Source organism: Heloderma suspectum, chromosome 1 (assembly GCF_057233095.1).
Source record: "Heloderma suspectum isolate Gila_16-S chromosome 1, 16-S_ref, whole genome shotgun sequence".
In the NCBI taxonomy this organism is placed as follows: Eukaryota; Metazoa; Chordata; class Lepidosauria; order Squamata; family Helodermatidae; genus Heloderma; species Heloderma suspectum.
Genome location: NC_139458.1, coordinates 160,256,683 through 160,328,771, shown reverse-complemented (window position 1 = coordinate 160,328,771; position 72,089 = coordinate 160,256,683). Strand labels below are relative to the sequence as shown.

Here is a 72,089-nt window from a genome sequence, read left to right as displayed (position 1 = left end):
TAGGTTTTCATCTTATTATGAAGGCACATGGTAGCAAATCTATAGTTAAGGAGTCATTTAACAATAGACCTAAAATGGGGCATTAAAGCCTCGCTTTCTTTAAAATAAGAAAACTGGTTGGTTGGTGGCAGAGAAAATGTAGAATTAGCATTTTTTTCCTTTGGCGTCTTTGAATTCTTTAAGCAGTTGCAAAGACGACTGATGATTTCTAGATTCCTAGTGCATCTGGGGTGTTTTGATAGCATGCAGAGTGGGCATTCCTTAATATCACTGTGTTTGAAATATTGGCTGGGTTCACAAGACACGCTAAGCCATGGTGGGTAAGTTCCACGAGGGGTTAACGTGTCATGTGGGGGGTGTTTTCGCCACCCATGAGGGGTTAGTAACCCACCCTCAGAACCCACTCTGTGCAGTAAGGGTAAAGGGCCTTCCGGTGGCTTGTTGTGTCATGTGGGGAACTCCTGTGGGTCAGAGAAAAGCCGCCAATGCTCTGCCCTGCTCAGCAGGTCTCTATGGTCTGAGCCTATTTCTGCAGCGGTGGCTGCTGGAATGTGCAGCTGCTGCAGCGGGAGGACATCAGAGGGGATGTAGCTACCAGGGGTAAGTCAACCATGCTGCCCAGTGTGGTTTGGTGGTTGTGTGAGGGGAGGGCGGCCCATGGTTCCCCTCCCCGCAGTGTGGCTTTGCGCTGCCATTGGCCCCCTTGATTGTCCAAATGTGCCCGTTATGGAAAAACCTCACTCAGCGTTAAGTGGTTTGGCTGATTTCTGTCAGATTGTTGGGGTGTTTCCCCCCACATAATATTCCCCTTCCCCACAACACTAAAAAAAACCCCAAAAAACCTCTTTGTGGCATTTTTGGTTCCTAAGGGGAATTTTCCTGAGACAGGTTTATTTTTCTCTGATTCTGTTTTGCCATTATTCCTATTATTAACTGGAAGGCAGTTTGTTTATATTCATACAAACATACTGTGGATTAAAAAAAACAAGATATAGACATAGACAGGAAGGGTGATTTTCAAGGGGGGGGGGCTACAGTGTTGAGGAGGGGAGAGTTAGTCCATCCCTCCCAAGCAGCCTCCCTTCAAACATGCATCCCATGCTGAAATTTGGCTCGCAAAAAAGCTCCTATTCGCACAGGTTGCAGCAGAGGAGGGGTGTTTCTTTTTTAGAGAGGTTAGTCTTTCCCTACCCAGCAGCCCCTGCCCCAAAAATGCTCCCCTGGCAGCAATTAGGCTTTTAGAAAGGCTCCATTGGAACTAGGGATGTGCAGATTTGTGGGGGGGGATGTATGAGAATTTTATTCTACTTGCATAAGTGTGCATTAATGTTGATGCGCATTAATGCAAGTGCAAATCTGCACAAATTCCCCCCCCCCAAAGTAAAAAACTGGTCTGCAAGTCTGCACAACTCAGAAAAAACTGGCCCACTGTGGAATCTGCAGGTTGGATTCATAGAAATCCAAACTCATTTGAATCCATTGCAGATTTCTCCGACATTCCTGATTGCAGCCAATTGGGGGGGGGGTGTTTCTAAAAAGCCCAAAGGCAGTGTGTGGGGGACCAGATGGGGACCTCCTGTGGGCCATGTGTTCCCCATCCCTGATGTACCCCTCCCATGAAACAGATTATTTTATAAACCATTGTTATGATGTGTTAAAATTCATTAAAAAAAAGTTCATGAACAATATTAACATTTAGCACCCTTTGAAAAATAGAGCCAGTGTGGTGTAGTGGTTCAGGTAGCCTTCCCCAATGTGGTGTCCTCCAGATACATTGGACTGCAGCTCCCATCATTCCTAGCCAGGCTGGCTCAGAATGATGGGAGTTGCAGTCCAACACATCTGGAGGGCACCATGTTGGGGAAGGCTGGGCTGGAGTATTGGTCTAGGACTATGAAGATTCAGGGTCAACCCCCATCCATGAAACTTATCTTAGGCTGAGAGAGTGACTGTCAGGCCTCAGCTGACCGAAGCCCAGCTTCAGAGGAGGAGGATTGGGATACCTCTGCAAACCCCACTCCCACAGAAGATGTGGGACAGCCTGAGTAGTCCTATTGCAGGGATGCCTTGCCTGAGGCCCACAAAACCCCTTCAAAGCCATGGTTTCTGATCTTCCTTCTTCATCCCAAGGCTCACCAGAGCATCTGAACCAGGTGGGATGTGCAGAGTAGTTCTCGTTGAATCACCTGCCTAGCTGCCAGAAGGCCCTTTCAGTTTACTCAGGAAAAAGGGTCTCCTAGGGAGCCAAGGCCTACTTGTGAGGAAGAGGACCAGCTGTAGCTACTGAGGAAGCTGACCCAGCTGAAGCTGCTGAATCAGGAACTGCCTGTATATAAGTCCTTAGTTTTCTCCTAGAGTTTTGCTGGGTTATTAGCTCTCATTGAGGTCCTTGCTCCAGCTACTTTTCTCAGGACAGGGACTGGACCAGCCTACCTGATGGCATTGTTGTGAGGATAAAAGGGAGCATCGTATACTCTTCCCTGAGGTCCTGAATACCTGTAGCAGAGATGGCCTGGTCAGAAACTTTAGCTCCTGCAGCAGCACATGAGCTAAACATTGACTGCAATATTTTTGTTGTCACCCTTCCCATTTCTCTTATACTTGTAGGCAAGAGAGAGAGAGAAAAAAATCCTTGAGCCATTATTTGTTCTCCCCCCTCCTCCTGCTTTTTGTAAAAGCAAAAATAAAAAAATTATAATACATTTTTTTTGCCCCTGCCAATTAGGAAAATTAGCAGAAGGTCCTGCATATTACTTACTTTACATTTGCTGACCACTTTTTCGTACACGGGTGAGGAAGGCAGGCTCCAAACTGTGTGTTGCTGTCACCTTTCGCAGTCATTATATACATTAGCAGCATCCTGAATCTGATGTGACATCACATCACTTGGTACTTCAGAAATATTGGAGTGTACGAAAAGTGGCAGCATAAAAAGCAAGTTGTTGTTGTTGTTGTTCAGTCGTTCAGTTGTGTCCGACTCTTCGTGACCCCATGGACCATAGCACGCCAGGCCTTCCTGTCCTGAGTTCTCTCCCGGAGCGTGCTCAAGTTCATATTCATTGCATCCGTGATGCTATCTAGCCATCTCATCCTCTGCCGTCCCCTTCTCCTTTTGCCTTCAGTCTTTCCCAGCATCAGGGTCTTTTCCAGGGAGTTTTCTCTTCTCATTAGGTGGCCAAAATATTTGAGCTTCAGCTTCAGGATCTGTCCTTCCAATGAGCAGTCAGGGTTGATTTCCTTTAGGATGGACTGATTTGACCTCCTTGCAGTCCAGGGGACTCGTAAGAGTCTTCTCCAGCACCACAGTTCAAAAGCATCAATTCTTCGGCACTCAGCCTTCCTTATAGTCCAGCTCTCAAAGCCATATGTTGCTACTGGGAAAACCATAGCTTTGATTAGACAGACCTTTGTTGGCAAGGTGATGTCTCTGCTTCTTACTATGCTGTCTAGGTTGGCCATAGCTTTCCTCCCAAGGAGCAAGCGTCTTTTAATTTCATGGCTACAGTCACCGTCTGCGGTGATCTTGGAGCCCAAGAAAGTAAAATCTGTCACTGCTTCCATTTCTTCCCCTTCTATATGCCAGGAAGTGATAGGGCCAGATGCCATGATCTTAGTTTTTTTAATGTTGAGTTTCAAACCAGCTTTTGCACTCTCCTCTTTCACCCTCAACAAGAGGCTCTTGAGATCCTCTTCGCTTTCTGCCATTAGGGTGGTATCGTCTGCATATCGGAGGTTGTTGATAATTCTCCCGACAATCTTAATTCCGACCTCTGATTCATCCAACCCGGCATTTCTCATGATGTACTCTGCATATAAGTTAAATAAGCAGGGTGACAATATGCAGCCTTGTCGTACTCCTTTCCCAATTTTGAACCAATCGGTTGTTCCATCTCTGGTTCTTACTGTTGCTTCTTGACCCTCGTACAGGTTTCTCAGGAGACAGGTAAGGTGGTCTGGTACTCCCATCACTTTAAGAATTTGCCACAGTTTGTTGTGATCCACACAATCAAAGGCTTTAGCGTAGTCAATGAAGCAGAAATAGACGTTTTTCTGGAATTCTCTTGCTTTCTCCATGATCCAGCGAATGTTGGCGATTTGATCTCTAGTTCCTCTGCCTCTTCGAAACCCAGCTTGTACTTCCGGTAGTTCTCGGTTCGCATACTGCTGAAGCCTAGCTTGTAGGATTTTGAGCATCACCTTGCTGGCATGTGAAATGAGCGCAATTGTGCAGTAGTTTGAACACTCTTTGGCGTTGCCCTTCTTTGGAATTGGAATGTAAACTGACCTTTTCCAGTCTTGTGGCCACTGTTGAGTGTTCCAGATTTGTTGGCATATTGAATGCAGCACTTTAACAGCATCATCTTTTAGGATTTTAAATAGCTCGGCTGGAATACTGTTATCTCCGCTAGCTTTGTTGTTACTAATGCTTCCTAAGGCCCACTTGACTTCACTCTCTAGGATGTCCGGCTCAAGTTCAGTGACCGCACTATCATGGCTATCAGGGACATTCAGATCTTTCCTGTATAGTTCTTCTGTGTATTCTTGCCACCTCTTCTTAATCTCATCTGCTTCTGTTAGGTCCCTGCCTTCTTTGTCCTTTATCATGCCCGTCTTTGCACAAAACGTTCCCTTGAGATCTCCAATTTTCTTGAAGAGATCTCTAGTCTTTCCCATTCTGTTGTTTTCCTCGATTTCTTTGCATTGTTCATTTAAGAAGGCCTTCTTGTCTCTCCTTGCTATTCTCTGGAACTCTGCATTCAGTCGGGTATATCTTCCCCTTTCTCCCTTGCTTTTCCCTTCCCTTCTTTCGTGAGCTACTTGTAAAGCCTCATCAGACAGCCACTTGGCTTTCTTGCATTTCTTTTTCTTTGGGACGGATTTCGTTGCTGCCTCCTGAACAATGTTACGGACCTCCGTCCATAGTTCCTCAGGCACTCTGTCTATCAGGTCTAATCCCTGAAATCTATTCCTCACCTCCACTGTATATTCATCAGGGATATGATTTAGGTCATACCTGAACGGTTTAGTGGTTTTCCCGACGTTCTTCAATTTAAGCCGAAATTTTGCAAGAAGCAGCTCATGATCTGAGCCACAGTCAGCTCCAGGTCTTGTTTTTACTGACTGTATGGAGCTTCTCTGTCTTTGGCTGCAAAGGACATAATCAATCTGATTTCGATATTGACCATCTGGTGACGTCCATGTGTAGAGTCGCCTCTTGTGCTGTTGGAAAAGAGTGTTTGCTATGATCAGCATGTTCTCTTGGCAAAACTCTATTAGCTTTTGTCCTGCTTCATTTTGTACACCAATGCCATGCCTGCCTGTTATCCCGGTGATTTCTTGACTTCCTACTTTAGCATTCCAATCCCCTATGATGAAGAGGACATATTTTTTTGGTGTTAGTTCTAGAAGGTGTTGTAGGTCTTCATAGAACCGATCAACCTCAGCTTCTTCGGCCTCAGTGGTTGGGGCATAGACTTGAATTACTGTGATGTTGAATGGTTTGCCTTGGATTCGTACTGAGATCATTCTATCATTTTTAAGATTGTACCCCAGTACTGCTTTTCCCACCCTTTTGTTGACTATGAGTGCTACTCCATTTCTTCTAAGGGATTCTTGCCCACTATAGTAGATATGATGGTCACCTGAATTAAATTCGCCCATGCCTGTCCATTTTAGTTCACTGATTCCCAAGATGTCGATGTTCAATCTTGCCATCTCATGTTTGACCACCTCCAGCTTACCTTGATTCATTGATCTGACATTCCAGGTTCCTAAACAATATTGTTCTTTACAGCATCGGATTTTCTTTTCACCGCCAGACACATCCACAGCTGAGTGTCCTTTCGGGTTTGGCCCAGCCGCTTCACTCTTTCTGGCGCTACTTGGAAATACCCTCTGCTCTTCCCCAGTAGCATATTGGACACCTTCCGACCTGAGGGGCTCATCTTCCGGCATCATCTCTTTTAGCCTTGTGATACGTTCCATGGGGTTTTCTTGGCAAGAATACTGGAGTGAGTTGCCATTTCCTTCTCCAGTGGACCACATTTTGTCAGAACTCTCTGCCATGACCTGTCCATCTTGGGTGGCCCTGCACGGCATAGCTTATGGCTTCACTGAGTTACGCAAGCCCCTTCGCCACAACAAGGCAGTGATCCATGAAGGGGAAAAAGCAAGTAGCACCTTCTTATTCCCAGACGGGCTGTTGGCTTACATATCCACACACAATGATGTGTCAGGTCTGTCAAACGCATCTGTAAGAGCATCTCCCCTTCTTTTTGAGCTTGCTGAGCCACAAGATGGTGCTAATAGTTAAAAATGTAAAGGGTGCAAGCTCTAAAACACCTTGCCTTCCCTCTTCCTGTGCAACTTGCACCCAGGATTCCCATGTGGCAACATGTGAAGTGACACATGTCTGAGACAAATCACTGCTTGAATGGCACATGTGCACACAGCACCTTAGGGCGCAATCCTATGCATGTTTAGATAGAAAGAAGGCCTACAACTCCCAGCATGCTGGGAGCTGTAGGCCTTTTCTCTGTCTAAATATACATAGGATTGCACCCTTACTTGTTGATGTATATTGTACATGCTGAATTCTAGGTATACTGCATACTCAAAACAGAAGATGAGAGATGGAGGGAGTTGCCATCAAGGCTAGTTGTCGCTGTTGCTGCTGCTGCTGCTATCATTGGCAGACCAGACATATAACGGGTAGACTGCATTTAAAGAAATGAAGAAAAACAACCCTGAACTTTCTAAGAATCAGAAAGAAGGTAACAAAATAAAAGGCAGCCCAGTAACAGAATGTGTGAATATGGCAACTTAGTATATTGCGGGCGAAAGGAAGGGGAGGGGAAATAAAGAGATGAGACAAAACTGTTTGGTATCAAATTCAGGCCACATTTATTGAAAATCTGCAAGGGGGAGATACCGTGACGGGCCTCTAAACTATGCCAGCAACTAGCTAGGCAATATAATAGGCGAAACATTCTCTGCCTGGTGAGTGGCGTCTATGAGATCGCCACCCCCAGGACTACCCCCTTTTGGGGAAGCGAGGCCTTGCCTTGTCACACCCCTCCCCTCTGGGCTGCAAAACACTGGGTGGGTGAGGTGAGTTGGCCTCGCAGGTAACCCTGATCCCCACGCTGGAGCTGCAAAACCCTGATCGGGAGGCCTCAGGCATCACCTGTCACCAAAACAGTGCCTCAGAGTGCTCACCATCCCTGTTCTCAGCAGCAGACAGCGCCTAACAGCTTATCTGGAAAGAAATGTGACCAAATTAACCTAACCACTGGAACTTAAAACCAAATTCACCAAATGGACACCCCCACCCCAACTTACGGTGTGAAGCAGGCAAAAAGACACGCTGCCCGGCCAATAAGACTATGACCCAAAATTCCTACTCGGCCCCTAAAAGGGGGACCAGCAGAACCGACACTTCATGGGGGGGGGGAGGAAAGGCTGCACTTTGAAGAGATGGGAAGGAGGGGCCCGCAGAGCTAAAGCACTTCTCAGGCCCCTCCCGCAGCTGGTGGCATCACACTGCAACTGCCAATTGTAGTTGCCCACGTCTCTTCCTCCCCCGCAGTGCCCCCCCACCTCAGCCAGGCAAGCCAGACTTGGAGTAGGGCTTATGCAATGCTTTGTAGTGCTTGTAATAAGTTTGGGTCCATATCTTAAGAAGGTAACATGGTGGTTTTCATTAAACAGAGTTGTAACACCAAGCAGTTCTTTGCTGGAGCTCTCTCAGCCGGTCCAGGCTCCCCCCGTCCCCCCACTCTCCAGGGAGCATCTCCAAATTCCCATCCCAATGTTTCTTGTAAGTAAATGTCTCTAAATTACCACAATTGCTACAGTGCTTGTGGTTCTTTTTACAGATTCATAATTCTGCTGTGTGTGGTGGTTTTTCTGCTTGAATGTGGGAGATGCTACTGCCCAGGGAGGCTGTTACCACTCTGTTGTTGGAGGAACCTTTCACTAGAGATTGTCTTGGGAAAAGGCTCCATTACAGGCCCAAACGGGCATCCTTTGAAATCAGCAAAGGACTTCTGTTCAGGTCAAGATGGGTACAACGAGGAACACAGGAAGCTGCCTTATATCCCAAGTCCAGACCACAGGTCCATCTTGCTCAGTATTGTCTATACTTTCTGGCAGCCAGCTCTCTGGGATTTAGACAGGAGTCTTTCCCAAGCCTACTCAGAGATGCCAGGGGTTGAACCTGGGACCTTTGGCATGCAAAGCATGTACTTTGCTACTGAGATCGGGGCCCTCCTGCATGCATGATCTTTATTTTCTGTGAGTGTAGCCCAGGGCTGGCTTTGAGATTTTTTTATGCTTTGGATGAAATGTAAAAAAAGCACCATCCTGTTATTGGTGGAAGCAAACAACAATGCTCAGAAATGGAGATTGGAAACAAACAATGAGGCCTTCTCAGCCATGTGTCATCCCAGATGGACTGCTTTGTCTTACTTCCTAGAAGGGGCGTCATTAGAAGAGGCTCCCTTGGGCATGAGCCCCGGATCTTCTTTGAGCTGTGCCCCGGATCTTTGGAGCTGTCCTAATTGCCTTTTTTTTTTTTAAAACATTTTCCAATTGACTTGCATTGGAAAACAGAAATGGCCATAACTGTTTTATTTTATATGATAAATATATGACATTTGGAGACTTGGTAGCTCCTGTGGAGCTAATTGAACCTGCCCAATTTCAGGAAGTTAGATCCAGTGGCTTTTGTGCTAGTCACAGGTAAAAATTGCTTTTTTCAAGAAAATGTGTCAAAGCAAAGAGCTATAATTTTTTTATTCTTCCACATAAGTGCATGGAATTTGGGGACCTGGCAGCCCCTATATAGATGACTGAATCTGTCAAATTTCAGGCAGCTAGGTCCAGTGGCTTTTATGCTAGTCACGGGTAGAATCCATGGTGGAACAGCCTCCTGTCCCCCCGCCCCCCCGCAGAATCCCCCCAGGACGGCACTTACCTGGGGCAGCTCCGGCAGTGGCAGCTCTGGCAGTGGCGGCTGGTCTCCTGGCCAGCCGTGGCAGGGTTGCTGCCGCCGCCATTGCCATCCTTGGACCGTGATAGGCTACGTAAGAATTTACATAGCCTATCACAGCTAACCTCAAAAAAAATACAAAAAACCTCAGCGTACGCAAATGGTGGCGGCTACGGTGGCCGCCATTTGCGTTCCCTATTTTTTGCCGATTTATCTTACGTAAATATTTACGTAAGATAAATAGCGGGAAAAAAAGGGGAATGCAAATAGCGTAGTTGACGGTATTTGCGTTCCTTTATTTTTTGCTGTTCTAGCCTACATAAATATTTACGTATTTTATATAAATATTTATGTAGGCTAGAATGGCGAAAAATAAAGGAACGCAAATAGCGTCCACTACGCTATTTGCGTTCCCCTTTTTTTCCGCCATTTTATCTTACGTAAATATTTATGTAAGATAAATGGGCAAAAAATAGGGAACGCAAATTGCAGCCGCCGTAGCTGCCGCCATTTACGTACGCTGTGTTTTTTTGTTTTTTTTTTAGGTTAGCCGTGATAGGCTACGTAAATTCTTACATAGCCTATCATGGTTGTCCGGCTGGATGCAAATGGCAGCCACTACGGCGGCTGCCATTTGCATCCGCACCAGGCCATTCAAGGCCGGAAATCCAACTGTGGACAGCCCTGGCTGGCTGCTTCGCGGCCTGGCTGCGGAGCGGAGCTGGCCGTTGAGGATTCTGGGGGGGGAGGACCAGATCACCTCCCCCCCCCGTCGAGGATTCCTCAGCGAGGGATGGAGCAAAGTTAAGTGACTTTCGTACATCCCTAGGGAGAAGGAAGGGAAGAAAGAGCTTCATGTGAAATACTGGTATTTCACACAGCACTTGATTTTACTGCCCCAAAGTGGAACCTTTGATTTCTGCAGAAGTTTAGTAGCTTCAGTACAGTAAAGGATCCAATCAGCCTCCACAAACTTCTTTCTTCCCCTCCACTTTAATTTCTCCAAAATAGCTATAGGACTCAAATTATTTCAAAAGGAGGGTTAGGACTATGTGGCGTCATGATCGCAGAACTGCTAAAGCTTTTAAACAGGTTCTACAGTTTAAAAAAAGCTAGAAAAAGCCCTCAGCCACGTCACCTCATAAAGTTCATTTAAGTACGTGCAATCCTTACAACCCCCCCCCCCACAGCCTCCTAAATTCCTCTGAAGTACCACGTCTCTAAAAGGAGCCACTTGGCTTAGGGAATTCTCTCTACCCCACAACCCCACGCACATTTCCAATCACCAGTCTTCTCTTCTTCTTCCCTCCCCTGTTCTTTCTTTCTTTCTTTCTTTCTTTCTTTCTTTCTTTCTTTCTTTCTTTTTCTTTCTCTTTTTTATTCCACCCAGAGCATATCTGGGGGAATTCTTAAAGAAACTTCTTTTCAGTGGGCAAGAGAAGTTCTGAACTGTATTTGACTTTATACAAACCAACAAGAGGGTTGTTTTGTCTCCTTCTCCTCACTCAAGCCTTTGAGAAGAGTGGGTTGATATGGTCACAGAGAAACAAATCTGGGGCTGTTTTGTTTGTCAGTTGCCATTATCCAGCAATAGGGAGGGCTGTGGCTCTGTGGCAGAGCCCCTGCTTGGCATGCAGAAGATCCCAGGTTCGACCCCCAGCATCTCCAGGTCGGGCTAGGAAAGAATCCTGCCTGAAACCCCGGAGAGCCGCTGCTGCCAGTCAGTGTCAACAATACGGCGCTGGATGGGCCCAAGGTCTGACTCAGTATAAGGCAGCTTCCTATGTTCCTATGCACAGAAAGCTTTATTAAAAATAGGGGCTTTTGGTTTGTTTTTTTAAGAGGAGGGAAGATAAATACTGCTCATTTATACAATCCTATGTATGCCTATTCAGAAACCCTATTATGATTAATGAGGCTTGCCTTCAGGAAAGTGTGCATAGGATTCCAGCACTAGTTACATTTGCAGGGAGGTTTGCACCTTGATGTTCTACATGTTTATTCTGAAATAAGTCCTGAGTTGTGAGCATGGTACTGCAGCCTTAATACAGTGCCTACCCAATTCCATCTAATGAATTGACTACCCTTTCAGCTCAGTCCTATGCATGTTTTGTCATTTGTGGTCCCCCCCCATTTTGCATGAACTCTAGCTTCAGTGGTGAGGGAAAGGCACTTAGTACATGCTCAGAGTTTCTCCATAATTGAGCCCTAGTTTTGAAAACAGACACATTGGCTGAAACCTGGTGAAGTCCTGGCACAAATGAAGTTATGGGGAGGAAGATACATTGAGATCTTGTGCATAACAAGGAGAAGGTAGAGGAGAGTTGCACAAAACAATGGCCAATCTACACTTACAGTTTTTTACTCTTCCAATGAGGTTTCGTCCCCCGTCTTTTACATTATGCCGTCCCCGGTTTGTATTGGAACCGCAGTTTCCCGCTTCCCTGCTACCGCTTTCAGTACCCTGATATTCTGGTATTTCCCATTGATGTGCTCTGCTTTTCCGTGTTCGTCACCATATAAGGTCATAGTCCCCTCCCACATCTGCCCATATACAGCGGTGTTTGTATTTCCCTCCTGTCCAATCACAGCTCTCAACGCCCCATGCAGTCTTCTGGCTACTGATTGCATAGCTTCCTCAGCACTCAAAGTTTCATCACCAACAAGCAAAGGGCTGGATGCGTGCGTGCTTGTCTGATCTCAGAAGCTCAGCAGGGTCAGCCCTGGTAAGTACTTGGATGGGCGACCACCTGGGAATCAGGCTTCCTGCATTGAGCAGGGGGTTGTTTTATCCCTTCAAATGACACTAAGTTTTACCTCCTTCTATCCCCTGCTTTGGCTTTTTTTTTTTTTTTTTAAATTAAGGCATTATCTTCAAATCTTCGAAGAATCGTAGCTTCTCCAGCCCAATTTCTCTTCACACTTGCCCGGGCAAGCCCAGGCAAGCGTAATTTTTTTCACAGTCCCCTCCATGCTCGCAGCACAGAAAGAAACACACACACATATCCAGGCAGACAGTCATCACTATTCATGGACTAACATCAATAAAAATGTCAGTGGCCAATTTTAATGTCATCTCATGAGTGGCAGACAAAAACAGGGCAGTCTTCAAAACTTCAAGTTTCGAAGATGTTAGCAGCCCCCCAAAACCCGGGCACTGGGTGCCACTGCTGCTGCCCCTCTTCCTCACGCTGGCTGTCAAGGGCTGGCACGGGGAAAAGAGCATCGGTAGACACCCCTCAGCCTCTCGCCCTGGCCTCCAGTGGGGGGGGGAGGAGAAGAGGATTGGTGCCTCCTTCTTCCCTCCACCCCTACCTGCTATAGCAGCGGTGGCAAGGGACAAGCTGGTCATTTTCCCTAAGGCCAGGAGAACTTATGGAAAATGACCAGCCTCTTCCGTGCCACTGCCACTGTAGCAATGATGGGGGGAGGACGAGAGGTGCTGCCTTCTTCCCATCTTCTTTCTGAGGAAACTGGTGTCCGGGGGAGGGGCAAGTGGCAACTTCTTGCCAGGCTTTGAGCCCCAACAGGATTCTTGCGCCATCCCTACACACACACAGGGGTAGAGGAAGAGAGGGATGGTGGGCAGAAACAAGAAGAATTTCTGCTCCTTCAATAAGAGCTGCCTTCTTTAAGAGCAGGAAAACAGCACAGCGCTTGAGTGTGAACCGTGCTTGCGCATTCGATGAAATAATACAGGAATGGGGAAACAGGGTGAGTGTGAATAATCATGTTTTAATGCGATGGCATTTAACTCGGCAGTCTACTGAATTCAATGTGCTAGCAGACACAATGTAGATCCTCCCCAAGAGATCTGTTTTGATGAAGAGTTGCTGGAGGGTGGTAGGATGAAGAGGGGTGGTTGCATAGAGGAGAATAGAATTGGTAGGGGGAGAATGTAAGTGCTCAGTGGTGAAAGAAAAACATTCTGCACATGCTCACAGACACTATATATTTAAGAACATAAGCAGAGCCATGCTGCATCAGACCAAGTTCCATCTAGTCCAGCATTCTGTTCACACAGTGGTAGGGATGGCGGAGAATTCCGCCACGGATTTCAGTGAGGCCGAATGCACTGGCATTCGGCCCCCCAAACTGCATGGTGGAACGGCCTGCCCCCCCGCCCCCCCCGTGGATCACCCCCGGGACGAGACTTACCTGGGGCGGATGTTCCGGATGGTGGCAGCTCCAGCAGCGGCTTCGGCAGCGGCAGGTCTTTCGACTGGCTGCTGCGGCTGCCATTTGCAATCTGGTCTTTTTTTTTTTTTTACCCAGATGTGATAGGCTACGTAAAGACTTATGTAGCCTATCACATCTGGGTAAAAAAAAAAAAGTGTACACAAATGGCGGAGGCTACAGAGGCCACCATTTGCGTTCCCCTTTTTTTTCGCCGTTTTAGTCTACGTAAATATTTACGTAGACTATTACGGTGAAAAAAAAGGGGAACATAATTAGCGTCGTGGGTGCTATTTGCGTTCCTTCATTTTTCGCCATTCTAGCCTACGTAAATATTTATGTAGGCTAAAACGGCGAATAAAAAAGGAATGTAAATAGCGCCCACTACGCTTGTGTTCCTCTTTTTTTCGCTGTTTTATCTTACGTAAATATTTATGTAAGATAAATCAGCGAAAAATAGGGAACGCAAATGGCGGCCACCGTAGCTGCCGCCATTTGCATATGCTGGGTTTTTTTTTGGGGGGGGGTTTAGCCGAGATAGCTACGTAAATTCTTACGTAGCCTATCACAGCTGCCTGGCTGGACGCAAATTGCGGCCGCTACGGCGGCCGCCATTTGAGTCCGCAGCAGCCTGTCCGCGGCCGGAAATCCGGCTGCAGATGGCCCTGGCTGGCTGCTCTGCGGCCCTGCCATGGAGCGGAGCCGGCTGTCAAGGATTCCAGGGGGGAGGACTGGATCGCCTCCCCCCCATCCCCCCCCACCACGAAAGATTCCGCGAAAAGGTAAGTGGGTTTCGTACATCCCGACACAGTGGCCAACCAGATGCCCATGGGAAACCCACAAGTAGTACATGAGTGTAATAGCACCTTCCCACCCATGTTCCCCTGCTGCTTATATTTGTGAAATGTAAATAAATTCTAGTCATTCTAAATTTGCATGCATGTATATCCTTCAGAAACTTTGCAGCTTTCTTGCCTGGGAGACACCTCTAATGACCTGTGCATTTTCATACAAATTTACCCAAAAAACTATTGGAGAAGGGGTGAAGGGAAAGCAAATGACTCCCTCCCCCAAATTGGAGAACTCCCCTTCCACATGAACTGCTGCATCTATCCTTCTGAAACTTTGCTGGTTTCTTACTTAGGGACATCTCTAGGCTGTCTGTAATTTTCACAGCAATGGTCCACAAGGAAAATGAGAGAAGTATGTCCTCCTTTGGAGACCTCAAAACGTCAAGGCCAGCCTTGCACAAAAACCCTTGTGGCTAGCATTCTGAAATGTGTAGACATGATCTCCTCTGATGGGGCAATGAACCCTGAATTGTTTATCCAATTGTTCCAAGTAATAAAAATCTTATTGGCAGTTCCCTTTAAAAGAAAATCAAAATATAAACCCTGCGCCTATTTTTCTGACATGTGGCAGGTGTAATCCCCTTCTAGGCGGCTACTATGCCTGAAATGATCATCCAGTTCTGACCAAGAGAAAAAGTTACAGTTTTTTTTTTTTAAATCCAATGGTAGTCAACAGGAAACATAAAAACTCATTTTTCCAAACCTCCACTCAGGTTTGGTGCTGAGCTGAAGTGGTCCGACTACAAATTGGCCTGAGCAGAAGCGGGATGTTTTCCCAAATGCTGAATCGGGGTCTGAGTTGAAGTGGGGTGGGGGGTCAGTGCATTTTTCTTATGTATGTATGCAATCTATACACACATGCATGCACACCACATGCACACACCACATGCACACACCACACACACACACACACATATATATATTAGAGGTGCGCTTGGATTCGTGTGTGTGTGTATGTATGTGTGTGTGTATGTGTGTGTGTGTGTATATATATATATATATATATATATATATATACACATACATACATACATACACGAATATATGCAAATTTATGTTATGGGCCTGTGCCCCGGATCTTAGCATCTTAACTCTTAACCTTAGATCTTAACCTAGCAACGCCCCTGCTTCCTAGTAAAGGCAGCCCTGGGTGTCACAGGAGAACAATTTGGGCAAGGACCAAATGACCCTCTACCAGGTTAAGGTAGGAAAGAAAGGAAAAAGGGCCAGGATGCAACTCTCTGCCATCTCTCTTTTAGTCTTTGGGCATCTCTACACCAGCCTAAAATCCTGCATTTTAAACCCGGCTTTCTGCTTCTGTTTTAAATGCAGGATCACAACAACTCCCCTTTTCACCTGCTTCCTTTCCCTCCTCCCCTTTCCCTCTCCTTCTCCCCATATCTGAGTCTTCCATTATCTTTCACTGATCTCGCTCCTGTTCTTGCTGCTTTCCCTCTTATCACAGAAGAAACTCAAGTGGAACACAGTGGGGTAATTTGATAGCTCATTATGTGTGATCTATTTAAAAACGGAACAAAGGGCATTTAGTGCAGGAGATGCCCTGGAGGTTCATGGTGTCATGTAAAGAGTCTGCAAACTTCCGTGAAGGAGCAATCTCAACCACAGGATAAAAGCTCCATGTGAAGAAAGCCATGGCTTGCAAGTTGTTTATGAGTGCTTCTGATATGCAGTTCTGTCTTGCAATCCTTTGGAGCTGTACTGAGAAAGAATATGTACTGTCTGCCTTGGGCTGACTTACACATTTGGAAGGAAATAATCAGCACAGCCATTTTAAGTCTGAATCACTTGTAGGTACGATGATCGTAATTTTGAATTTCTCGCCCAGCAGAAAATGCACACAGAAAACTAGCACATGAAGAAGAAGCTTAGTAGAACAGCAGTTCCTGAAGAGGGGTTGCAGAACCATTATGGGCTGGGATGTAGACTACAATCACAGTGCACAGGAGCCAAAAGAATGCATCACAGCCATATCAGTGTGGTGTACTGAACAGAGTGTAGCACTTGGACTGGAGAGAACTAGGCCCAAATCACTATGAAGATTAATTGGTGACCTCTCACAGCCTAACCTACCTCACAGGGTTGTAGTGAGCATGAACTGAACCTGTGTGAAAGCCGCTCTGGATTCCTGGGAGAAAAGGTAAAATATAAACTTATATAATAAATAAGGCAAGATTTGATACATGCCAAGTAGACAAGGGGAAAAACACACATATATTGTTTGCTCTGTTTAGTCAAAAGAAAATAGAGATCTCTGAAAATGATGAACTGTGCATCCCCCACTCCTGCCTTGACACCAGCTGCTTAAAGGTTTATGAAAATGAGTGTTGCCATCTATGCCTTAATCCTTGTTATTACTGTGCAAATAACTTCATCCAATTAAAATCTAATGTTCTGTTTTTACTACCTGATGGCGCCTTGCTGTTACGCATAAACAGCTACAGCCTCTGGAAAAATATAAGTCTTCTCAAAGCACGATGACGCATCATTCAAATGAATGGCGCAAGACAAAGTGCTTTCTCTCTGGTTGTAACAGAATATGTGTAGTTTTCCATAGCTACTCTGAGGCATCCAGCACACTGACAGAACGGCAATGTCATCCAGCCCTTGATGTGCCAAAGTCTCAGATTATGTGTAGTGAGGCTTAGCTTGGCTTTTGGGACATCATTTGCTGTTGCTTATTATCAAGAGGTCTGATCCGTACCTTGGTCCATCCCAGTGAGAGCCTGGCAATGTGGACTGAAATCTAGCTAAAGCAGCAGTGAATCAATATCAAGGAAATTAGCAGAAGCAAAACCGACAAGGAAATCCCTAATGGTCATGAATTGCCTTTCTGATGTGGTGCACAGTTAAGCCACTGCTTTTTCCATGTGTTGAATTGTAATATTTGACAACCTGCTTTCTATTTGGGATTGTGGTTTGAGAACAGGAGAGCCCCAAGTTTAGATCATCACTGCTCCATGAAGTTCATGGGCTAACCTTGGGCCATTTACCATCTTTCAGCCAACAGGATTATTGTGAGGGAGGGAAAAGATGAGTAGGATCCTTTAAGGAAAAGCAGGATATAAATTGAAGTGAAATATGTGTTTTTTCTTTGGAAGTGGAAAATCATGAATATTCACCAAATCCCTGTTTTTGACCTATTAAGGAAAGTATTCAATTCAATTTTATTACAGTCATAGACTAGCAAGATTAAGGAAAGTAGGTTTCATAATCTAATGGCACAGTGTAATTAACAAATGTGCCTTCCTTGCATTAGCTTAAAAGTCCATATCGTTTGTTGTGCAATTGTAGCCCTAGATACTAAACAGAAAAAACATCTGAGAAGCACCAGTAATGTCATTTGCACCCAAAGATTTGTTAAAATAATATTCTATAGTACTTACAGCATGCAAAAGTTCTGTGACTTATAACTTAACAAGGTGAGTGCACTTCTCCCATGTGTGAAGGTGACTTATTTATATATAGCTGAACATTCAAGTATGAGATCTCTGATGACACACCAGAGGAAAGAAGCACTCATATAGGCAACATACTGCATATAGTGGGTATGTGATTCTGAAAATCCAGCTTTATAGTAAAAGGAGGAAATGGGATAAATTGCAAAAAAAAAAAAAAAAAATAGGCAGGAACATAATATTCAGACAGACTTTCCCCTGCACAGGCCCACACTTAATATTCATATTTTGCATAGATCTACATGTGTTTCTGCTATATTCCTTCTGGGTGATTAGTTTAAAATGCCATTAAGTTAGGTCAATTGTGTCAGTCGAAGGTAGGCTGCATAGAGCAGCTAATTTATTATCAGCTTTATGAAGATGGCTTCAAGGATGTGAAATAATTATTACTCTTAATGGCAAAGCAGTGGCATTGGATGTGATTATGAACTCAAGGCTATTTTGTGTCTTTCCTTGCCTTTATCTCAACTTCATGGGGCCAAATGAACTTCATGGGACAAATTGTGCAACTGCCAACAGATGTATGGCCAATTTTTCTTGGGCTTGGATTTCTCCATTTTCATGATGAACGTATCATGTGAGGTTTTGATTGCAGGCTTACTATCACAAACTACCTTTTTGAAAGTTTGTGGTGAGATTTTTGTGGATAATCTCAAAATATAGTGTAGCTGAAATCTTGCCCAAAGCTGACAGGTAGGTCCTTGACTCCTTGGTGATGATATCTAATTAAAAAATAAAAATGTAAAATTCCAGTTTTTTTTTTTTTTAAATATCTGTTGAAATAACTAGCAAAACTCCTGTTCTCCCTTCTGCAATACTAAACAATGGATTCTTTAATCCAGCTACCTGAGAACAGACTCATGGGGGGGGGGGGCTAAATGTACACTCTAATGAACATATGGTAGAGAGGGGTGTTCCCCCACCCCAGTAGTTGAGAACTGTGGTTCCTATAATGTTACTTGGCAACCCTGCTGAAAAAGGAGAAATTTGGTTTCTTTCAGGCACTAGGAGGTGTGTGACACTACCCCAATCAGTGGTGATTTTCTAAATAAAATGACTTCGGACCATGACACTTTAATGAACATGAGGCTAACACTGAACCCCTGAGGTAAGATGAGAGACAGGCTTGTTCCCTTAACACCTGGGAAGAATTAAGCAGATTGCTCTAGGCCAGTGGTTCTCAACCTTCCTAATGCTACGACCCTTTAATACAGTTCCTCATGTTGTGGTGACCCCCAACCATAAAATTATTTTCGTTGCTACTTCATAACTGTAATTTTGCTACTGTTATGAATCGTAATGTAAATATCTGATATGCAGGATGTATTTTCATTGTTACAAATTGAACATAATTAAAGCATAGTGTGCTTTATGAGAGCCAGCATGGTGTAGTGGCTAGAGTGCTGGACTGGGAGTCGGGAGATCCGGGTTCTAGTCCTCACTCGGCCATGGAAGCTCACTGGGTGACTTTGGGCCAGTCACATACTCTCAGCCCAACCTACCTCACAGGGTTGTTGCTGTGAGGATAAAATGGAGGAGGAGGAGGATTACGTACGCCACCTTGAGTTCCTTGGAGGAAAAAAGGCGGGATATAAATGTAACAAACAAACAAATAAATAAATAAATAGTGATTAATCACAAAACCAATATGTAATTATATATTGTGAAATATTTATTTCTAATTACAAATAAATGAAATTTTGTCTTGAAACATGGTGTAGCATGGGTAACAGTCTTAATATAACAACCCCAAATGCCTGCCTGAAGAACCATGTTTTTAATGCGTGGTGGAAGCTCATTAAAGAGGGGGTATGGTGGAGTTCCCTAGGGAGGGAGTTCCACAGAGTGGGGGCCACCACAGAGAAGGCCCCCTCCCTCGTCCTCACCAGCCTAGCTGTCCTGGCTGATGGGACAGAGAGAAGGCCATCTGAGGCTGATCTTGTTAAGCGGCCTGTCTGGTGTTGCTGGAGGCGCTCCTTAAGACAGGCTGGGCCAGAACCATATAGGGCTTTAAAGGTCAAAACCAACACCTTGAATTTGGCTGGGAAAACAGCTGGTAACTAGTGCAACTCCATCAGCACTGGAGTGATGTGATCATGCTGGCAGCTGCCTTTAATCAGGCAAGCCGCCACGTTCTGTAACAGCTGCAAAATCAACCTTCCCCTACATGGAGCTTTCCAGATATGCTGGGCTACAACTCCTATTGGCCATGCTGGCTGGGGATCATGGGAGTTGTAGTCCCAACACACCTGGAGGGCGCCAGGTTGGGGAAGGCTGGTGGGGACTGGAGTATTGGACTGAAGAGGAGCAGACAGCATCTACAACTTACATAACCCATCAGATCAGGCATGAACTCAGCTGGTGGAATTCAAGATGGTCAGAAAATAAGACACTTGGGATGGGAAGTCCAAGAGCCTCCTCCTTGATTAGGTATCTCCCCGCTTGATTAGGGATCTTGGCAGGATGAAAGACATCCTCTGTGGTGAAAGGGACTCACGTTCTATCTAGGCCACTTTCCCCAACCTGCTGCCTTCCTGATGTGCTGAACAACTCCTAGCATCCCCAGCCTGTTCAGTTGGCCAAGCTGGCTGGGGATGATGGGAGATGCCGTGCAACACATTGGGAAGGCACCAGACTGGGGAAGGCTAAGCACCTCATCATATTCTCAACATATGGAAAAAGAGACTTTGATTGTTTCTTTATTATTTATTTCATAGATTTATTTATCGCTTATATTTTTAAAAAATATCTCTGAGCAGTTAAAGATGTCAGGAGTGGGGGCTTTGGAGAAAGGAGGTGGGGCTTCAGGAGAGAGTGAGCCCACCCCAACATCATCCTGCCCCCAGAGGTTGTCCCAGGAGGCAATCCGGCCCCTGGGGCCAGAACAGTTCCCCATCCCTGGGCCAGAGTTCATTCCAACTCTGATGGTATGATTTTATCCCTCTGCATCTTTATGTTCTCCTCCCGGTCTTTTCCTTTTCCTTCTCCCTTACTCCCTCACCCCACATCTTGCCATTTGCTTTGTGTCATTGCTCCCTTAAAAAACTGAAAGTTACTATAAAACTTTATAAACTAAAACACACACAGCAGTTGGAGGCAGATGGTCTGATCTCTGGCGCACAACGCACCCGAGCATTCCCCTGTGTGTGCCCCACACTGAAAGCACTTGCACTTTCAATGGGGCTTGTGCAGGAGCATGTCTTGGTGGGTCAGGTCCCATGTTAGCATGAATTTGGTAGCAGGAAGAATTATGTTTGGATTTTCTGCTTCAGGCACCCAAATACCTTGGTCCTGCCCAGGAAGTGAGCCCCGCTGTCCGTTCAATAGGGGCTTACTCTCAAGTAAGCTTACTCCCACATAAGCACACATTTAATTGCAGCCTTAATGACACCCATAGCCCACTCACCCCATTTGACTGCCTCTCCAGTGTTCTGCCTCTTCCAACAGGGCCATTTTGCACATGCCCAAGACCTTTGCATATGCTCAGGAGCCCCACTCTGCATCTTCTCACAGCTGCAACTCTGCACAAGCTCAGAGACACCGTTCCTCTCTTTACATAAAAGGCCAAGACAGGGGCAGGAAGCCAGGCAATAACTTCAAAATCCACAGCTGGGCAATTGGGCAACTCTGGATAAAATCCAACTAAAGCCCTTCTTAGAGTAGATCCATTAAAATGAACGGGACTTAAAACCGTCATGACTACCTTGGGGTTGGACTCAATGGCCTTATAGGACCCGTCCTACCCTACTATTCTATGATTCTATGAACGTCAGTCCCATTCATTTCAATGCGTCTACCTTAAGTAGGGCTTTAGTTGGATTTTACCCAAAGATTTTGGGCTTCTTTTGACGGTTAACCTCGAAGGGTTGGCTCAAGACCGACCTCCTCATCCTCATCCCCATGCCTATCCTCTCTCGCCTCCTGGATAGGCCCGTCTCCGGAACTCTTCACATGGTCGAAGGCAAGCCCTGGGCCTGTTGCGGAGCCTGCCACGAAACCCCGCCGGTCCCGTCCAGCGCCTGGCGCCCCTCCGAGCTCACCCCGGAGCAGCGGGACACAACAGCGACGCCTTTGTGTAGCGAAGAGACGAGAGCGGCGTGGCGAGGGAGAGAGAAGCCGGCGGGGGCGGGCAGAAAAGCCCCCTCGGGGGCGGCAGCTCGCCGTCGGCCCGACGCCTCCTCCACTCACCGTCGGAGCTGAGCGTATCGTAAGCGTCGCGCTGGCGAGACGCGCGGTGCGCACCGTCGGAGCCGCCGGGCTCGCTGTAATCCACCCAGCTGAGCCCTTCCAAGTTGTCGTAGTGATGGTCTAAGGCGACCCCTAAGGGTTGAGAACCGCTGCTCTAGGCCAACCAGGTGCTCTCCCAAAGTTTTGGAGTTCAACTCCTAGCATTTGGACCACTGGCCATGCTGGCTGGGGCTGATGGGAGTTGAAGTCCAAAGCAACTGGAGGGCACCAGGCTGGGCAAGACTGTTCTAGCCCATGAGGTAAGTGATGGCACCATAATGACTGGTTATGGATGTGGGCATTTGGGACCATACTGGTGCCTGGAAGCCCACTTAGGACACAATCCTGTGCAAGTTTAGACAGGAAAAAAAAAAAATTCTACAACTCCCAGCATTCTCCAGCCAGCATGGCTGACTAGGGAATGCTGGGAGTTGTAGGACTTTTTCTGTAAAAATTCATAGGATTGCGCCCTAAATATTTTGAGACTAGCTGCTAGGGATGGAGGAATCTGTCCATTTGGTTTCTCTGTTTTTATTTTTCTCACCTTAAGTTTGTTCTGCACCAGTCTGAAACTTTAACCCCCCGCCCCCCAGCATATGCATTTTTGTATGCAAGTCTGCATACAATTTTGTATGCAAGTCTGCCTAATATACACCTTTTTGAAAGCAGTTTTCCTTCATACTGTTTTGTGGCTCCCCCCTGCCCAATGAATTTGTTTTGTGGCTCCCCCCTGCCCAATGAATACACATTTGTTGTGTATTTTAGGTGGAGATATACAAATCACACAATTCTGAAAAGTGCAAATGCTGAAGGATAACTGTGGTGCAATTGGAAAGGGGGAACTTGGTAAGTTCTTACCATAATGCTAACTGGACAAAATTCTCTCCCACCCTTACTAGTGTCCATTGAAACCCAGCTGGATTGGTGGTGGTGGTGGTGGTGGTGGGGAACCCTCTATATACCTATGGTTGGAGATTATATATATATATATATATTCCGGGAGACATGATTTTATGCTCTTGAGAGAGAAATATTCCATACATTATTTATGGGGGATGACTTATAGCTGGTCCTGGAAAGCAATTGGGAAAGACCTTGATGTTCCTGGTGTATGTCTGCATGATGGTGCTTCTCATTCTGTATAGAATTAGCTAGTGCAGAGGCTTTGAAATCTATGTTTTGGGTGAAACAAATGCTGTCCTCATTCGATACCATTAATCTGAGGAGAAGCTGACTGACATTTGCAAGGCTTTGTGCAGTTTTAAACAAGTATACTCCTATCTCCAGCTCACTCTGAAGCCTTAAAAATTGTAGCTTTTCTTTTTAATGGATCACATTATTATTCCTTTTTTCCTTTGTAAAAGTACAGCACATCTCATCTCATATGAAACAAGAATTCCGAATGTAATAATGACACAAAAGATATATACAGTAGAAAAAACAAGCAAAAAATAAATCAGATCCGGACTCAATTTTCTAGACAAGTACCAATATCTATTCCCTGGTGGGATGTCCTCATCCATTTACTATACATAAATGTCCTTGGCTCTGATCCAAAAGACCATGCACTTAATATGAAATCCCACAAAACAGCTGTTTGACAGGGAAAAGTGAGGTAGAAAGAATTAAATCTAGCCTTCACGCTCCAAAACCGCTCACTGATGGAATGTCAGCTTTTTCCAAAGGGTGATGTGCTCCCAACCTTGGCTGTTAGATTGGGCTATGGGCTAGGGCAGCCCTCCCCAACCTGGTTCCCTCCACATGTGTTGGACTACAACTCCCATAATTCCTAGCCAGCCTTGCTGTTGGCCAAGCTGGCTGGGAATTATGGGAGTTGCATTTCAACACATGTGGAGGGAACCAGGTTGGAGAAGGCTGGACTAGGGAATAACGCATGATTGTACACCCACTGGTGTGTACAATTTCCATTCCAGCTAGGATAATGGTGTGGAAATGTACTTCTATATGTGTATGCCCCCTAACTAAGCTGGAATGCCTATGTCTTCCTGGATAAGATGGAAACCATGACCCAAATAATGTTCTTCTCATGAAGGGGTTTTGCTGCTCAAGTACCTTATCTGGTAGATGATACTATTTTCCATTGTTACCAGGTCTCACAATTTCAAGGAATGTTGTACCAAACCTAGAATCTTGTTTTCCAGCTTCATCCCACAACTTTCTACTACGACTAATTTTGCTGTTGGCAAGTGGGTTGCCAATACAGGATGCAATTTTCTAGATTGCCATGCAGACTGAAGAATTCAGAGAGTGGTATAGTAGGTATCTGAAGTGCTGTGAGCAGTAATATTATGTGTGTGTGTGTGTGTGTGTGTCCCAATAAGCATTTCTCTTAGGAAATGACCAAAAAGCAATCTTTTTGCACCGACTGGCCATGTCCTCTGAATGTGGTTAAGCTTTGTGATTTAATGTACCACTTGGTCATAATTTTTGAAATTCAAATGGATTGTTACAAATGGAGATTGAAGTCTATATTATTCTCTTCTTCTCTTTATTCATTTCCAAATACATGTCTGCCTTTTTTGCTTTAATGTAGCTTGATTGCTTATCATAGCTGCTTGATGGGAAGCTGTTATGCATCCTTATTTTCTGAAGCTTGATTATGGTCCTCAGACATTTCTTTTTATTAAAGACACTGAATAAAGCAAGAAACATTCGCAAAAGTTGGGAGATCTGGGAGATTTTTCCAGAGTTATGATAACGCAATCACATCTTTAATTCACAATGCAGAAACCTCTCCAGGCCAGACACAGTGGTTTTGATTCACCTCATAGGCTACATTCAAACAAGGGACTATGAGAGAGAATTTAAAAACACCTCCTAACCAAAATGGCTCTTTCCAGTATACTTCTTCAGAATGTCTAGACTATTCATTCATAGCCACCCACACAATGTTGTATTCATTTATTTATTACATTTATATACCACCTTTCCCACAAGGAGCTCAAGGTGGTATACGTGGTTTTCCTCCCCCATCCCATTTTATCCTTACAACAACCCTGTGAGGTGGGTTAGGCTAAAAGACAGTGACTAGCCCAAGGTGACCCAGCGAGCTTCATGGCTGAGGGGGGATTTCAATAGTATTCCAAAGGTGGCCCAACTGGTTCATGAACTGTGCCTTTTTTAGTTGGTTCACATATGTATTTATTGGGTGTTTTATTTGCTGAATACCTGTCTGACTATATTTATGGTGCTGTGAAACACTTTGGAGTCCATTTTGGGCACAAATGGAGGGCTATATGGAGGGTTAAATGAATTAACTAAGAGGTTGTTTGCTCCCTGAACAAAGATATTAATGAAGATTATGGGCTGTTCAAGATGAACAGTAGTTGTGTTTTTTACTGCCTACTGTCAGACTGCAGAATGCACATATGAACTGGGCCAGCAAGGGGTAGCTGCGATTATGAGGCCTGATAGGTTGCCACAGTTGTTCACCTAAAAGAAAAACTGCCTGTTGCAAGAACCACTGTTTTCCTCCTGCTATCTTGTGCAGGTACTCTTGCTGCTTTCATAATGTGCTGAATCTCTGTCAGTGCAGGACAAATGCACAAGCAATTAATCCACTTCGGAATCCCATGCTGTTACAGTGTGGGTGCTTTATTATTCTGTGAGTGCCAGAACAACCTGTGTAACTTTCTGTGTTGGTGTAAACTGAGGAGACAGGGTGGAGGATTTAGAATTGCATGGAACCCTTTGGGTGCTTTTGAGAATTAATTAAACACAAGGGACTGGAAGGTAAAAGGAAATTATGGTTTCGGGTAACAGGCTGTCTTCTCCCTCGAGGTTTTTGCATTTCCTTTCTTGTCAAATTCGTCAAAAGATCTGCTGCTATATACTTATCTCCTCTTGCTCAAAGGCTGATGTGGAGAGGGCTGTTATGTTAACCCAACTGGAATATTTTTCCTGACTTGCCATATCTTCCACTTGTCCTTCCTATGAGATGGTTATGCTGTCTACTCATACATGAACTGTAGGACTCAATCTGCAAAGCCTTTAGACAAATAGTTGATTCAGCACTATTTTGTTAATGATGCTTAACAAATCACTATGGCTATATCCTATTTTGAGCTTGAAAGTGCCCCAAGACATATTTTGTCAAATTTAGCATCAAACCCATTTAGTTTCTGGATTTTCACTTATCTAAGAGGCATTGGGTTCACAGAGGACCAGACTAAATGTTCTATTAATCAGGCATAGCAGAGCTATGTGTGATTGGCTTACTTACTTGAGTGTATGCACATGCAGACCCAATTCGGATTGCGACAGTGATGATTTAGGAGGGGAGGATTTAAGCTTCCTCTTCCTATTTTTGGCCCCAAATTCTAGCCTCCCATCACCTGGCAGTATTGTGTATGGAATTTTGGGCCAAAAATGGGAAGGGGAAAGCTTACTCCCCCTCACAAATTGCCATGGTCCCAGTCTGAATAGGCCTTGTGTGTGCTTACGCTACAGTAATGCATGATTAACAGAATGTTTACTTTGGCACTGAAAAGCTACTAGATCAAGTTTGATTCTGCTAATCAGGCATAGCAGAGCTATGCGTGATTGGCTTACTTACTTGAATGGATGCACACGCAGACCCTGAACTGGCAGGGGTGGGTCTAAGGGGGGAGGGACTTTTTTTAAGGCAGCAGATACACCACCTCTTCCCTGAACTATTAAGTCAGCAAGGCTTTAATAAACCACAGTTAATAGCTTTTCAATAGGTCAACACATATTTAGGGATATTTGGGTAGAATATAATAACATAAGAAGAGCCATGCTGGATCAGACCAAGGGTCTGTCAAGTCCAGCATTCTCTTCACAACATACAGTGGCCAACCAGCTGCCTGTGGGAAACCCACAAGTAGATTCATGGATTATAAGACTATCAGTGGCTGTTAGCCATACTGCCTGATACATGTAACCAGTATAACTAATAGTCACTGATAGCCTTATCCTCCATGCATGTGTCTAATCCCTTTTAAATCTATCCAAATTGGTGGCCATCACTATGCACTGTGTGAAGAAGTAGCTCCTTTCTAAATCTGTCTTGAATCTCCAACCAGTCAGCTTCATGGGATGACCTCGGGTTCTAGTATTATGAAGGGGGGAGAAAAATATCTCCCTATCCACTTTCTCTACACCATGCATAATTTTGTACACCTCTATCAAGTCCTCACTTGACTTTCTCTAAGCTAAACAATCTAAGATGTTGTAACCTTTTCTCATAGGGGAGTTGCTTCAACCCCTTGATAACGTTGGTTGCTATTTTCTGCACCTCTTCCAACTCTACAATATCCTTTTTTAGGTGTGGTGACCAGGTGCAGTGAACCCAGTATTTCAAGTGTGGTTGCACAACATATTTGTATAATGGCAGTTTATTTTTTTATTCCTTTCCTAATTATGCCTATCATGGAATTTGCCTTTTTTCACAACAGCAGTGTTGACACTGGGTCAACATGTTCATCGAGGTGTCCACCACAACTCCAAGATCTCCTTTTTGATCAGTTTCCACTAGCTTGCTTCCCATCGGCGTATATGTGCAGTCGGGAGATTTTGCTCCAGCATTTACTTTACACTTGATTAAGCTGAGCCACATTTGACATTTTAATGCCCATTCTTCCAGTTTGGAGAGATCTTTTTGGAGCTGTTTCCAATCCCTTTTTATTCTAACCACCGTACATAATTTGGTGTTATCAACAAACCTGGCCACCTCACTGCTCACTCCTAATTTCAGATAATTTATGTACAAATAAAAAACCTCTGGTTCCCATACAGATCCTTGTGGGACCCCACTGTTTACATCCCTGCATTGTCAGAATTAACCATTTATTCCTACTCTCTGCTTTCTGTTCTTTAACTAGTTACTGATCCATAAGAGGAACTCTTATGGATCATGCTAATTTGGTATAGTCCATCTACTTGCTGATTTCAACACTTAACTGGCTGTTCTGTGAATTGCATTCTCTCCAACCGATACACTAGTTTATATTCTCAGTATGGTTATCTTGATTTAATTTCCAGGCATTCAACTCTTTTGTTTATCGTCCCTCACCCCTGATCTGCAGGAAATTATGCAGCAGTAAAACTGAGCTAGGAAATTAGTGAAGCCATATTGTCCAACTAGAGTTCATAAAACGCATAAATACTGGTGTGGGCAGAGACAGTTTACAAATCCAGACCAAAATGTTGAAAGCATGTTGAAATGTAATCAACCTACATCATCAACAAGTAGGCATTTTAGGTCACTTTTGCCCTTTGTCTTGGGAGCAATGGTAGTGAGAAGGGAGCATACAAAAGAGAAAGTACCTCATTAAAGACGTACATTGCAGGGGCCTCTCAGTGACACCTGCCACTGGTGGGCCCCTCACAGGTGGTGTTTCCCCATTGGGCTACTTGGCAGTGGCACCCTTCACCAGGGATGTACAGAAATGTTGTTCCTGTCCTGATTGAAAATCATGCAACTGGTCACAACCCTGAACGCAAGCGCAAGCAGGGATGCAATTCTTGGGGAATTTCCACAATTTCCCAAACTTGCATTCACTTTGGAAAGTGTGCACCCCCCAAATCTGCATTTCCATGCTTTAGCCTATGTGGTTTTGATGAGGAAAAATGCACACTTTAGAACTTTTTAGAAAAAAAAAGATGCTTGTGTTCGGGAACATGAATGAGGCAAGCCAAGCTTCAAGGAGGAATTTAGAGAACCTCAACCAGTGTGAACATCTCACGTTCACCCATCCCTCCCCTTGCCTCAGTGATGGCGGCGGGCAGCTGCAGCAGCAGCAGCAGGTAGCACCTGCCATTTTAATTCCCCTACAATGTCTCTGGGACCCTGATCGGCCCAGTGCTCTTCAACATTTTTATTAATAACTTGGAGGAGGAGGTGCAGGGAATGCTGATAAAATTTGCAGATGACACAAAATTGGGCGGGATAGCTAATACTTTGGAAGAGAGAAACAAAATTCAAAGTGATCTGGATAGACTGGAGCGCTGGGCAGAAAACAACAGAATGACATTTAATAGGGATAGATGCCAAGTTCTGCACCTAGGAAAAAGAAACCAAATGCACAGTTACAAGATGGGGGATATGCGGCTCAACAACACTACAAGCGAAAAGGATCTTGGAAATGTTGTCGATCACAAGCTGAATCTGAGCCAACAATGTGATGTGGCTGCAAAAAAGGCAAATGCTCTTTTGGGCTGCATTCATAGAAGCATAGCTTCCAAATCCCGGGAAGTACTAGTCCCCCTCTACTCAGCACTGGTTAGGCCTCATCTGGAGTACTGTGTCCAGTTCTGGGCACCACACTTTAAGAAGGATGCAGACAAACTGGAGAGGGTTCAGAGGAGGGCAACAAAGATGATCAGGGGACTGGAAACAAAGCCCTATGAGGAGAGACTGAAAGAAATGGGCATGTTTAGCCTTGAGAAGAGAAGACTGAGGGGAGATATGATAGCGCTCTTCAAGTACTTGAAAGGTTGTCACAGAGAGGAAGGCCAGAATCTCTTCTCGATCATCCCAGAGTGCAGGACATGGAACAATGGGTTCAAGTGACAGGGAGCCAGATTCCGGCTGAACATCGGGAAAAACCTCCTGACTGTTAGAGCAATACGACAATGGAACCAATGACCTAGGGAGGCAGTGGGCTCTCCCACACTGGAGGCATTCAAGACGAGGCTGGACAGCCAGTCAGGGATGCTTTGACTTGGATTCCTGCAATGAGCAGGGGGTTGGACTCGATGGCCTTGTAGGCCCCTTCCAACCCTACGATTCTACGATTCTATGATGTAGCATTGCTTTGGATTGACACTATGTTGGGCCCCCAGAGTCACTGTGGGAGAATTAGAATTGTGGGTGCCAGTCACAGCCACCTGGGCTCAGCCTTGGGATGGGCTCCAGGCCCAGTTAGCTGGGGCTGGCATTTTGAGTTGCCAGTGGGCCCTTCTGAGGACTTGGGCTGATGGCAACCAACTAACAGGCTGACTCCTGACACTGGGTGTGACAAGAACATTTTCCTTGTAATGCGTGTGTGTGTGTGTAAGTGGAAATTACAGGGATCTGTAACCCTTACCATGTTAATACATTCTGTTCTACAAATGCCTCACTGTTTTAAATCCTTGTTTTGGAGCTAGGTTACGAAAGAGCAGTTGGCTGGGCAAAAACCAGAAAGGGTCGGCATTTGCAAGCAGAATTGGTGAGCATAAGAGGGCTTAAGCTTCCTCTACCTCCACACATTCACATTATCTCAGCAAATGTGGGTTTGAGAACATGTGTTTGTTAAGTTAATGTGCAGTGCTATATTGAACTGCTGTTTTTATATGCGCATGGCTCTTAAGCACTAGGGTGATAGAAGCATCCCCTTTTGGGACATATTTTCCAAAGAACAACACTTGCTTAATTTCAGCTTGTTTTGTTTTGTACAAACATGGTATTACTATAATGGCAGCCATGTAGAATTCTATTATATCTTACATATGCTGCTTTGCCATGTAATGTGGGGGAAGAGAAGTCAAATTTCACAGTGGTAGATTTATGAATTGATTTATGATCAGAATGAATGAATGAAAGGTTTACATTTTTCTGTAATTAGCCCTCTGTACCCATAGAATGAAATGTCAAAGATGCATTCACAGATTCAAAGGTGTGTGTGAATATCTGCACAATTATGAATATACACTCAAGATGATGCTACTCATGCCCTGTTCCTTCTGGTAAATGTGGAATCTGGGTTTTAGTGGAATCTGAGGGGCAAAAGACTGCAAGACTCATAACAGCTGCTGATTTCTTCTTCCTGTGGTGATGGCAAGCAGATCAGCTGTGTAATTTGTCATGATGACTAGTTGTGCTCATCATTTACCGTATACTGAGGAAGTTGGTGGAGGTGTAAAACAGCCACTTGTGCTTACTGTGAATGAACCAGGGAGCACTTTACCATCAGTGAAGAAATAAGTGGACACCCTGAAAGGGAGAGTAATTTATATTGGTCTTTGATGAACCAGGATGTGAAGAAGCCTTTGTGTTGCACTTCGTGTTCTCATGGCCTATTTGCTCATGTTTGTTAAAAATGTATTTAGCTCGCAAGTTGAAATCTTGGCCTTTGCAATGTGGCTCATGAAAACCAAATGTGGAAATATTTTCTCCTTTCAGGTAGTCCTCTTGAGCTGTACTGGGAAAGATTAGGAGTCACTGGATCACCATCCAGCTAAAGCCATACATCAAAAGCTGGAGAGAGACTCTTCATCCTGTTAGAGGCGTGTGTGCCCTGAGATTGCTGCTGCTTCTTGAGATCAGCCCTGCTACTTCTCTGATGAGAATATAATGTCAGAAATTAGAGCTCCTATTTCTCTGCTTTCCACATCTTAAATGCTTTGGCCCAAGATCAAAGTTTTACAGATGTATTTGTGACTAAGTAGACTTTTCCTTTTTGTGTTGTGGCTTACAGAACCTTTGTAGTTTAGATTATAGCAAGGGGGTGGCTGGAAAGTGGAGCTAATGCTGCAGGATCTGTTTGTCCATAAGATGTTTCTGAGTCTATTTTTTTTCTTCCCCAAGAAGAAAAACATTGAGAATTTGAAACAGTCTTGAAATGTTTCCCTTTCCGTCAAGAAACACAACATGTCCTTTGAAAGCTTAATCGAGCAGCACAAAGCTAATTAGCTGTCCGAAGACATGTCATTTAATTCACAATCCAGCATTAATTTGTTCTACTGAATAAGCTTATCTCGTATATAAATGCCTTTGCCCTCTGGCTTCCAAGGCAGCTGCAATGCACAAGGAAGACAGATAATTCTTTCATTTCAGCATTGCTTGTTTCCTTGAGCATAAAACAATTGACACATCAGTGGTAACTAAAAAAAAAAGTTTCAGTTTTCAGAGGAAAAGAAAGAAAGCTGCTCTGATAGCTATTTTTTTTAAAAAAAATCTTCAGCATTTGCCACTAAAGTGAGTGTGTTCCATGCTAGATGTTTCAGGATAAGAGGATCACGTACAACCTGCTAATATAATTGTAACTTGAATGGTATGTTGAGCAAATTATTTTGAAGCCTTCCATAGCAGCTAATTGGAATAGATTTTTGAATTTCACAAGACAAAAAAATCTAGTGTATCTTTTTTTATTAAGTCTTTATAACACTGGAGAATTGCTGCAGCTAATATGAATGTATTTTTGATGTTGTTAATCTTTGAAGCATGCAATACTTCAGAAACTGCTAAATGAATCCACTCTTTCCCATCTTTAGGAAGCCATTATATTGTAAGGATATATAATATAAATAATGACTCAGATTTGTGCCTCAAAGTATAAACTCCTATAGTATAATTGTATGTTTGCTGACAAGCTAATGGTGTTAATGATTCTTTGAACTCCTTCATTCTTGATCACGTGTTCTGAATAAGGTCACAATGTTTTATTCACTTCACTGGGAGCTGGTCCTTCTGAGATTTTATTCGTATGATTATGATTTCATAAGAATATATGAAATAAGTAAGAATATACCAAATAAAGTGGAAAAAAAAACACATCCATTGCCATTCAAACTCTTCCTCAAGAGGCAGTCATTTGTATTTGCTATCACGGTCTGGGTTCAGCATCAGCTCAGGTTGTCTTCCTCCCTTGGCCATTTTGTCATGGAATTCTCTTCAATTCACAGAGGCCTGTGACTTCAGCCCTCTTCAGGCATTCATTCTTCCACGTTGATTTTCCAGGGTAATCACATGGAGAGCCCCCATGGATGGAGGAGACTCTCCTGTTCAGACTGTCGTCCTCCATGCAAACAGGCCAACAGGCAGAGAGGGGCTGGAGTTCTCCTCTCCTCATATGTTCATTCAACATGGAAGAGTGAATGATTGAAGAGGGCTTTTCTGTTGTGATGATGTGTGATACTATGCTACTCCTGTGAGTGTAATTCTAAGTACTCCATAGAAGACCAGGTATGGATGTGGTGGAGTAAGTTATGCATTTAGTAGATTTATATCCTGCTTTTTGACTACTGTGACAGTCTTGGAATGACTCACAACATTTATAAACATACAATAGATACGCCAAAAACCAGGGCTGGCCCTACCATTAGGCAGAGTGAAGCAGTTGTCTCAGGAAGCATATGCTAGGATGCCTCCTAGGAGGATGCCTCTGCTCTGTGCCTCCTAATTTAGCCTGCTGCCTTTAGGTACAGTGGAGGATGCTGTATTATCACCAGTGTTGAGACAGAATCATCTGCCAGTCCAGTCAGCGTTTGTATGTGGAATGGGTGGTGACACCGTCTTGTTCTTTGCCTCGGGCAGCAAAATGTCTTGGGCCACTCCTGCTAAGAACCACACACTTAAAAGATTTTTTAAAAAACAAGCTCAATTTGAGCAGGAACTAGCATCTGATGTTCTTTCTCAGAGGGCAATTGGTGCTAGATGATCCCATGGCAGGGAAAGTGACAGTCCAGCTGCAACAGAAACAGGTGTCTGGTGTTGTCTTCACCTGTCTGCCTCCCTCTCTCTTCTGGATTCTTTTTCACAGGACAGTTGGTATTAGATGGTCCAGTGGTGGGTGAGGCGACATATTTCTTGCCACATGTATGTGTATGGATGCCCTGGAGCAGCCTTCCCCTATCTGGTGTCCTCCAGATGTGCTTAAGTACAACTCCCATCTTCTTCAGCCAGCATGGCCAGGTTGGGGAGGAAACCACTTATCACCTGATCCTATCCTGTGTGGCATTTAATCTCCTATTTCTTTGCCATTTGTTGTTTGGAAGCTAGAAAGAACAGCTCATTTAGACATAACCCATTGATGTCCTTTGGGAACTGCCTTGTTTTCATCGGTGCTTGAAGTATTGGGGGTGGGGAGTTAAAGGACTCCTAATGAAGTCTGCATGAACTTGAGCACACTCCGGGAGACAGCGGAGGACAGGAAGGCCTGGCGTGCTATGGTTCATGGGGTCACGAAGAGTCGGACACGACTTAACAACTGAACAACAATAAAGTCTGCAAGGCTCAGCTCATGGCCTCCCCATTTTAGCCAGGTTATAGCCTCCCTGAACCCTTCTAAAAACAGCAGCCAAAGGCACTGTCGCTGAGAGGCTCTTCTTCACTGCCATTTTATATCTCTCATATATGTCTCCAGTTAATCCCAGTTTTGTCCAGGAAGAGAATCAAACAGAGGCTTGAGGAATCAGAGCAAGAGCACCTCGTTTGTACAGTACACAATAGCCCCTTAGGCAGTGTACACTGGGAGCAGCCTACCCTCATTGAATAAACAGATGTGAGAACTCTGGATGTATTCAAATGCCTCACTCTGTACTTAGCTTCTATTGCGATCAAGCCATCATGGGTGCGTCCCTTGAAATGGCCCACCCAGAGTCTTGGTGAGAAAAAGCACTATACTCAAAGCACTGTCACTGCTGGTGAATCTGAAGAATTATACCCACATACACTATTAAATGTGATTTATACTGTACACTAGAAAGGAAAGGGGAAGCTCTGAGAACAGATTATGCGGTAAATACATTTGTGCCCTTGCTGCTTGTGCAAGCTGTCTCTGCCTAATTTGAGGTAATTGCCTCCATTCCTAGCAGCCCTCCCCCTGCACCCCATCCCATACTGTCCAAGAAAGTCACTGACCCTCTAGGGATGCATTTGGGGAGCCGGGGGGGGGGCAGGAGGGGCAGGAAATCTCTCTACTATGAACATCCTTCCATTCACAGTTCTTATGATCTAAGACTCCATCTGCCCCCTCTACTGTTGTTAGGAATTATCTCTTGTTAAAGACAAGGATGTCTTGAGCTATACAACTGCAGCTGCTCAAGGACTCACAATAACCTTAAAATAGCCAGACATGGATTTCTTAATATACAACTGTTTGGATTCAGCTTAATAAAATGCAAGCTTTCTGTTTTTGCCTTTGTGTTCCTGAACACGTTTGTTTGTTTAGATTTATAATCTGCCTTTTAGTGAAGAGGAATTCCAAGTGGTTTGGAACTGAAAAATACTTTCAATCAAAGTAAATGACCAGAGTTTTGCTTATTCAAGTCTTCAGGCTGTTGAGTATGTACTTCTCTAAGTCAGATTTGATAACATGCGTTGTGTGAAATGGCCCATTTAAAGTCTCTGGTCAGACTGATATTTAATTGTTCATCCTATATTTCATTTTCCAAGTTGTGCTATTTCATCACTTGGAAGTTGCTTAAGAATAGGGTTCTTAAATCTTAATAAATATCTGCAGCACAGGTACTGCATTTAGAATTTTTATTATGGAATTAATTTGAGTTGTTGTCAGACATTGGTTATGGATTTCTTACAGCTCTGAAGCTGGAAACTATTGTTACTAGAGAAAACCTGCACAAAAATTCTAGAGCTAGGCTTTTTAGATATGTATAGGAAGCATAATATTAAAGGAAAATATTTGAGATCTGTATTGTGTTGTGATCACTGGATGTATGTGATCACCAGTACTGTTATGAGAGCAATATTCTGGAGCACCTCAAAATTGTACAAAGTTACGAACATAAGAAGAGCCATGCTGGATCAGACTAAAGGTCCATCTTGTCCAGCATTCTGTTCCCACAGTGGCCAATCCACTGCCCACAGGAAACCCAGAAGGAGGACATGAGTACAACAGCACCCCCTCATCCATGCTCCCCAGCAACCGGTGTACATAGGCATACTGCCTTTGATACTTGAGGTAGCATATCGCAATCAGTAGGGAAGGGCAAGCGCCCCCCTGTCCGGGTTCTCTGGGTGCCACTGAGCCCCTGCCCCTGGTCACACACACCTGGACATGCGGTTGACCCCTCCATGCTCACTGAGCTGCCTACATTCACCAGGGGCCCATCCATGATCACCGCGGTTGACATTTTGAGAAAAAATGGTGATCGCGATATATGCACACATCTAGACTTCTGCAAAATGGAGCCATGAATGCCCCATATATGCAAGATTCCAGGCGAGTATGGGGGGCAGGTATCAAGCAGGGGCAGGCGCTTGGCAGATGCAGCTCAGGGGCATGGGCAAGGGGGAGTCCACCAGACTGCTGGACAATCAGCCACCCAAACCATCCCTAGCTACTAACAGTAGTAGCCACTGATGGCCTTCTACTCCATGAATTTGTCTAATCCCTTTTTAAAGCTGTCCACGTTGGTGGCCATCACTACATCCTGTGGTAGCAAGTTCCATAGTTTAATTATGTGCTGTGTAAAAAAGTACTTCCTTTTATTTGTCCTGAATTTCCCACCAATCAGCTTCATGGGATGACCCCTGGTTCTGGTATTATGAGAGAGATCCCTAGTTTTTCTGACTACAAAGTGTCAGAAACCAGGTGAAGGGGGGCAGTGGAAAACTCAGCAGTTGCTGACTTCAGCATCAAATGATGATTTGCATATGTGAAATGGGCATGATGGATTTTCCATATTCAGTGGAAAATGTCCATATGTGTAGCTGCAAGTCATAATTTGATGTACGGTAAGCCAGAAGTGGTGTAGTTGAGTCTTGATCTTAGGGCCAAAGTCCAGGGCCTCATAGCCCAGCACCTCCCCAAGTGACCACCCAGAGAGCAGCAGATGATGAGGGCAGTTGCAAATAGGCCTGGCCTGGCAATAGCATCTGGGCTGACATGAGCATGCTGGAGACCACCAGGGGTGAAGCTGTTCTCCACAGGAATCCTTTGTTCTCCTTCTCCTTCTTTGTAATTATAGTTGGGGGCAGCTGACCAGCATGTACATGGTTTCAGATGCTCAATTTATTATTTTAAATAATCTTAGTGGTTTCTACAATAAAATGGTGCTTATTCCCAAGTAAATGGGCACTATCCAATGGGACACTAGCTCTAATGTAAATTATGTTGTATTAGCATAAGGGATCTCTAGTGCAGGGGTTTCCAATAAGGTGCCCACAGAAGCCCAAAATACTTTTTATTTTTTCAATTTTTTAAAATATACATGCTGTCAGGACTGCCCTTGTTGTCTTCTGAGCCCTTCAATAGCCAGAATCAACAGTCAGACAAAAGGGCTGCTTTCGAAAGCTTTATTTCCATTCATCCTAATGAGGCTTACAGATGCTAATTGCCTGAGACTCAGAGGAAATACAAAGGAACAGCCTACCTGGGGTTTCTAAGGGTTAGGACGTCAGTTGGTCTCCATTTGGAGAAAAGCACAGCATCTCTCTGAACTTAAGGAGTAGGAGGGGAAATTCTCCCCCTTTCCCATGGGGTCTTGGGGCTCAGCTGCTGACATCGAGCCAAATGGACTGAGTACCTCAGCTCGGCTCCTGCAACCTCTCGCTTGTGCCTACACCTGTGCTTTGCATCTAAAACCTCAAGTTGTCCCTCCCTTTCCAGGCCAGGGACAGTATTGCTCCCAGGAATGTTAGCAGGGGGAGGGCTCCCGCTCCAGCTGTGCCTCTGAAACCAGAGAGGGTTCCTCTCCCATGGACTCTATCTCCTCCTCAGAATCAGAGCTACTCTGGGACTCTATGCACTCAGATCCAGCCCTGACACATACATGGATTTGTATGAAATGCATACAGCTTTCTAGTAATTATCCATGGGCTGCAACAAAAGTGGACCAAATATCCAAATAACTGTCCATTTGACGGGGACGTCTAAATACCACCCGTTCAAATATTGAAAGCATGATAAGGTCCTCAGTCCATTGTATCATACAAGGTGAGTGTTTATCCTTCTAGTGTTGTAATATCAGTTATTTAGCTGTCAAAAGGGCATGGAGAATCCATTTACGCTGACCATTTGTTGGTTTCCATGAAGCAGGTAAATAATTTAAAAGAGCGTGTACATCAGTGAATATTAAAGATCGTTCCAGTACAATTTGTGTGTGTGTAATAACCTCCCTGCAAAAAGACGCAGCTACCGGACATTGCCAAAACAGATGTTTAAAAGAAGCATTAGCTGTATTGCACTATCAGCAATTACCTGAATTAGACAATCCCTTATTAAAGAGACGCTGTGGCATCCAATAGATGCAAAGCAAATGGAATAAGACACAGCTGAAGATCTACACACGCAAAAGGTAGATGCCAAAGCAGCAACCTACTGATTAAACATTTTGTGGTGGTGCCCACAGCAGTATCTCACATTCCCAAATGCGCCTACGGGCCCACAAAGGTTGGGGACCACTCTAGTGTAACACCAATACTATTAGCTCGCCCAACAGGATTTAACTGGTCTTGGGATTTCTATTGTTGATAGTTTGTAATTGTTTTTGTATGCAAATAATTTTTATATTATGTTTTATATTGTATTTTTAAGGTTTTAATTTATTTAATTAATGTATTAAATTTCTTAATCACCCATCTGGCTGGTCACCCAGCCACTCTGAGCGATGTACAGCAATACAAATGGTTTTAAAACAATAAAATTTTACATTAAAACATATTTCTAAAAATACCCTAACCCACCCCAAATGCCTGCCTGAACAACCACGTTTTTAATGAGCGGCGGAAGATCATTAAAGAGGGGGCATGGTGGAGTTCACTAGGGAGGGAGTTCCACAGAGTGGGGGCCACCACAGAGAAGGCCCTCTCCTTTGTCCTCACCAGCCTAGTTGTCCTGGCTGATGGGGCAGAGAGAAGGCCATCTGAGGCTGATCTTGTTAAGTGGCCTATCTGGCGTTGCTGGAGGTGCTCCTTAAGACAGCCTGGGCCAGAACCATATAGGGTTTTAAAGGTCAAAACCAACACCTTGAATTTGGCCTGGGTAACAACTGGTAACCAATCTTCTGTAAACTCTCCAGAGAGCTTTGGCTATTGGGTGGTATAGAAATGTTCATCATCATGCCATTGTGCTAGAGGTCCTTAACACTAGTGTGATATATTTTATGCTAGCACTATTGTCCGATTGGATACTGCCCATTGTGTTTAGCATCAGGACAGCGGAAGAAAACTCCATGAAGGAAACCAGGGAAATTTTCCAACTTTATTCCAATATAAATTTTCCAAAATTTTTACACTTTGTAGCATTTGAAAGATGAATATACAGGAAAGATAAGATGATTGCAATTGTGTGATCTTTCATGGAAATTGCATATAGAATATCTGTTTTGCGACATCTAAATTAGGTCTTTTAAAAATAATGTTCCTTTTTTTACCTTCGCATATGTTTTTTCTGCTCACACTCGTGCCTACTAATCCCTCATTTTGTCATCAACTTTCATAAATATTGTGTTTATTTTTATCTCTTGTGTTATGAGAGTCAAGAGGAGCTTTTTTATTTATTAAATAGCCACATTTATTGCTGATGGATGATAATTTACAGCTGCACTACCAGGAAAAAAGGAAAAAAGAAAGAAATAAAGCTTTTGTTTTATTACGCTCCCAGAACTGATTACTGGAATAAAAAGGAATAAAACAACTCATACATCTGAGAGAGATTATTGCACTATCAGGCAATACACCTGCCCAACTGATGAATAGGGCCCATGAGCAGAGTTAATAAAAGCCTAAAGTTATTTGAAGCTCAAGCATGGTAGGACAAAGCAGTGCAAATGTAGTTCACGATGATGTTGCCATCATAATAGAAAATCTGAAGATTTAGCGAATTATGGAAAATAGCACCGCTTTATTAAATCCATTATATTCATTGAGCTTCTGGGATGTAATGGTTTCCATGCTAGTTTCTAACATAATAAAAAGATAATTAATATACTTTTTGGATTAAAAAAAGCATATAGCTTATGCTTAAATGTAGAAATGTGTGTATTTCATATCACAGAAATGGAGAGCTTTTGAGGGAAGAATGAATGTAAATGGATAATATGGGTGCAACGTAATGGCTAAGTGGAAAAGCCCCCAATTCAAATTTCACCTAATTCATGAAATCATGAAGGCCATAAGTAAGACGCTCATCTCACTAGCCTCAGCTAGCGATCTATCAAATGGGTGTAATACTAGTCTACTGTACAGAGTTCTTCTGATGTAATATGTAAACCTTGACACCTGCTACCTAATTGCGAAGCAATATTACTGTATTTGGAAGGGTGTGGAGAGAGAGAGAGAGAGAGAGAGAGAGACTGTATGTTGGCAGCAGTTCTAGGGAGAGTGCCTTGTCCATCCTTGTCCAATTGCATCCTCTTGTGTGTGTTGGCCTATCCAGTCTTAGAAGTCGAGGGCAGCGTTTCCTCTCACTACAAAAGACATGACAAATCAATCCGATGATTTGCAAGGAAGTGGAGGAAAGTAAAAGGATTCACACAGGGGAAGTGCAAACTTGTTCTCTCCCTTAGTGATCCAGCTATTGAGAACCAAGCCAGCTCCTATATTTGGAGCCCCTTTCTGGGTTTCATTTCTTGGGTACACAGGAGCAGAGTGGATTGTTGGCAGAGAAGGGCAGAATGTTGGGAACTTGCTTCCATATGTACAGAGACTAAGGGAGCAATCCTATCCAGATAGGCAGCCGCCTCCAAACTCGGAGGTGGCCAATCCAAAGCAGGGCAGGAGAAGCAAGGAGAGGGTCGTTCCCTCTGCGCTTCTCCTGCCCTGCTTTTTCAGCAAGACAGCCAATTGCGGCTGTCTAGCTGCAGAAGCGTGGGGCGGGGAGGGAGGCTGCTGTACGTTGTCCAGGCATTTCCGCCTTCCTACCCCGGAATGCCCCCAGACGTGCCCCTTTCCAGCTGCTCCGCGCTCTTCTGTGCTGCCTCCAAGGCTGTGCGGAAGTGGGGGGAGGTTGGTTCTCCGTGCTCTGAGGTGGGTTCCCGGAAAACAACATATCCGGTGGCCATCTAGCCGCTGTCTAGTGGCCGTAGGATTGCTCCCTTTGCTGCAAAAAGGTGGGCAGAGGGTTAGAGCTTTTGCTTAAGTCCCATTGATTTTGGTGTAAGAAATCTAAGGGTGTGTCCACACTTCATAGAAATTCATGGAACTTACGAGAAGTCAACTTTGAGCGAAACTACACGTTACGTTATTCACGCTGTTTAAAAAGAGTGCTTAAGCTGACCACTTGCACTTGTAAGAAAAAGCAGCTGGGGGCCCCTGATCCAGAACATGCTACTGATCTGTATTGAGCCCCCACTGAAAAATGCCTCCCTCTGGCTGTTGTTTTCCCCCAAAGGTGCCCTTTGGCTGCATTATACACGCTATACGTACAGGTAAGACAGCCTTCCTGATCCTGGTTGGTTCTGAGTAGTGCTGTCCTTAATTTTTGTAATGACTGATTTCTGATGTAAAATCTGTCATTCTAAAGATGCAAAAAAAGATCCATGATGCTCACCAATCCCCCAGTCTTTCCCCATTTTTAAAATTCCAGTTCCATTGATCTGCCGCTGCTCTAGAGTTTTTTTTTAAACTTTATTTATAGCTGGTTTATTAATTTTTTATTCTGTTCTTACTCCAAAGAACTCAGAGTGGTGTTTTTCAGCCCTGCTGATGAAAGGTAGTGCACAAGCTAATAAACATTAAAAGACTCTTTAAAAATAAGAAGCAACATCAACAACAAAACTCTTGCTGTGCAGTCATGCACATAGATGCCAAGCTTTAAAAACAATTGCAGAATGAAAAGGCAAAGCCTAGTGTGCAAAATTAAAGGCTTATTCTGTTTTGTTTTTTGTTTTTTAAAAAGCCTTGTTGCTCTACTAGTGTGAATTAAAAGACGCCTTTCAAAATGCATTGCTCTGTGCCAACAAGCATAAATGTTTGCATTACAAAAGCAGAGTTGACTAACTTCATCAGATGCATGACCACGAAAACTTATGCCAGAATAAATGTGTTAGACTTTAAGGTGCCACAAGGCTTTGTAGTTTTTGCTGCAACAGACTAACACAGCCATTCCTTTGGAAATGGCATTAAAATATATACATCTGAGAAATCTCTCACTCACAAACATTTTACTGCCATTTGAGCACTCCCTGAAAAAAGTCATTGAAAATGGCGGGTGCTTTATGAACATATAAAAATATTCATGAAACTTCCCCTTCCTTCCCACTTAGTACTAATTCCAAGTATTTTAGAAGAAATTCTTAACCTCTAGTTTTTTTAACCAAGGGAAATAGGTACATTTTGCATTCTTCTACCTAGGGGCAAGCCCAGTTGAAGTCAATGGGGCTGAGAAGACATGTATAGGATTGCACTGAATGTTTATTGAGCAACATTTTTCCTTGTGTCACAGGAAGGACTTGGGAGGTAGTTATGAGAAACCTGGTTGGACCATGCCAGAGGTGAGAGCTTTTGCCATTTACTATCTACAGTAGGTCAGAAGTCTTTACTCTCTTCCTGCAACAGTTGGGATTGAGGAATGGCCCTGGGTTGGATACAGACTTTGGCAAGCTAACAGTAGACCCATTCAAATTAATATTTCTACTCTATATCTAAAGTTAGTTATGATTTATTGGTGCCATTGCTTTCAGTGAGTCTACTCTAAGCAAGACTAAGTCGGGATCCAACATCCTGCCTCCTTCTGGACCAGTTAAAAGGGCTCATTCTGCTTCCATCTCTCCAGTTGGAGGCTGACTGTCTTACCTTTTCCTGTTAGTAAGCAATTATAAACTGTTCTATGGTTGTTTTATTACAGTGCCTTAACCATGCAATTCTATGCATGTCTACTCCAGAGTAAGTCCCATTAAGTTCAATGGTGCTTTCTCCCAAAACAAATGTATATAGAATTACAGCCTAAGACTGCAATTCTGTGCATGCTTCCTGGGAGTAAACCCCATTTCACATAGTGAGATTTACAGCTGAGTAAACATGCATATGTGACCAGATAAGTTGTAAGCAATATTGCCGAGTTGTCAAATTGACCTGGACTGTATCTGTGAATTTTCATAGCATTATCTTGTGATCCAGCAAGTCAAACCCAGCTCACCAGTTATGTACTGTGGCGATTTACCAGGTGGAGTCCTCACTTACCTGGTCTCTATGGTTGTGCTCCTTCCTAGGCAGCAAATACAGGAATTTGCTCCTGGGGCCGTATAATTATTCCTGAGGGTCTGCATTCAAATTATACAGGCTTGCGTCTCAGAAAGTTGTTTCTTTTTTGAGCTTCCAAAGAGGATAAGAGTTTCTTTGCTCTATTCCATTCTTGGCTTCCTGTTCACGCATTGGTGTTAAGTTGTGAAATGATTGCCTTTTCTGGAGGTCTTAAAAAAAAAACCTCAGTGGGTATTTGCTATAGACTTGGGGGGAACAGACGTCAGACTTGTGGGATCTACTTCATTTTTTTTACTACACCCCAAGATCCACCAACCGGGTTCTGGTGCAAAAGACATAAAACTTAGAATTAAAGAATTCTGATCTAGGAACTGTGTTTTGAGTATGAGCAGTCCAGCACTAAATGAAGCTCACAGTCCTTCCACACAGAAATCCACTCCAGGTTACCCCAGGCCTTCTTCATTTCAGTGCTATAATTTAGGGAGGGTGGGTAGAGTCATTTTGTTGCTCTTATTTGTTAAACAATTGGGGGATAGAAATCAAGAGATCTACCAGATGTGGATCTATTGGTAGACTTCTCCAACCTGGCGCCCTCCAGATGTGTTGGACTACAACTCCCATCATTCCCAGACAGCATGGCATGGGGTGATAGGAGATGTAGTCCAACACATCAGAAGGGCACCAGGTTAAGAAAGTCTACCAACAGATCCACACCGACCTTCTCCCTTTTGCAGAGGCTCCCTAAGGCCTCAGGAAGAGGGTTTTTCCACAGCACCATTACCTCCTTCAACTGGAGATACCATGGACTGAACCAGGACTGTATGGATTTTGTAAACGATGTGATCTGCAGTTGAGCTATGGGTCCTTTCCAGTCATGGTGCTATTATATGGCTCTAACTGGACAACCTCCTCCTCATACTGCATGGGCCTTGGCACAGACCCAGCCTTTTACTTTCTCCGGCTCCATTTCTAGGTCTTCAACTGTGGTTTCTCTTCCAGTTATTTGCTCTCGGCTGTTTCATCTCAGGCTGCGCTATATATGACTCAGTACACAAGAGAGTCATCTGTCTCCTTTCATCCTTAAAAATGAGCACTCTGCTTTCTAATGGAAGCCTGCCATCCCTTTCTCTATTTTTGTTGTTGCTGCTTGCCTGAGGACATCAAAGGCACTAGGAAATGCTTAGCTTTTCAGAAGAAACATACTTCCACTAATCAATCAGGGACCATTTCAAGACCCCCAAGTACTGAAAGGCCAAAGTGAATCTCAGGGGCATTATGCAGGAAATGGACAAACATTAAGGTGCTCATGGCAACACACATACTTTACAGGACCAGCTGACGTATTTGCTTTTGATGACAGAAAAAAAAACCTAATTTAACTTTCCCTGTTTTGTTTAATGCAGGCATCAGCATTTATATCAGGTCTTGAGATTTACAGTCAATCCTCAGAGAGATGACCTGACCTGACTAGCCAACCAACTGTCCCTCAGGGCACGATTGTACTACCAGATCAGTTCATAAATAATTAGAATTAGTTCCATGGCACGTTATGAGTTTTCTAGAGAAATCCTGAAGTATTTTTGGAAAAAATGTTCAAGGTTGGTGATGAAAACCTGAGAGCTGTACACCTTAATGGAATGCCTTAGAATTGCCAGCCAGGTCCTTTAAGAAAAATAAAATCTGTATGCACATACAGAGTACTAGAGAATATCTGCAGATATTTATCTGAAGTAATTAAGCAAAGTAGAGGCAGGCAAGAGCTGTGTCTCTCTTTTTCTCATTCTCATTTTAAATTACTAACTTCATGGAGAGATTAAAGTGAATCTTTTAAAAGGCACTTTTGTAAAAGAGCCTTTTTCTGTGACCATTGCTTTGTAACTCTTGATAAACGAGCTTTTGTTTTATACTTAATACATGATTAATATGAAATGACCTTTTCACTCATCAGACAGGAAATTGTCTTGCCTATTGTTCAAGAATGTTAATAGTGGCAGTGATGTCTTTTCGTTTGACATTTTACCTAATTCATTATACAGAATGCATTTTCCATTTCTCTCTCTGCATTCCCCCCGCCCCACTGCCCACTGAAACAATCCAGCACAAAATTAATATAGAGAAGGAAAGATTACTTCTATATATGCTGAAGTAATTTTAAACTAGCATTACCATGCTTTAAGTAGTTTGGAATTAGATATTAATAAGTGATCCTGCAATGAAATGTTACAGTGAATCCCTAGATCCTTAGAGGAGCTCCTTTTAGGGTGTCTAACCAGCCTAGAATAGGAGCCTTGCAGCAGTATTGGGGACTTGCAGGGGGCTACTCCATTTAAGAGAGGGAAATTAAAGGTGACATCCTTTTCCTTTGCTCTATCTCCTGAAACCTTCAGTTACTGTGGTATACAGCTCTAAATAGCTCAGGTTCAGATCTGGTCGCCAGTCCCCCAAACTGAGCGCTTTATAATAGGGAAAGTTTCTTAAAAGTGACAAAGGTAAAAGTTGTCCTTTCTCCCTTCCTCCTTCCTGAAACCTCCCTGTATAGGCTAGCTCCCATTCAAACTTAATCCCGCCTTCAGGATACTATATGCTGTTAATGGCTAAAGCAGGCAATTCCTCCTTCAGTTCCCCCTTTCCCCCTGTTTTTTTCCTCAACAACCAGCTCTAACTAGCTTTTTCATTTGATACAGGTGAGGCAATTGATGTTCTGATGGGGATCATGTACATAGTGTGGGGAATGCTGCTGGATCAGTCATTGTCACTAGAGGCACACGTGGCCTAGGTGGCTCGGAGTGTCTTTTGTGAGCTCAGGTGGATATACCAACGAAGACCCTTCCTGGACAGAAATAGCTTTGCAACAGTTATTCCTGCTCTCGTAACCTCCCATTTAGATCATTGCCATGTGTTATATGTGGAAATGGTCTGGCTACTCCAAAACAGGGTGGCTAGTTTATTAACGGGGACTGGCTGATGAAATCACTTTATGCCAGTACTTTGCCATCTGTACTGTCTGCCAGTCGGTTTTTGTGCCCCGAAGTGCTGGTTTTAACTTTAATACCTAAAATGGCTTGGGGCCTGACTACCTGAAGGAGCATCTCTTCCCATATCCCAGACCCAAAGATCTATGGTGATGGCCTTCTTTAGGCAAACGAAGACAGGTGGGCTGTACACTGCCCAGAGAACTTTGGTGATTGGTTTTTTTTTTTAAATAAATAAATAAATTACAATAAATTACAAAGTAATATGCTTCTGCATTAATTGTAAAGGTAAAAAGGTAAAGGTGTCCCCAACCAGTCGTGTCCGACTCTAGGGTGCGATGCTCATCCCCGTTTTTAAGCCGAAGAGCCAGCGCTGTCCGAAGACGCTTCCGTGGTCATGTGGCTGGCACGACTGAACATCAAGGTGCACGGAACGCTGTTACCTTTCCTGTCGAAGCGGTACCTATTTATCTACTTGCAATTTCTTGCTTTCAAACTGCTAGGTTGGCAGAAGCTGGGACTGAAGATGGGAGCTCACTCCGTCACGCAGCACTCGGGTCTCGAACTGCTGACCTGCCGACCTTCCAGCCTTTAGTTCAGCGTCTTAACCACTAAGCCACCATGGCCCCCTGCATTAATTGAGAGTCCCTCAAATATGCAGAGACCGCTTCCTTTTTGGATGGCATCATTTCATCTAGGGACAAACAACATAAGACATTATTCATGTAGCCTTACCCTTATGGCTTTTTATTTTAATAAATAGCTAGTGCAAGGAGACCCTAGCAATGGGGTAGGAGGCTTTAACTCTTTCCCCCCGCTGTGGGCCTGTTCCTAATGGGGGATCCCTGCACCTGCCATTTGAATTGCCATAAAAGGTTCCAGGCATATTCTAGAAGAATACTGAGGACTGAAATCCACAGCAGCATCTTTTATAAGTGAAACTTACGATTCAAATTTGCAAAATCATTTGTATTTTCTTTTTAAACCACATTGGCTTCCCTCTCACTATTCACCAAACTAGTAAGGTTTTCTTTTTCTTTTTTAAAGCCCCTCCATGCCCCACACCCAAGGTAAGTTTTTGATTAGTGCTCCAAAAACTTGGAATCATTGCTGAGATCCATGAGTCCAATGCCCAATTTAAAAACATTATAGCACTGTTTTGACCTGTCTAAAGCTTTCAGGATAATCAACTTAACTATTAATGAGCATCAATCTCAATGCATTTGAGCTTAAGCTTTTTTTTTTTTTTTTTGTAAATGTCAGTGATCCTACAGCATCCAAATCTTTGAATTTTGGAGAACTGGAATGTCACTTACATGGGATAACTCTGACAATCATCTAAGGAATACTTCTTACTGGACAGCGTGCACTCTTAGAGTACACTATCTAGTACTGATAACTGTGTACAAAATGCACATATCTTGCATCAGTTCTGAATACCAGATGCACATTTAAATCAAGGAGTTCCTTTACCAAGAAAAACAGAAGCAGTGATCAGGAAAGAACCAGGCTCTTGTTTCCATGTGATTTCCTGAGAAAAAGGTATTGTAATAAGTGCATTCAGAATGAATGTGAAACGCAAGTATTTTGTACTTCAGGATGTGTACTCAAGCAAAAAATGTCAAGTGAGAAGCAACCTTAGCTCAAGGAGCTGATAATGCATATTCCTTCAAGCATTATTATTTACTATTATAGATGTGTCTATCACCCCCCCCGCCCCCTCAATATAAATTCCCAGTTTACATAAACATGACTCTGAGATCTGGGTAAATTGGACCACTGTCTCTACTTGATTAATGGGAATATCTCGGAACTGCTGTGCAACAGCTGTTTGTAGTGCGAAGGTAGAAGTAACGTTAAAGAGGGTTTCTGCCTGGCATGTTTTTCAGTTATGCTGTGAATCTGCCTTCAGACAGACTTATCAAGCCCAGGTGCCCAGTTGTGGGATGGTTTGTTACCTTTCTCCATCCACAGAAGAAAGCAATAGCAGGAGCAAGTAAGCTGGAGAGTAAAGACTGGTGGATATGAACAAGTGTTTGATTTGCTGGTCTGGCTGTTCAATAGTGAAAAAAAAAAAGGGCTTAGAGTTCATCTGATGAATGCACTGTGAGCCCTATATTATGTCTGTTTTCATCCTTAACCTGTTTTCTTCTATCTGTATGTAAGAGTTAGAAGTGCCCTTCATCATGAAGAATGGCCAGAACTTCCCCATTTCCTTTCTGAGTTTCCTCTCTGCAGATACTTCTTGGACTGTTCCATTATCAGGGGTATCCTTTATAGTTGGTCATGCCTGAGAAGCAGGTCTGCCATTTCAGTGGACTGCTGGGTACTGTAAATCATTTCAGTAAGGCAAGACTTTTCCCAGGCTTACCACATGTAAGGAATGCTTCAGGGTCCCCAGGCTGAAGAGATTACAGTCAATTATACAAAGAACGTTGATGCGAGTGATCCTTGATTACTTTTGTTACATAGTCCAAAAAGCAGATGAGGGATTTTGTAACAGAGAGATGCTGAAGGAAATGGAACAAAGTGTCATTGTTTCCAATGAAGTTGCTATTACCTTGTGTGGATAGCTTTTTGGAGATTTGGAGGAACTGTTGTAGACACTTCATTGCCCATTGTATACACGTTCCTTTTACATGTCCTGGTATTTGGCTATCCCCTTCCAGGCAATTCTAATGTTCTGGAATGGGGGAGCAGGTCTGTGCCTGCTGGCTCTGCCTCCCACTGGCTGCTCATGGGGAAAGGTCTCTAACAGGGATCCTGCTGTACATGCATAGGCTTCTCCATGATTGGGTGTCTGTACTGTGCAGGGTTCCCCATCCCAGGGAGAGGGAAAGCCTACATGTGAACAGCAGGTTTCTTTTTACCGGTGTTTCTCCCCTAACGTGTGGATGTCATGGGGAGGGGCCAGCAGGTGAGAACCTGCTCCCCAGGATTACAGTTGTATGAAGGAGAATGCCCAAATAGGGTTCATAACAGGAACGAAAAAGGAATACGTGTTGCTGCAAAACCAGTGCTGCAGGCTTCATAGCCTATAATGCCATACCCAAGAAATTTTTTTGACGCTTGCCCAGGAAAATCAGCCAGCACTCTTGTTGTCAGTAACGAACGCTACCTATGATGAATAAAACACACTGGGTTGTGTCCAATAGGCTGGGTCCAATGCTAATCTAATGTAAGTCCCATTCATTTCAATAGGTCTACTCTAAGTAGGACTAACATTGGATATAATCCACTGTCCACCTGCCCAGAGCATTTTTGTTTTGGAAGAGTTGCAGGTGGTTGTGTCTCTCTAGGTGAAAGGATATTTACTAATCCACATGAACTTTCATGGAGCTTAAAAAAAAAAAAAGCACACACACAGTGCAAGAATATCTCCCCTTCATCAATGAGCCCAACATTAACATCTTTTTTCTCTCTCTCTCTCTTTTTTCTTCCTTTCTAAGGTTCCCCTTGGAGTAAAATTGATTAGAAAAAAGCTGTTTACAATCCAATCTATTCAATTTCATCACTTGGTTGGTTTATATGGGACAAGAGGAAGTGGCTGTAATTAGGAAAACAGGCTGAACAGGCTATTCCCCTGCAGCAAGGTTCCCGTCCCATTCCATTTGTGCAGTTAACAAGCTTCCAATGCTAGATCAGAGCTAGTGCCATAGCAGTAGTAAAAGGGGGATGTTGCACTCATTGCTTGCTTCGCAGACACAGTCATCTGTATAAAGACAGTTTAATAGAATTGCCTCCATTTTGTGATGCAAGGGCAGAAAAGAGTTTCGCAGTGGAAAAATAAGATGTGAATCTTTTATCAGGCTTGCTTGCCTCAGCAGAATTCTAGATTATTTAATACAGTGGCACATGAGGCCAGTCTTAGTGGATTAGTAATGGCTGTGTTGTGGTTTAAAGTGAGTGCATGCAAATCCTGAAATCACATATAAGGGCCTGCAAAAGGTCCTACACTTGCAGAGCTTTGAGTTCAGGTTCTGAGTGTGAAATTCTAATAGTCAGTCCTGCCATGTTGGGCAGCTGCTGTGTCAGGGCTAATGCTTGAATAATGCAGTCACAATTCTAATCTCAAGCAGAAGCAGAGGCAACCATAGGCACTCGGATAGCAACACAAAAGATATCCCAGCACTATTGTGTGGCGCAGCATCTAATTGTGTCCATGCGGCAGATGAAAGGAACAAACCAGAGACACCAACTTAAATGGGTCATTAAATTGGCCGCAGCTTTATTAATTTTGAATAGGATTGGCAGAGGCATAAGGCATGGATCCCGCCATTGGCCAGTCTGACTGCTGTCTGATTTTCCTTCCTGGCCCGCCTCCAGGAGCGTTGGTGGTGGGTGGAAGGGTCAGAGGCTCACCATGGCACAGACCGCTAATGTGAACCCTTTCCCTCCACCCTGGATGTGGCACGCCTGCAGCCACCGTGCTGGCCTGGTCTTGATGCCAGACCCACCCGGATCCCCTAAGGGAATCCCACTGCAGGGAAACAGGGAGCCCAATCCCGCTTTCCCTCCCAAACTGATCCAGCCCACTGCCTATCACACCCCACAAAGTTCTGACGCAAACAGGACAATTCCACCAAGAGTGCCCACAAATAAATAGTTCAGCTTATTTTCACCCAGACTACTTTTGCAATGAGGAAGGTGAAAACCCTGTCCCCCCCTTTCTTGCCAATTAGAAGGCAGATAAAATTCCTTCCAAGCCCTGTTAACTGGTGATTGACTTCTGTCTACTTCAAGATCTACTATTACCAGGTGTAGGTGGGTGGGGAAGCTGGCAACGGCAATGGCGCCAGCCAACACACGCGGCCCCACTCTTTTATGAGCCAGGCAGACCAGAGAGAGAACTGCCTGCTGCTGTTCCCATCTAGCTCGTCTCCTCTCGGCCGCTCCCCAGCTGAGCCAATCAGCCTTTCGATCAGCTTGGCGCTATCGGGCTGCAAGGAAGCGTTGCTGCTGCTGCACAGGCTCCTGCCAGTTCTCTTCCTTTCCTGCCACAGGACCTGCATGTGCCCACAATGGCGGCTCCCCGGTAAGCGGGAAACTCAATTTCTAGGCAAGTCTGCCATCATCCATCAATCTTCCAAATGCTCCCACATTAGCCATGTAAAGGAAGTGCCAAGTAATGAACAGTGACACTCCTTTTAAAGCCATCCAAATTGGTGGCCATTGCTACATCTTGTGGTAGCAAATTCCATAGTTTAGCTATGTGCTGTGTGAAGAAGTGCTTCCTTTTATCTGTCCTGAGTCTCCCACCTATCAACTTTATGGGCTGACTCTGGGTTCTAGTATTAAGAAAAATGTCTCTCTATCCAGTCTCTTCACATTATGCATAATTTTGTACACCTCTACCATGTCTTCTGTTACTTGTCCTTTTTCTAAGCTAAGTAGTCCCAGACACTGTGACCTTTCCTCATAGAGGAGTTGCTTCAGTCCCTTGATAATCTTGCCCCTTTCTGCACCTCTTCCAACTCTACAATCTCCTTTTTAGGTGCAGTTACCAGAACTGCACACAGTATTCCAAGTGCAGTCACACAATAATTTTACCCTACCTATCCCCCACATAGGCCCCTGGAATGGCATCCATCACCCCTACAGAGTAGGCTCAGTAATAAACTCTTACTTGTGTTTGATTGGATTCAAGATGAGTTTTTCTCCACCTGTATTCTAGTCGTCACCTAGCCTGCTTCATTGCTCTGAGCTCATACCAAGGAGCTCTGCAATGAAGGAGAGGATGCATAGGAGCAATTGTGTTCATTGTCCAATCCATCTCTGCATTCCATAGAGAGACCAGAGCTTTAACTGGAACTCCCACTATATTAGCAAGAAAATCTCCCAGAGCTATCCAGAATCCATTAGCCTCTGAAGGTAGACCATCATAATAGATTCCCCATCCCTGTGGTCTTGCAACCAGTTTTCAAGTTCTGTTTTACAATAGCTTATTATAATTAAAATAATTATAATAATTTAAGTAAAATAATTAGTTAAAAAAATGAAACATTGATAGTGGGAAAGTTACCATATTATTCACAATGGAATCCTGTGCATATTTACTCAGAAGTGAGCTCCATGCTTTTTAATCAGGGTTACTCCTTGTAAGTGTGTATAGGTCTGCAGTCTAAGGGCATTTCTACATGAGGCTTTTATTGTGCACTTGTGATTGGTCACTCATAGATGTTTGCAGGTCCTTTACACTATGTCATCAACTTTCAGGGCCTCTCCTGTGCTTTGTAACCTTTAACCCAGTTTTTTTAAGATTGGAGAAAGTCTGGCATTTTTTCTAGAAGCATGATAAAGTGCTGCATGTACTTCTTCAATTCTGCTAAACCACAGCACCATCTAGTGGCTGTATAACGAAACATATAGAACTTGCAGTGAAAGGAAATCCCCGAAAAAAGCATGTGTAAGCATGTGTAAAGGAGTCGATCTTAATTCCACAAAGAATCTGGAAGCAGAAGCTCTGGTAAAGGTGTGGGATAAAGCCCTCATGTAGAGAAGCCCTTTGTCAATTATACTGGAATGTGTTGTTGTTGTTGTTGTTGTTGTTCAGTCATTAAGTTGTGTCTGACTCTTTGTGACCCCATGGACCATAGCACACCAGGCCTTCCAGTCCTCCGCTCTCTTCCGGAGTGTGCTCAAGTTCATATTCATTGCATTAACTGGTGATGCTATCTAGCCATCTCATCCTCTGCCGTCCCCTTCTCCTTTTGCCTTCAATCTTTCCCACCATCAGGGTCTTTTCCAGGGAATTTTCTCTTCACATTAGGTGGCCAAAATATTCGAGCTTCAGCTTCATTATCTGTCCTTCCAATGAGCACTCAGGGTTGATTTCCTTTAGGATTGACTGATTTGACCTCCTTGCAGTCCAGGGGACTCGTAAGAGTCTTCTCCAGCACCACAGTTCGAAGGCATCAATTCTTCGGCACTCAGCCTTCCTTATAGTCCAGCTCTCACAGCCATACGTTGCTACTGGGAAAACCATAGCTTTGATTATACAAACCTTTGTCGGCAAGGTGATGTCTCTGCTTCTTACTATGCTGTCTAGGTTTGCCATAGCTTTCCTCCCAAGGAGCAAGCGTCTTTTAATTTCATGGCTACAGTCACCGTCTGCAGTGATCTTGGAGCCCAAGAAAATAAAATCTGTCACTGCTTCCATTTCTTCCCCTTCTATATGCCAGGAAGTGATGGGGATGCCATGATCTTAGTTTTTTTAATGTTGAGTTTCAAACCAGCTTTTGCACTCTCCACTTTCACCCTCAACAAGAGGCTCTTTAAATCCTCTTTGCTTTCTGCCATTAGGGTGGTATCGTCTGCGTATCGTTGATAATTCTCCCGGCAATCTTAATTCCGGCCTGTGATTCATCCAACCCGGCGTTTCTCATGGTGTACTCTGTATATAAGTTAAATAAGCAGGGCGACAATAATCCCTCTTAGAGTGGACCCACTGAAGTGAATGGAATTTAAGTTAGATTATCATTAGATTCAACTAATAATTGGTGATTTAGTTTCATTTAGGAATTATAGCAACAGAAATGGGAATTGGATATAAGATCTGAAATATGAATAGAGGGCTTGGGATTGGATTTGGAACAATGTACTATGGTAGTCGGCATGAAGATGAAGGAAACTTTTTATAAAATAATGTTTCATTGGTACCTAACTTCACCTAGATATAGTAGGATTTATACAGATATAGATAAGTGTTGGCGTTGTAAGCATCCTAAAGCAGATAGCCCTCCCCTCATTGCATTTTGTCACCCTCTAATTGTGGAGGGTGACACTCTGAATCAGACAGCCTTCTTTCTCCATGGGGGCTCTCCACGTGATCTGGAATGCTGGGAGAGTCTTCTGAACGAGAGATTGTGTGGGCAGCCTTTCCAGAGAGGTGCATCAGCTGCTTTGTGCATCTGATGCAGCTCTACAGAGAGGCTGCTTGCCCACCTGATGTCATGTTCGGAGGACTCTCCCAGAGTGAGAGATTGGGCGGGCAGGAAGGTGGGTGGGTGGAATCTCCAGAGAGCCCACCCACCTGATCTCTCGCTCTTAGCAGTCTGACAAAGTGAGAGATTGGGCAGGTGGTCTCTCTGGAAGACCCACCAACCTGACCTCTCACTTTGGGAGAGGGCTCAGAGTGAGAGATGGGGGGGGCATGGCTTCTGTGGAACCCTGCTGTGGCATTTGCTGCAGCAAGCAGTGCTGATGTGACGTTGCCAGTGCTTGCAGGGGCCTTCCTGGCTGGGAGTGGGAGGGAGTAATCCACCATCCCTCCTGATCCACTGCTTCACCCTGTCACATGGGGGGGGGGAGACTGGCCCTGACAATGAGCCCCAGTGTGATCCACCCAGAGCCATGTCATAGTAGCAGCACCCTGAGAGGAATACAAAAGGGGAACATGTGCACTAATGGTTGCCTTCTAATGGTTGCAGCAAGAATCCATCCTGCAGAAAACAATACAATTTCAGCTGTACACCTAATCCTGTGCACATTTAATTGAAAGTAAATCACATTGGGTTCACTTGGGTTTAGTCCCAAGTAAGCGTGCATAGGATTTCAGCTATAACCTTTAAGTATTTCCCCCCCCCCTATATTTTTATTCAAGTTCTAGGGTTAAACTCTTCTGAGCCCTGGCTCAAATGAAGTCTTAGTATGCCTTGCTCTTCACACTGGACAGTCCAATTATATTCACGGCTTCGTAATTCCATTGAGTTTGATGGAAATTACTCCGATAATTGCCCATTGAATTGCAGCGGTGCACTTCATTTCTAACCAAGCTCACTCATACGTAAATTCTGTTGAGATTAATGGGGCTTACTCCCTTGTAATAGCATTTAGGATTGTATCCTTGATCATCCACAGTAGGAGGGTCATAAGACAGTGTCAAGAAATCCATTTTCTTGTTAAGATTTAGCTGCTTGGAAGGAAGCTCCATTTCATGAGGAGGGGCCTGCACACACTTGTGAAAACCACCTGTGTGTGTTATTGTATTTTTGTTTTTAGTCTCCAGGTTGGTCAAGGCCAGAGTGGATCTCTAGTCAAATTAGACTGAGTGATGTCAGCTGGGCTGTGGTGGAAGCTTTTTACTTCCCCCTCTCCTCCTGGAAGTTATCCAGCCCAACAGTTATTGGTTATGGAGGCTCACGTCACACTTGTCAAGGGCTGGGGAGGGGGAAATACAGCCAGGGGGGCTAGTGTTGCCATTTGGTCTTCATTTTTGGCCTTTGGTCTTTGCCTGTGCTAACTGGCTCTTGGGCTTGTGAGCTCTTGGATCCTGAACTATGAGAAGACCCTTACCTAGGGATAGGATAGGCATTGCTTTATTATTTTGGCCTGCAGCATTCTTCCAAAGGGTTTCTCTGGTTTTCCAGTTTTTTCTGATATTTGCACACTCCCCCCCTCTTCCTTACTTCACATCTATTTCAAAGTTTGTTTGTGCTTTGTTCCGGGTAAAGCCCCAGTACTAAATTCACCATCTTCTGTTTGGTCTTGCTACTGTTTAGAATTTTTGGCTTGGGGTTTGAAACAGAGTGTGTTGGCTCGAAACCTTATTTCTGTGCTCCGAATGTGTCCTGCAAAGTCTGCGAGTCCCGTGGCTCAGGCTGAGGCGGGCGTAAGGGGTGGTGGCAGCCTATTGGGTAATTTGTTTGCCTGCTGCCTACCTTGCAGGGAGTTTGGGCAACCCCCCCCCCTTCACAAGCAGTCTTTTGACCAAACTTTCCATTCCTGAGTGGTGCTTGACATAAGCGAGATGAGAGGGTCCAGGAAACTCAGCTTTCTCGTCTGGTGCAGGACAGGGCAGGAGGAGTAGGCAACTGAGATTGGCAGCTCAGCTGGCCTGTGGCAGGAGGGCAACCCAACCAGGGGAAAAGAGGCACCAAGCAGCTCTGCAGCACTGCTGCCAAGGCAACTGGCTGTGACAGATGGGCAGGAGGTGATGGGCTGCTGTGGCCCACATTCCACTGGCCCTCCTGTTCGACCATCTGAGACTTTTGCATCCATTTCCTCATGGGAGGGCCAGGCCTGAACATTAAAAATAAAGTAAAATATTACTTGGTTAAAAGGCTCTATAATTTTTCTTGAAAGAAGGTCCAGATTCTTTGCTACAGCAGTGCCAATATTTGAATGGGTTGTTTTCTGAGTTTTTTTTTTTTTTAAGAAAATGGATAAATATAGTATCAGAACTGAAGCTGCAATGGTGCCCAATTCAAAGCAGAGTTTGGTTTGTTGAAGGGGAAAAAATCGTGTGAGAGGAGGAAAGGCTGGCAGAAAAAAAAGCAATGATAAAAGAAGGTGGCTGTGAATAAAGGAAAGCAAGTAATAAAGGAGTGTATAAAACCTCATAATTTAGGATTGCTCTGTCAAAGGAGGCTGAAATGTATGACATAAAAGTAAAAGAAGAAAACAAATCTCCTTTGCCATTGCTGGGAGAAAGGTTTAATGGGCAGCATTCCTCAGAATGGCTCTTCTGAGTACCCTGCACAGCAATATATAAAAGAATTTGAACCATCGTAACTATGGGAGTAAATAGAGAAGTGGTAATATATAAGATAATAATGGACTGGGAGTTTCCTGTCTTTCACTGCTGTAACCATTTTACAATATTTGGCCCAGTCTTTGAGTGTCAACTGATGTGTATATTTCAGCTGTGAGTGAACTGTGTCTTGTTCTTCCCCTGAATTTGACAAACGACAGACCTAAATAGATGGGCAGGATCCATTTAGATCAGTCTTCCCCAACTTGCCACCTCCAGATGTTCCAGACTACAATTCCCACCATCCCCATCCAGCATAGCCATTGTCAGGGGATGTTGGGAGTCACAGTCCAATACATAGTCCAATACATCTGGAGGGCACCAGGTTAGAGAAGGCTGTTTTAAACCATGTCAACATAGTGACTGGGTTCACACAACATTAAATTCGGATATATTAAATTCAGGCTTATCAGAACTTGTTTCTTTTAAAAATGTTTTAATTGTTTTAACATGGCATTTATATTTTTATCTTTGCTCTTCACTGTTCCAAAATCTTTTGAAGTGGAGCGGTACATAAATATTGTAAATAAATAAATAATGAATAAACATGATAACCCACACTCAAGGGTTGTGTATGGATTGGGTTACCATGTTGTCTGAACCCAGCTGTGATAACAAGTCACGGTTTGTTAACCATGAACAACCCACAGTTCACAACCCAACAACAAACTATGGGTTCTTTTCATGGGTTGATTGTAATTAACAAACCATGGTTTGTTAGTGCAGCTAGGTTTAGAGAACACAGTAACCTATGTTTCAACAGCAACCCAAGGTTCAACAACAACCCACACTCAGCTGTTGAGTGTTGGTTATCATGTTGTATGAATCCAGCCATTGTGCATGTGTGTGCACGCATGCGCAATCAGGTATGAGGTTTGCAAACCACAACCGATACCATTCATAGCAGGTGTAGATCCCTTCCCTGCCCACACAGCAGATGTTGGAAAGAGTCCAAACAGGGAGACGGAACAGGTTGCCTCAATCCATACCATACTGCAACTTCCAGACCCTACCCTACCCAGGCAAGTTCCTAAAGATAAGGTAAGGCTGAAAGAGGCTGTAGGAGAAAAAGGTGTGGCAAGTTTAGAAATGTGCAAATCTGTCCTTGATACTCATCACATACACTGGCCTGGACTACTGCTGTTCAAGAGGCTGCTTTGGTCTGGCTAATTATCCTGTGTTTCAGTCAGAGCTGGTGCATGGGTGGAATATCTGCCTGATATTCCATTGATCACAAGTTCAGGACCTGTTGAGGGCTTGAGGCTTGACATATTGTACCTTCTTTGTACTGTTTCTCCACTTTTCAGGCTATTTACTAAGACAAAGTAGGGAATATGGAAAACTTCCATTCAGATATGCTTTCATTCAATGGAATGAATATATTAAATTTTTATTTTTCTTAATATATTCTTGCTACAATTTCTGGAAATGTTGCAATGTTGTTTGGAGCTGTTGCTGTCACTAAAATTGAAGAGTGAGTGTATCTGAACAAAAACAGTTCATATAATACCCTATCTCACACAGTGTCTGTGCTGGAGGATGATTAGGAAGTCATTCTTCATGCGAACATCAGATGCAAATTCTTGAATTGTCATTAGGTCACTAATGAACTTTTAAAGCCATTTTGTTTTCCAGCATGTACAAAAATTGTGATCATGCAAGTTTGTTTAAGCTTGTTAGCATGAAGAACTAGCAATAAGATCAAAAGATATCAGGGTGGTGAACAATAAATATAACAAAAAAGTCCATACAAGGATAAAGTGCAATAACTGCAATAATTCACAACCTTAAAACAGCTTTAAAAGGCAGTCAAAATATAAAAGGACAGATTGACTGACTTAAAATGCAAAGGCAAACAAAATAGTTTTGACCTAGGACAGCCATGATTGCAAGGTTGGCATCAGTCACACCTTTAAGGGGAGGGTGTTCCACAAATGGGGTGCCTTGACAGATTAGGTTCTTTCCCTAGTTATCATATAATGAGTAGAATGTACTTTGAGAAGAGCCTCCCCTGGATATCTTAAGGCATGGGGAGGCTAATATAGGGAGAGACGTTCCTCTAGGCATACCCATCTGCGTTGAACAAAGTAGTGAATTAATTAATTTCATTTATACTGTATCTTTCATTTCTTCCATAGAACTCAAGACAATGTATATGGGGTTCTCCTGAAGTTTCCCAACATCCAGACCTGTTCAGTTTCAACAAGGTTGCTTTATCCTATGTCCTCAGATTACACATTAGGAGTTCACTAATTCAACCACCTACTCAAAGTTAGCATCCGTTATACTTCAGATTGCATTTGCTTCACACATCAGCTCCCTTACAGAGTAGTTTGTATCCTCCAGTACATAAGGAACAGAGATGTAAGTAGTTCTGCTTTAGAGAGTGATGGATAATGGATTTAATAAGACTGTCCAGACACTTGGCTCCAGCAAGTGAGGCACACCATATTTCTATAGGAAGACTGTTAAGGATCTAAACCTAAAAGTGATATTTATAGAAAGTTAAGTCTCTTGTATGTTTTTGGATTGTCAAGATAATGCTAGTTTTAAGGCCAGCAGAATGTGAACCCTGCTGCAAATCTCACAAACATTAAAATAAGTCTGTGGTAACAGGATTAATTAAATTGCCAATCTTGTGGTGCTGGCTTTTAAATACTCGGCATGTTCACACTGGAAACATTTGTTCTTTGCCGTTGTGTGCTTCCCAAGGATCACCCAGTTCATCTTTCTCTTCCCCGCAGTAATGAATCACAGAGATTCATAACTAGACCATTGTGCTTGTTCATTAGCCAACTCTGAGGTTACGAATGTGACAGGAAATATTGAACTGCAAGGCCGACCTTCAACTGTCCACCATGAAATAATCCTTGACATAAATACATTGCTTTCCATGGATTTGGGGAACCTGTATACTTGCATTAGGGTTGCATCCTCTGAGTGTCCTACGCATACTATCAGTATTATTAATGACATCCTAGCTCATTGATTCCCATATAATTTAAAAAGTGTTCCATCTCTTTCAGCTCAGAAATGTCCCTGGACTGTTATTATTAATGGGATCTTGTCCTGTTACGGACTTCACCCCTTTCTCGGCATGAGGCTGTTTCTGTCACAGCTTTTGCCCTTGCTATCCCTGTTACCTTTATCTCTGCCTCTTTTCAAAGCTGCTATTTCCCCATTCTAGCTACCAAAACCTCACAATAAAGCCTCATAATGGGCAGGTAAATCCAATAGTTTTTTTTTAAAGCTGCATCAGCCCAAATTGTGACCATAGCATGAGCCACAACTAGGAAATTAGCATCTCTGACCTATTACCCAGAAAGTTCCGTTTCCCCTTCTTAGTTTTAGTTCTGGCTGGCAAGGTAGTAGCCTCTGCAGCCTTCAGGCCACAATGGCGTATGAGATGGAATGCAAGGAGGTAAATCGCCTTCTGGGCCAAGAGAGACATTCCTCTGCCACAGGAGCACATGAGGGTTGCAGTGCTTCGGGGTCCACAAATAAGCAAAAGGGATAACTTAAAATGTGACTGTATTTTAAGAAGCATCTAAGAATCTCTTTCACAACAACCTACAGGCCTCTAGAACCACCCAGGTCATGTGACTTTCAGTTAAGTCCTCAAATTACCAACTCCATAATAGTAGGGGCGTATCACTAAAATACACACTCTGTCCTTACAAGGATTCTCTTGCTGTGGGTTGAGCTCTGATGTCATTTGGCCCTCTCCCATTGTTGGTTTTTGTCAACTTTTTTTTTAAAAAATCCCGACATGTTTGTCCAGTTAAATGTTTGTTTGTTACCTTAAAAAAAGCCAATCTGCTCTTAACAAAACAAACAAAACTTGAGATATAACTCTGGGGGAGGGAGAGTGGCCTTCTGATTCCCAGAAAGTGGGCAGCCAATCAGCACTCTGCATAGCTGGCTGCTTTGGGAAACAAGGAAGAATCAGGGCTAAACTAGGCACTCAGTTAAATGTGCAGCGTCACAGTGAACCTAACATTTTTTTTTACTCTTGTGTGCAGAGCTCTGATCCAGATTGGGGCCATCAGATGTGAGATGGTGGGGGGTTATACCTTCCCAACCAACTGCTTCCCACCTAAATCCCCCCCCCCCCATTCATGGGGACTGGAACAAAAGCTCAATTTAGTTGTCCCTGATTCAGTTTGGTAGTCTGGATACATGTTCAGAAAGGGGTGACCTGAACTACGATATACAGAGGGCTTACTTCAAAGGATATACCAGGTGGCCCAAAAGTAGGTATACAGTTGTTTAGAATGTTGATGGGAGTGGGAGAGAATGTGTGAGTAGAAGATGTGTGGGTGGAGTCTGAATGACAGTTGAGAAGAGTGAGTGACAGGGAGTGACAGTTAAATCAGTTAAGTGTAGAGAGTGAGGGGAGTGAGGCCCTTAAGTAGGTATACAGTTATTTAGTTGTTTAGTTTTTTTTTTTTTACTGATATTGTGAATGATGGCAGCGAACTTGAGTCAAGAACAAAGAAAGTGGATTCTAAAGCAGTACTGGAAGACTGAAAATGCCAAGTGGGTACGCACAGCGTGGAAAGGAGCATCTGACACTCCTCCACCAACACGTCTGACAATTTATTGTCTTAGAGATAAATCTGAAGCAACAAGTGCAGTGGCTAATGCACCAAAATCTGGATGTCCTAGGATGTCTATGATAGAGGAAAATGAGATGAGAGTAGCTCTGACATTTGTGAGCAGTCCGAAAAAGTCCACACAACGTGCATCTAAGCAGCTATCCATACGTAAAACATCCTTGCAACGCTTAATGGGTAAATTGAAATTGAAGCCGTACCATCCAAGACTGTTACACGGTCTTCTGGAGGACGATCCAGTCCGTCAGTTGCAATTCTGTGAGATGATGCGTAACCAAATCTCTAACGAACCAGACCTTCTTGATAAGATCATCTGGTCAGATGAGGCTTCTTTCAAGTTGTCAGGCCACGTGAACAGGCATAACTGTGTGTATTGGGCAGATGAAAATCCTCATTTGACTATCACATTTCAACTGAACCAGCCAGGCATCACAGTGTGGGGTGCACCGTCCAGCGAAGGTGTTCTGGACAGGTTCGAGGAACGTTGCAATGTTGATGGAATACATTTCGAGCACTTACGAGATTAAACAGTGTTAAACAAATGTAAATGTAATAAACAATGTAATAAAATGCAAATAAACTATACCGTATACCTACTTTTGGGCCACTCTGTACATCTGAGCAAAGCAGCCTTTGTATGGCAGAGCTCTAGCACTCAGGGACAGAGGGAAAAGGTCCAACATAACAACTCAGAATTCTACTGCTGCTGTTGTTGTCCTAGTGCCCCTGACAAAGGCCAGCTTCCCTTTACACCATCACCAGGATATTTACACCTTGCTAGATTTTACTCTGAATGTAGAATGCTGAATCATAGGATTGATATGGGTGCTTACTCAGGGTGGTCCAGTGTTATTTTCAAAACATGGGCCTACTTTCATACATTCATAGGATTGGAACTAATTCAGTACAGCCCCCTCCTTTGAAGTAGGACTATCCACCAATTGGTTATGCAATCCAGACCAACAGTGTGCAGCACCAGTAGTAGAGAGCAACTATTGTAATGACAGGTGCTTATAGTGCAAAATTGCTTTTGAGGACTTTCATTGGTGAACCACATCCTGTAAGAGGAGGAAAAATGTCACCCATTTTGCACCAACTTGCTAACCTAAAGTTTCTTAAAGCACAATCCTAGGTGTGTCTGTTTAGACAGAACCTCCATTGATTTCAATGGGCTTACTGTCAGGTACGTGTGCATGGGATTGCAGTCTTAATAACCCTATGAAGCAACAGTTGGGATGTTGCCAATGCATATTTAACATTGAAAAGAATGGGTTTGGAAAAGTGTCAAGAAAGAGAGAGGAGTTAAGGAGTTAATGTGCTTAAAATTGCTGAGACTGTCACAGTAATTAATGTTCCCAATAAACATGCTAATTAGTTGACATGGAGAGAATCTCCCAGGGAACATGTTGGACCCTTTCATATTATCCTGAATGCAAACACTACCTTATCATATCCTTACCACTGAACATTACCTCTACATCATTTCCTGGGTTTAGACACTTGTTATTGACTATTCACAGAACAGCAGAAAGACTTAATAAAATCTGACAGCAGGCTGCTTTCCCTGCCTGCATAGATTAAGTGTGCACCATGTTTGCATTTCAATTAGCTAAAACTAATGGAATAAATATTTTAGTTTTAGCACCTTATTTGGTAAATGGTTTGGAGAGAAAATAAATATGTGACCTGGAATTATATCCTGCATTTAAAAATGGATGATGACAGGGCTATTCTGTTGAATACGTGATTTTTTTTTTTTAAATAGTAAATATGATTTTATTTATGGATAAAATATGTAAACAATATATGTTAATATTAGGGAAAAAGGTTTATTAACCTGACAGAAGTCAGTTTTTAGAATTGCTTTCTTTGCTTTAGAAATATCATAAGCTGTTTTATATTACAGAGTGCATCCATAGACTTCAAACTTAAACACATTTTCCTGGTTGATTTGTCTTTCTTTTTCAGGTACTCAAAGTGAATGTCATCTATAATTTTTTCTTTCTCCTCCACTCCATCCCCCCCCCCCCATATCTATTTGATTTACAATTCTGGTTTTATTGCATGTACTTATACATTCACACATTCGTACCTAAGGTTTTGATTGTTTTAAGACATGATATACGAATAGGCTGGCAAGTTTTTTTGTACTGTTCTGCTTCTCAGATGGGTTTGTGATTATATGTGTTACTCATCATTGTAAGCTTTGAATCACTATCTTATGTTCTCTCAAGAAATAAGGAAGCTATTGTGCAAAATCCCCCAAACTATCCCTTTTTCTCACTCTAATTTATTATGCAAGCTAATCAGCCTACACAGAATTTACTTCACGTATGACCTGTTGCCTCTTCTGAGTAGCAACGTGCGAACCCACCCCTGTCCGGGTTCTCCAGGTGCCCACCCAACCCCTGCCCCCGCTTGCCAGTCCCTGGACCTCACTTGAGCCCCTCCTGCACTCGGCAAGCAGCCTGTACTCACCCCCACAGTCTCGTGGAGCTCTGCAGTCACCATTTTTTTGAAAAATAAAATGGCAATGGCAAAAATGTGCATATTTGTGTATATGCTCAAATTTGCATTTTTGCAAACGCACATATTTGCATATGTGTGAATATGCGTATTCACGAAAATGCGCATTTTCATATATACACAAATATGTGCATTTTTGTGATCGCTGTTTTATTTTTCAAAAAATGGTGACCAGGCTGCTCAACAAGGCTGCCAGGGTGAGTGCAGGCCACTTGCTGAGCACAGGCAGGGGGCGAGCCTGGGGCAGAGGCTAGCGAGCGGGGTTCGGGAGTGTGAGAAGGGGGCATTCTGCCAGATTCCCAGACAGAATCAATCGCCCACACCGTCCCTACTTCTGAGCAGCATCTGGAAGAGAAATGGGCATGTTAAATTTGTTAGGTTCATTTCCTGGAGAAATGGATAGTCAAATAATTGTTTTAAAGTATTCATGTAGTGTGATCCTGCTGGACCAAGGCAATTATTGGGAGAAGTGACTATTGCTATCTTTACAGCTCTTCTCTTTGAAACCCTGTTGAATGGCAATCAACTGCAATGAATCACTGATGTCGTTGAGGGAGATGTGGGCATCCTATCTACCTATGAACATAAAATAGGTTGATCTTGATGCTGTTTCCTGCATTTCCGTGTTCTGCTGTTCGGTTTGATGCCTGAGCAGAGAATGTAAAAACATGGAAAGGGTTACAGGGCTGTTGCATGCTGGCCCCACCCCCAATGTCCCCAGTCCCACCCTCCTGTACCCACCCTTGCTGAGCTGAGTGGCAATGTTTGAAGCAGGGTCCTAGTTGTGTTCAAGTGGACTTGAATAGAAGGCCCCTTCAGATCTCCCTTTCAGGGGAGGTCAAGGACTGAAGGGGCAGAGACATTGGAGGCAGAGTCAATGCGCATGGCCCCTTATCCCTTACACATGTTTACATACCCTCTTTGGGCATAATGCCGGAACAGGGCTATTGTGTTCATCCTTCATCTTTAATGTTAAATGTCTGGAATCAGACACATATAGACACAAAGATTACGCAGTATACTAAATCAGATCTTGCTTGATTGACTAGTAGTTTGACTAAGCTTGATCTCTGGAAATTGATTCCTATTTTTTTTCTATCAGTAACTATTATAAACTGTATTTAAAGAGCAAATATGAAATGAAAGTAGGGATGTCAGAGAAATCCTCAATGGAACCAAATGATTCCGGATTGTTATGAATCTGACCTGTGGATTCTGCAGTGGACTGGCTTCCCCCTTGTTGGGCAGATTCCCCAGACTGTTTTCTAAACTTCAGGAATTTTGCACAAATTTAGTCATAGAAAAATATGCAAAAATAAAAAAAACCTGGCTGAAAATGTGCATTTCCCCATAGGCTAAAGCATGAAAATGCGCATTTGGGGGGGATTTGTGCATTTTTGCACATGCAAATTTGTGAATTTGTGCAAATTCAGAAACAAAACAAAACCCAATTCTGTTGATGGGTGGACGATGGAATGAAAGGTGCCTGACAACCTGTGAAACACAGACGGAACAGATTTTGCACAATCTGTACATCCCTAAATGAAAGAGAATGATTTTTAAGGAAGTCCCCTTAATTTCAGTGCAGCAGCAGTAATTTTACTCTATAGGCTGGTGAAATTAATTATCTTTGTTTAAATTTGTCCTATCTTAGGATATTCCACTAAACTGATCTACCATATCAGTTCTTCATAATGGATCATCTGGGAAAACCTGGTAAATATGTAATTTTTTAAAAAAGTTTCTTATTACAAAAGCTGTGTTGATAATTGCTCTTTTGTACTGTAGCCTCCCTATCCTAAACATGTTTCCTCAGAAACAAGTTCCATGGAGGTAAATGGGACTGACTTTTTGGTGGGCATATATTTATATGATTGCAGTATTTCCACTATCACGTGACTTGTCTTTAAATAGAACAGTTTGAAAATGTTGATATGAAGGTCATCATGAGAATCAATCTTTTATCCTCACTCCCACAGACCATCTGTTGAAATTTATCCTGAATCCAATAATTATTTCAAGGATTTTAATTGAAAAGGCAAAAGGAGTTTATTTTAACCCCTTATATAGATAGGTCAATCTGCAACAGACAACATTTATACTAATAACCAGATTTGTTTGGTGCTGCTTATTATGGATTTCCTACTTGTTCAGAAGTAATTACTCTGCAATACTTGCAATGTAATCAATAGCTAGTGGTTTGAAAACAGGAATGATGACAGTGATTTGGCTTTGCTGCATTTGACGGTCTATTTTCATATCTTTCCAAAACAACATTGCTGAGATAGGTGCAGTGGTAATAGTTATACAGGCAGAATAACAAGCGGTGGAAGGTTAACCAATCTCTGTGAACCAATAAAGTATTCTGATGAGATGATAAATCAAATGAGTAAGAGAATTCTCTGGAAGCTAGCCTCTAACTTGGAAAATTACTTGTCATGGCAACAGGCAGGTATCACTGCTGAGATTACAACCTTGGAGCAAAGAGATTGATCTAATTTGCACAATGAATGAGCCTTACTTATAGGAAATCTATAGGCAGTTTGCAGTGGTGAATGGTAAAGAAATATAACTAGTCGAGACCTGGCAATTTAAGAAAATATATTCTAAATTAGGAAGTAAGAAAAAAGTTTCTAAAAAATGAAGAGTTGCCGAGAAGTTTGGTGCAAAAAACCAAAACAAAATGAAGTCTAAACATTTTTTTGTTTTCCTTTTGGGCCACTTTTATATCGTTGCTTTTATTGCGTACTCACCAACTTCATTAATTGACACATGAGGCCAACTTAAAAGGCATCTGCTCTGCTTTTTAGAGAAAATCTAGTCCTCTTTATAGTGAAGAAAACTCTTAACTCTTCTTCAATACTACAATAACGGATGGAATATAGTCATAGTCTGGGTTGTGTCCACAAATGTTGCCTTCACAATGATTTATGGAAGGCATTTCTCCACTGCTGGTGATCATCCATTTGTCTGTCTGTCTGTCTGTGATTCATTCAGAACCTCCAGGACACAGTTCAGTCGAAGATGAGATCCTTCTCCACTACTGAGCATGATAAACAGGAAGGAGGTGGGGACAACTTTTGACTTCACACAGTTCAACAGATGCACTCAGAATCTCCCCAAAGTGTAGCAACTGCAAACAATGGCTGAGTACCAAAGCCAACTAAAACATGTTGCTTCGTGATGATTATTCTTTTCAAATGAGAAAAGGCAAAATGAAATGATGTAAGAAGATCAGTAGGCAAACAAGCATGGTATGAACATCCACCAAACATTAGAATAGCACATTCGACATCTTAAGTGCTATAGACAGTGTTGAACTCGACCTGCTGGCTATTTTTTAATTCATTAATATAGACTTTAAAAACAACCCCTCTCCATCATAGAAATGCAACCGTAGGATTTTTATTGAACAGCAACAGAACAGGAGTTAACTGAGATTGATGACCTTAACAAAAACAAACTAAACACAAAATGTAATGAATATTCTTTGGGAAATAATATAGCAGTGCCTTACATGCAGTAGCATAAACTGAACAGATCAGGAAGTGTTTCTAGAGGAAATTACATACTATAGAAATATACTGAGCAGGATTACTTCTAAGGCACAAGGAACAGATCCACACTTGCGAGCGGAGATGGGTCAAAGAAGACGCAGACAACAAGCTTGGATTGAAAATTGGGCCACATTTATTGAAATATTTGCAAAGGGTTAACTAGGACGGGCATCTAACTGTGTCCGCGTCTAGCTGACACTTCTAGGGCGAAAACACACCCAGCCTGAGGGGTGGCGGTGATCTCGCCATCCCTCCGGACTGCCCCTTCTGGGGGAGGTAGACCTTCCAGTGTCACCCCCAACCCGGTCCCGCAAAACACCTGGGTGAGTGAGTAGGGTTGGTCTCCCAGGCAACCCTTATCCCCCCACCGAGCTGCACAACCCGTTCGGGGGGCCTCAGATGTCACCTGTCACCATAAGGTGCCCCTGCGTGCACACCATCCCTACTCCCTTTCCTGTTTTGCCCGTCCTAGCCACCAAGTGGAATGTGACCGATGATATAGACTGTATTCCCTTACAGGACACACACAACCCGCATAACAGTGTGACGTAGGCAAAAAAGACTCACAGTCCTAGGCCAATCTGGCTGTGAACCAAAAAATTCCTACATGGCTCCCAAAGGGGCAACCGGCAAAACCCACACTGCTAAGGGGAGGGTGGGAGGGAGCTGCATCCCGCCAAAGAGCTGAGATAGGGAGGGGGGTTGAGTTTAAGAAAACTTGGCCCACTCCTCCCTGACTGGTGGTGCGACTGGGGTGCACCAATCAGAGGCCCATACGTCTTATCACCCCACCCGCCCGCAATGGCCCCCCCTTTCAGCCAGACAAGCTGGCGCCGGGTAGGGCATTTGCGAGCGGAGATGGGTCAAAGAAGACGCAGACAACAAGCTTGGATTGAAAATTGGGCCACATTTATTGAAATATTTGCAAAGGGGTAACTAGGACGGGCATCTAACTGTGTCAGCGTCTAGCTGACACTTCTAGGGCGAAAACACACCCAGCCTGAGGGGTGGCGGTGATCTCGCCATCCCTCTGGACTGCCCCTTCTGGGGGAGGTAGACCTTCCGGTGTCACCCCCAACCCGGTCCCGCAAAACACCTGGGTGAGTGAGTAGGGTTGGTCTCCCAGGCAACCCTTATCCCCCCGCCGAGCCGCACAACCTGTTCGGGGGGCCTCAGATGTCACCTGTCACCATAAGGTGCCTCTGCGTGCACACCATCCCTACTCCCTTTCCTGTTTTGCCCGTCCTAGCCGCCACAGGAGTCACAAGCCTATTGCTTGTGAAACTCCCCCCACCTGCGCAGAAGAACTTCCCGCAGGCCCCTTTGCAGATCGGCCAAAAATAAGTCATTGCCTATGTCTGACAGGTGGACTCCGTCCTGCCTGTAAAGCTCCCTCCTAGTCCAATGGATTCCTTGGTGGTTGATATAACCGTCACCATGCTCTGACAACGCACGTGCCAATTCTCTGTTCACCTTGCGCCGGGCCCGTTCCATGGCCGCGTTGCTCTGCGCCCTCCACATGATTCTCGGGAGCATTGAGGACCATAATATGGTCACCCCCGGCCAACGATGTCGGATCGTCCGCAGATAAGCCAATGCCTGCTCAATCAAGACCTTTCCAGGCTTGTAGCCCAGGTCATTCCCTCCTAGGTGCAGCACCAGGGCCTGTGGAGGGAAACTGACCAAACCTCGTTGAAAGAGTGTGGGAAGAAGACTGTCCCAACGCATACCCCGTCAGCCGAGCCATTGTATTGCCACCTGTTGGGGAAACTGCAGCCGGGATCCGAAGGCCGACGTAGAAGCTCTGCAGGCAGCCCAAAAAACCATACTGTGCCCACAAATGAGCACCTGTACTGGCGTCGGTCGAATCCCATCTAAATAAGACATTGGGGAAGGTGAAGAGAATCATCATGAAGCATCAGGCAACTTGTGAATGTAAGAGCAGAAGGCCCTGGAGCACCATCTCCCTACCGCCTTCACTTGCTTGGAAGAAAAGCCTATGGCAGCTGCCGTAGAGGCCGCCCCAATACGGAATGAGTGAGTCCCAAAACGATAATGCCCCAGACCCAGTGTGGTCAAGGCTAACTTGGTGACTGCCCAAAATTGGAACTTTGTCAGTGGTGAACCGTCAGCATGGCAAAATAGGGGACCCTCCTTTGCCCTGCGATGCTCAAAGAAAGCCTGCAAGGCCCTGACAGGGCATAACTCGTCAGCCTGGGCCTGGTTAAGGGTCACCAATGTTCCCTTGCCTGACTGATCGGTTTTTGAACGTCGAATATGGAGGTGAATCAGGTTAGAATGGATCAGGATACCGGAATACCTCAAGGCCCTCCCGGTGGTGTCGGATTTGGATGCCCAGACCAGTTCTGAAATCCTAAGGGCCCCAAAAAAGGCTGTTAAGGCTGCAGAGTGAAAGAGGGAGGCTTCGTATGGAGAAGAGCAAATGGAGGGCCACAATGCCTGAAGCCCTATAAGAATAACTGGCGACAAAGGATGTCTGGAGTCTGGCGGGGTGGGAGACATCCGTGCCCAGCCTTGCACAGCCTTCCCGATTCGGAAATCTGAGGTGGAGTCCTCCACCCCTCGCACTTTGGCCCAGAAGGCCAAAGAGGCGAGCTTCCCCGAAATGGTCCTAGCAGATAGTCCCTTATTATGCAGATGTACACAGAATTGTAACAAGTGGTCCACAGGTAAGGGCCACACATCCTGCAACTGCAGTCCACACCTGAAGGCGCTAAATTCCCTACCTGCTTTCTCGTAGGTAGCTCTAGTGCTGGGGGCTATAGAATTCAGGATAGCGTGTTCGACTTGAGAGCGCCAATCTCCCACAGTTCATCTGGCATGGGGTCTGGCAGCGGACGTGCCCACGGAGCCAATGCACGGAACCGGTCGATCTGGTTTCGTGACAAAGCATCGGCTACAGGGTTCCTCAGACCCGGCATGTGGTGGGAACGGAACCATATGTTGTGGCGTAGGCATTGGAGGGTAAATGCTCTAACTAACTCCATAACCCTTTGGTTTCTGGAGGATAAAGTATTAATGACGTGCACTACCGCCAAATTGTCACACCAAAAGAGAGCGACAGAGTTGGCCATCAATTCTGCCCAAATATGTACAGCCACGTAAATGGGGAAGAATTCCAGGAAGGTGAGGTCACGACAGATACTGCCGGCAGCCCAGCTCTCTGGCCACTGGCCCCAGCACCACCGGTTTCGCCAAATTAGCCCAAAGCCAAAGGTGCCAGCCGCATCCGAATGGATCTGCATGTCAGCTAGCAGAAGTAACTCACGCCTCCAAAAGGAGATGCCGTTAAAGTCTCTCAAAAATTTAAGCCATACTCGCAGATCCATGCGCATAGCGGAGGTGACTCTGGTGCGATGATGCGGTAGTTGAAGACCCCGCATTGCCCAGCTGAGCCATCGCAGGAATGCGCGGCCGGGGGCCACTACCCTACAAGCGAAGTTCAAATGGCCAACGATCTCTTGGAGGGCTCTAAGGGAGACTTTACGAAGGTGCAAGATGGATTGGATCTTATTCCTAAGTACTAGCAATTTATCAAGAGGGAGACGAGAACACTGTTTGAGGGTATTGAGCTCGATCCCTAAGAACGTCAAAGTAACAGCTGGGCCCTCTGTCTTCTCGTGTGCCAAAGGGACACCTAAATCTGAGGACAGGGATATGAATGCCTTAATCAGGTCAGAGCATTGACTGCTGTCCCCGGGTCCAGCAAACAAGAAGTCATCCAAATAATGAACCACATCGCCGCAGCCCGTCTTATCCCGTATGGCCCATTCCAGAAAGGTACTAAATGTTTCAAACATGGCGCAAGAAATGGAGCATCCCATAGGGAGGGTGCGGTCGATGTAAAATTTGTCCTGGAAGGAAAATCCCAGCAAATCAAAGTCCAGAGGATTGATAGGCAAAATGAGAAAACCGGATTTGATATCACATTTGCCCATCAATGCCCCGCGGCCCAGGGCTCTTATCATGGCTACCGCAGTGTCCAAGGAAGTGTAACGCACGGAGCATAGGGAATCTGGGATTTCATCGTTAACAGACTGACCTTTGGGGAAAGAGAGGTCATGAATTAACCTGAACTCACCAGGCGATTTCTTGGGGATAATTCCCAAAGGGGAAATCCGCAGGTTGGGTAGCGGGGGCGAGGGAAAGGGGCCGATGACCTGACCTGACTGAACTTCTTTGTTAATTTTGTCTTGCACTAAGCACCGCATGCTAAGAACAGACCGGTGGTTACTGGTCAAATACGGCTTTCGCAGACCCAAAAAGGGGATCCTGAAACCCAGTGTAATGCTGCGTTCCAAGTAGATCGCTGCCCGACGATTTGGGTAACGCCTTAGAAGTTGAAGGAGCGGAAGAATCTTAACTGGGCTGGGGCCCTTTGTGAGGGGGAGGGTGCCCACCGCCATGTTTTCTGCCACCACGGCCATCCCTTGGGGAACCTCTCCAACCTCTGGCTCTCGGGCAGGAGGAGCAGGAGTGTTGACCGCCACAAAGAGAGCACTCGTGCTGGAATACTGCATGGGTTTTGGGAACAGGAACCTTTGGAGCTGAACTCCCAGCACAGCCAGCGGTGTTGAACCCCTGGACCCACAATAGGCCTAACGGCTATTGCGGGCGACAGCTTGGCCAGGATGTGGCCGCTGTTGGACCTGTCGCCGAAGCCTGGCCTAGAAGGGGTCATGAATTGGAGCCAAAGGTCCTGGTCCTTCAGATCCCAGCGCATGGAGGGATCAATGGTGGCCCTCCTATGAAAGGCTTCATCGTAGGCCAGCCATGCACTCCCTTCATATTCGGTGTAAGCCCTGTATATTATGTCAAGGTATTTGGTGAGAACCCAAGCCCTCTCAGGGAATCTCTGTTGCAGGATGCCAGCGTAAATTAAAAAACCTGGCAACCAGTTCGCCCATGTGCGAGGCACTTTGCGGGCTTTGCTCCGCTCAGGATCTTGGTCTTGGGACCTATCTTTATCACTGGGTTCGGGCTCACGAAAGAGCAGGGCAAAGACATCAGTAAATTCACCCCGCAGAATTTTTTCTCTGGTGGCAATGGTTAAGTGAAAACCAATAGGGGAGGAAGTAGCACCAGTGGGCATAGATCCTCTACTCAGGTTGGCACATGTGTCAATCGCAGACAACTGTGGGGCTAGGAGAGGAGGAGATAGGGAAGCCAGGGGGTTCTGAAAAGAACCGGCGGGCCCCTGCCAAACACTGGTGGAGGTGACATTAATTGGATGAGGCTGGAGCAGTGGTGGAGCTGACGTGGTGGCATCTCCTGCTAAGGGGAATGAAGCGCC

General features: G+C 44.2%; 2 long non-coding RNA genes across 2 annotated transcripts in view; one reads left to right on the top strand and one right to left on the bottom strand.

Annotated features, from left to right (window-relative positions):
* Positions 1–21,568: 21,568 nt before the first annotated feature.
* LOC146358352 (uncharacterized) lies at positions 21,569–32,256 on the top strand. The gene is made up of 5 exons (XR_014787077.1): positions 21,569–21,982; positions 22,488–22,568; positions 23,834–23,998; positions 29,856–29,917; positions 30,871–32,256. It is a non-coding gene; the product is annotated as an uncharacterized LOC146358352 (long non-coding RNA).
* Positions 32,257–65,933: 33,677 nt separating this feature from the next.
* The window catches only part of LOC146358351 (uncharacterized), an 8,082-nt gene continuing 1,926 nt past the window's right edge, over positions 65,934–72,089 (bottom strand). The window contains exon 3 of the long non-coding RNA XR_014787066.1: positions 65,934–68,649. This is a non-coding gene — a long non-coding RNA (uncharacterized LOC146358351). The remainder of the gene's footprint in view (positions 68,650–72,089) is intronic.